General features: G+C 38.9%; 2 protein-coding genes and 1 long non-coding RNA gene across 9 annotated transcripts in view; 1 reads left to right on the top strand and 2 right to left on the bottom strand.

Moving 5' to 3' along the window:
- The window catches only part of LOC106148010, a 6,945-nt gene extending 4,061 nt beyond the window's left edge, over window positions 1-2,884 (bottom strand). Inside the window, exons 1-2 of the long non-coding RNA XR_001233101.1 lie at window positions 2,737-2,884; window positions 1,636-1,699 (exon numbers count right to left, since the gene is read on the bottom strand). This is a non-coding gene — a long non-coding RNA (uncharacterized LOC106148010). The remainder of the gene's footprint in view (window positions 1-1,635; window positions 1,700-2,736) is intronic.
- Window positions 2,885-10,536: 7,652 nt separating this feature from the next.
- Ccdc83 (coiled-coil domain containing 83) lies at window positions 10,537-57,283 on the bottom strand. 7 transcript variants are annotated; one of them, XM_013511805.1, is made up of 11 exons: window positions 57,238-57,283; window positions 50,788-50,910; window positions 47,119-47,203; window positions 38,933-39,095; window positions 36,432-36,599; window positions 33,512-33,603; window positions 30,899-30,967; window positions 20,331-20,452; window positions 14,025-14,104; window positions 13,337-13,539; window positions 10,537-10,854 (listed from the first exon to the last, which is right to left on the bottom strand). In XM_013511805.1, exons 2-11 carry the CDS (start codon window positions 50,889-50,891, stop codon window positions 10,687-10,689), a joined length of 1,254 nt encoding a protein of 417 aa, XP_013367259.1. In that variant the 5' UTR covers window positions 50,892-50,910; window positions 57,238-57,283; the 3' UTR covers window positions 10,537-10,686. The 7 variants fall into 7 exon arrangements, with proteins under 7 accessions (XP_013367259.1, XP_013367255.1, XP_005379823.1 ...); XM_013511801.1 differs by lacking the exon at window positions 57,238-57,283 and adding an exon at window positions 56,412-56,500; XM_005379766.1 differs by lacking the exon at window positions 57,238-57,283 and adding an exon at window positions 56,412-56,494 and having other exon boundaries at window positions 50,788-50,894.
- On the top strand, window positions 55,613-57,420 carry LOC106147989 (dapper homolog 3-like). Its single transcript, XM_013511711.1, has 4 exons — window positions 55,613-55,750; window positions 56,010-56,134; window positions 56,392-57,002; window positions 57,221-57,420. Exons 1-4 carry the CDS (start codon window positions 55,613-55,615, stop codon window positions 57,310-57,312), a joined length of 966 nt encoding a protein of 321 aa, XP_013367165.1. The 3' UTR covers window positions 57,313-57,420.
- The last annotated feature ends 14,669 nt before the right edge of the window (window positions 57,421-72,089 follow it).

Here is a 72,089-nt window from a genome sequence, read left to right on the forward strand (position 1 = left end):
TTGTACTTTTGGCCAGAAGCTCTGGGAAGGAAACAGATGAAATCAGCAGCCTCCTAGTCCCTGCCATTCACTTAAACTCCAGGCTGTCCAGAAAGGCTGACTTCCTTAGACTTTGAAGAACACTGTGTAGAAGCATCACGTTAACCCTGGCACTGGTAGGTAGCTGACTGGCTGTCTTTCAAAGTACAAAGTGAAGTCTGTATCTGATCATTTTTGTCTTGAAGTACAGTTGAAAAAAGCTCTTCACTTCCAAATGTACTGGAAGGAGAAGAAAGCAGTGCAGTAGAAGAGAAAGGACCACTGGAGATCCAAAGGAGCCCAGCCAGCGGGTGTGAGGTAGGTGCAAGGGTAGCTGCGCTTACTGCTTGGTATTCATGACAGTTGTCACCAGGAGCTAGTGTTTTATGAGACCAGTGTGCACAACCTACAGTTAGTTCATTTGGACAGAATTTACATCATGTGTGGGCCAGAAATAGCGATGAAGAAGTGAGGGTTCACTTTGTCTTATAAAGGTATGGTAAATTAAAATATGATCATGCCCTAACAGACAGGAGCAGAATAGGACAGTAAGCCCAATAACAGATGCTAACCCTCCAATAGTCAGTGTTCCATTTGTGTAACGCCTTAGAACAACGGAACATAGTACTTCCTTGAATTTTTATATGGAACATCAATGTGCTGGGGCTGGTGGCTGACACCTATAATGCCAACACTCAGGAGGCTAAGACAGGAGGATTCTGCCTGAACTACATGATGAGACCCCATCTAGAAAAAGAAAACATAAATGTCATGCAAAAATTCAAAACAGAACTGCAATCTTTGGCATAAATGCGTTAAAATGTATGATAGGGTAATATGTCGAAAGAATAAGGGGGGAGAAGCTCATTGATGTCGAAGGCTTTAATCCCCAGCACACAAAAAGACAAAGAAAAGAGACTTAATAGTTTAGCCAACAGCAGATACCTGTTCAGAGAAAAGTAAAGGAAGGGGTTGATTGCCTCCTTCATAGTCCAAAATAACAAATGGGTTAAATGATTTAAGAACTTACACAGATTTTAAAAAATAGGTGACTAGTAGTCAAATAGGAGAAGGAAAAAATGTGACGAAACAGTTTAAAGAAATACAAGCATGAAAAAGTTCATGTGTATTAATAATGAAAGCGTACAAGTGAAAACAGTGATGCTTGCTTCTCAAGTGGAAGACCGTTGGTGGTGGTACACTTTTAGGTATATAAAATCCCACTTTGGGATAGATCTCTCCCTGAAGCTACAAAGCAGCCTTTGTCTCACTAATCAGTTTGAGTCAGGAGATAGCGAGTAGTAATTACAGAGACTTATTGCAGGTGTTTCTTGCTAACTCCAGGTTAGAGGCGTTCTACCAAATGTGCTGCCGATGCCATGACCACCTAAGGGGAAGAAGATACGTCTTTTTCTTTCGGGGGCTGGACTTTTCCACAAATGGGAAGAGTACTGGTTTCACATACTTAGGAAAAACAAGATTCTTTTTTGGGGGTACCAGGAATCAAACTCAGGACTTGCGCTTGCCAGCCAAACGCTTGTGCCACTGAGCTACATATGCCCAGCCCAACAAACAGGATTCTTTGTCAGCCACCCAACAGAGAAGGCTTCCACTCACCAGCGTTGCTCTACCGTCTTACTGGAGATTCAGGAGTTAAGCGGGACTTCACAGGTCCCTTATCCTGTGGGAAACGACAAGAGTGTGAGGAAGAGTACCCTTAACACTGGCTGAGATTACTAAAGGAAAAACAGTGTCAGAGTAAGAAAAGCCAAGGTGAGTCCCAGAGAACACATCCATTATTAAAGGATGCGAAAAGGTGAGACCAGGGAAACAATCACAGCTTAGCGAGGAGAGCCAAGAAAGGTTTCCAGGACATAACTGAAGAAGTAGAGAACGGTCAGCACAAGTAAAATGACCAAAAACTGTCCATTGGATCCAGAAATTAGGAACTTGAACCCTATCTCTAACTGCACAGCAGAATAAGCAGAAGCAAAAGCAAGACCACGTGGGTTTGAGAGAAGATTGGGAAAGTGTGGAGGTACCAACCTTGGGTGTGAGCTAAAAGAGGTAAGGGATAATCAGCAAAGGCCATGCAGGCTGTCCAACGATGGGTTTAAGATAACAAGTTTATTCATTCCTTCATTGAATATCCTCAATATGCCAGTAGTTACAGGTGGCATTTTTTATACTTTTTATTAATATGTAAAAAGTTCATATAAATGGGCAACTTGATAAATTTTCATATGCTTAATAAGCACATGTAAATAATACCCAAATGAAGAAGAAAAAACCTACCTCCTCCCCTTCCAGTCACTACTTGTTTTCTGAGGGCAAACAGTTTCCTGACTTCTTGCAATATTAGTTTCGTTCTTTTTGTGCCTCACTGGCTTATTCATTAATCACTATTTTAATGGAGCTGTATGAAGCTTCTTGTGTGTCCAGGTCATTGGCAGTTTTAGAGTCATCATGGAACTTCTCTTTCCATTTCCCCACTTAATAGTTCTGGCTTGTATCCCCATCTCATTCCACACAATGTGCAGGCAATCCGTATAATTCTTAGGACTTTGTTGCCATCTGTATGCCCACCTATAGTTAAGATATCTCTCCTAAGCTCTGGAAACATAACTGGGCATTGGGTATCTCTCTTCACTTGCTTTTCCTATATGCTTCTCATACTCAGCAGTATACTATCCAAAATAGTATGTCATCAGAACTCACCTGCTTCCACAGTGCTGTGTGCTCCATATTGGGGAACAATCTCCACCATCTATAAACTGGAAAATACATCATTTTCCTTGCCAGACATGGTGGCTCAGGTCTAATCCCAGCAGGCTGGTAGACTGAGACAGGAGGATCAAAAGTTTGAGTTTAGCAGGGCAATTTAGTAATTTAGGGCTGGGCATATAGCTCAGTGGCGTAAGCACCTGCCTGGCAAGTGCAAGGTTGTGAGTTTGATCCCGGCACCGAAAAAAAAAAATTTTTTTTAGTAATTTAGTGAAATCCTCTCTCAAAATAAAAAATGATAAAATGGGTGGAGGACGTCAACTATCTCTAATCGGCTTTCAGATCTATAGTTCCACTGTCTAAAACTCTCATAGTTCCTGTTGCTTATCTTCCCTCCCAATGCCACTTCCCATTTTATCTTGTTCACCATCACCTCATCTATATTAACTAGTCCTGAATTACAGTATTTAAAATTGAAATATTTCAGTGAAAAAATGTCGAAAGTTTAAAAAATGAAAAATAAGCAAATTGAAACTGCTCGTGTTGGGTAATTGTTACATGTTTAAAAATATGTACCTTTTCATCAGATTTTAGATCCAGCTATATCCCATGTTGACTTTTTTTACATAAAACTTAAGTCATAGAAGACCCTTTTTAAGTGGCTAGGAAAAAAATAACGTGTAAAAATGAAGTATAGCTATCAAAGATCATACAGTAGGTCTAAGGTTAATTCACTTGCACAAAAACTTCAAGTGAGGTTTTTATGATTCCCCTCTATTTGATGCCTGAGGACTTTAAGGTAAAAATGTTCACTACCCTGTTTTGGAGCAGACTCACAGAGGGGAATCCAGCATGATGAATTTTCATTTCTCTTAGAAGGGAAATGTTGCAAGGGCTAGCATATTTTTGTAGCTAAGACTGTACAAAAAGATGGCACTAACCCAAAAAGGCAAGAGGTCAGGGAGCTGACTGTAGGGCTTGAAGGAAATGCTGACAAAACCTTACTCTAAAAATCTGTGAAGGTTTCTGAATGTGCTGTTTCTGTAAAACTCATCCGCTATGCTGAAAACGTTAAAACATTTCTATTTAAAGAATCTTTTAAAAGTATCTAAGGTTTTTGGCGCTTAATTAGATCATAAGAACAGAATGACCTAAAGCATAACCAATCTAAAGAGTCAGGGTTAAAACAAGCAGCTCTTCTGGGAATTTGAGCCTCACAAAATCATAGGAGTGAGCAATAGAAATACTTAATCCAGTTAAAGTCACTAATATTTAGAAAGCCCCCTTTACTTGAGGGCGTATTTCCTTGCTTTTAGTGCAAGAGCCTGTGTATTCCAAGAAAAATACAACTGTTGTGTTGAGAACTAGCAAAAGAAGCAAGGACCAAACAGACCTCTAACAAACAGCTCTTTATTGCCATAAAAATACTCTAGACTCTCTGTTCCCCTCAATTGTTCCAGTGTCTAACTACAGGGCCCCAAAAGAAACAAAGATGCTCTGTGCGTCCCCCTTCCTCACACTTGAGCATTTTATGACTGGTTTTACTATTTGTCCTTCCAGTAGCTTGATAGGGATCTCCAGATCCGAGGTGGAGCCTCTTACAGCCTGCTTGGGGCAGAACAGACCTTCATACAGAGTGGCAGCTCACTTGTTCTCACCAGTGCTTGGTGCAGTCCCCTTGATGAAAATGTGTAAAACCCAGCTGTCACTAGAGATTGGTTTGCACCTCAGCACACAATGAATTCTACTGCAGGAATACACACAGGAATACACTGCAGACAACCAAGCATCTTTGGCTTTGTTGCCAGAGAATCTTTAGAGATTACTATTAAATGTTTCTAATTATTTCAATTGCCAGATACACAACTTACATACTCTTCTTTGTTTTGTTGTTGCTGTCTTCAGACAGGGTCTTGCTATGTAGTTCAGGCTGGCCTTGAACTCCCTAGTCCAGGCAAGCTTTGAACTTGCGGTTTTTCCATCTCAGCCTCCAGGTGCTGGGATTACAGATGTGTGCCATTACACCTGCAATATACGATTGGGTCTGTAAAGTACAGATGGGGAAACCAGGAGGTAAAGAAGTTAAGTGACAGCACTAGATGTCAAAGGCAGCTAACCTGACTTCATATTGTTTCAATACTTTGCTTATTTAAACGTCATTAATGAGGTTAAAGCTGCCACTCCCTGGCTCCTCTTTCCCAAATGTGAAATAACTGCATGCAAAACATAACCTGGTTATTCTGAGAACTGAAACTGGTATGATATCCACCAAAGCTAATTTTGATTAAAGTTTTTTCCTAAACCTATTAAAAGTGCTAAAAATAAAAGTGCTGGTTAAACACAATTGCTCCACCCACCTCACCTAGAATAGCTCCTTCTATAGTCTTCTGCCTGTTACTGCTAAAAAGTAAAATGTAGCTTAAACTGTCCTGCTGGACCGAGCTCTTTGAAGGAAAGGGCAAGTTGACTTTGCATTCCTAAAGCCTCGCACACAGTGCAAGTGGAAGGACTTGTTTCATAAATGTTCTGTGACATTGACAAGTTTACAGTGGTACAACAACTTTAAGGTTTGCTTTTGTAAGTGGTCATCTAACAAAGCTATCACTCTACACTGTTTAGGATTTGCTTGTGAGGTACAAACTTACACAGAAGAAACAGTATCAACAGAGGGGCTGGGGATTTAGCTCAGCGGCAAAAGTGCCTGCCTGGCAAGCGCAAGGTCGTGAGTTCGGTTCCTGGTACCGGAGAAAAACCAAAAAAACAACAACAAAAAAATAATAATAAAACAGTATCAACAGAAAGAAAGACCTTCCTTCCATTTCCAAGTGATGCCTTGTTCAGCTTTGACATCTTGGTAGCAAACAGGACTTTCAGAGTTTTTGGTTTTTTCTGATTCAGATTCACATTGTGAGGGAGAAACCACAACTAACAAATTATGCTAGAATGCCACCCATTTCGTGCCTGGCTTGTTTTAATCTCAGTCTGAATTTTGTGTAAGAGAAAAACAGTGTCAATTTCTTCTGCCTGAAAACAGAGGTACATAATTTTTTTGTTGGTTATGAGAAGCTCTTTGGTTTGTCCTAATGGTTTGTCCTACTGGGAAGTCAGTGCATTTTTTTATATATATGCAGAAAATAGTGATAAGTCTCATAAAATGTTTACCTTTCATAAAAAAGAAAATTGGCATATTACTCCATATTATGTTTCTGTTGACCTTTGAAAGACTGCCCTAAGGAAGTATTTTGCTTTCCTGTCAAGAAACATTCTTACCACCTTTCATACTACAGGATATAATCATAGCTTTTGCGAGTGTCTCTATGGGGAGTGGGTTAGAATATGAGTATTTGGGAAACAATTTTTGAAACCTTATTTGCAGTTTAAAATATATCCATCAAGTACACAAATCTTGTGCTGCTTAATATAACAAATTGAACACACCACTTAGATCAACATCATGAGAAAGCTTCATGTTCCATTCTAGTCATTCCACACTACAAAGAAACCACTATTTTTCTGTCATTATAGATTAGTATTTTATATCTAGGTTCATTATATATACATATATATGTGTGCCTGTGTATATTACATATAATATGTAATATATATTACATGGTTATATATTTTATAATTATATATATATACATACACACATACACATACACACTGGCCTGTAACTTTGTTTTCTTCTAAAGACCTCTGCAAGGTTTTGGTATTATATTGGCTTTATAAAGTGATTTGCAAGTGTTTATTCTTACTCTCTTAAAGAGTGTGCCTGTGTTTGCTGTAGTTTCTTTCTGAAATGTTTGGAAAACTTTACCAGTGAAGTCATCTGTGTTTGAAATTTCTTTTTGTTAAAATGTTAGACTTTATTTCTTTGACAGATTAGGATTATTCAAAATATTTCCTCCTGTTTTTCCGAAATGGTTTTCAAGAAATGTTTTTATTGTCAAATTCATTAAAGTTTTTTTTCTAAATTCTCTTGTTTTTGATAATGTCTGTAAAAGCTGTAGTGATTTTTCATTTTTCAAGTTTTCTGTTCTGATTAGTCTTTGGAGGTTATTAATTTTAATGAACTTCAAATTGGAGAACCAGTTTTTAGATTTGTGTTTCCTTTTGATTACAGCTTTCTTTTTAATTGGTCTTCACTCTTTATGTCATTCTACTTTGTGTTACTTTTTTCTAGATCCTAAAGGTAAAAACATACGATAATTGACTTTCAACCTTTTTTCTTTGTATAGATTCAAAAGTTTCACATTTTCTATTAAACACTACTTTAGCTGGATTTTGCATATTGTTATGCTTTGCTTACTTGTATTAAGTTCCATAAGACATTATCATAGTTTTATTCATTTCTGATACTGAGGATTGAGTCTGTGGACTACTAAACTACATTCTCATCTTTTCATTTTTTTATTTTAAGATAGGGCCTAAGTTAACCAGGTTGGACACGAACTTTCAATCTTCCTGCCTCAGCTCTTGAGTAGCTGGAATTACAGGCATGTGCCAGCACACCTGGATATTATTGCAATTGTAAACATTCTCTATTCTAAGAGATTTATGAAAATAATTACCCTTTCTTCTGCTCTCCATTCCATCCCACAGTTTCATGCTTTAGTCTGGAATCCTTTCTTTTCAGCCTCAAGAACTTCCTTCACTTTTTTATAATGCAGATGTGTACACCATTGACAAACCATTTCAGCTATTTTTTGCCTGAAAATTTATTTCACCTTTAAGGTGTTTTTTTTTTTAATGGAAAATTTTCTGTTGAGCATTCCCCCACTGTCTTGTCAGTACTTTTATGTTTCCGTTATCTTTTATTTTACAGTTTCAGCTGAAGAATTTGCCCAATGTTTTTACTCTTCCTTCTTTGAAAGTTACATACTCCTGCTCTTGGGCTGCCTTAAAGATTTTTCCCTTGATGCTAGGCTTCAGAGTCTAAATATGGTGTGCCCATGTTGTGTTTGTTTCAGTAGTAATTCCGGTTGGGGCTTGTTGAGTATTTTCAATCTATAGGTCAATGTGTCATCAGTTTTGGAAAACTCAACCCTTACGTCTTCAAATATTTCTTCATTTTTATTTCCTAGCTTCTCTCCTGGTATGCCAACTATGTGTATGTTATACTGCTTAATCTTAGATGTTCATTACCATTGTGTTCTCCATTTTTTAATTCTCTCTGGAATCCGGGTTACCTATATTTGGTTACAGATGTCTCCCAAATTTCTTCTGTGTCCAGTCTGCCATGAACTGATCCAATTTTTTATTAACTTCAGATTTTATATATTTTATCTTTTTTTTCCAGTCCTGAGAATTGAACAGTACAGTTCAAGGACAGTGCTCGAACGCTGGCAAGCACTCTGCCCCGAGCTGCATCCCAGCTCTAATTTTAGTGCATCCATTTGAGTCTCTGAAATTCTCTATTTTTTCAACTCTTTTTTTCCTTATTAAAAAACAGATTAAGAGGTTTTATTTTTGGCAGATTATACATACACACAGCATACTTTAATCATTCCCCCACATCACCTGTCTCCCCTAGTTTCACAATTTTGGATGGTTTCAATGTATATAATGTATTTCAATCATATTCCCATTACTCTTGATTGTCTTTAACACATTCACCGTAGTATTCTTAGTCCTAGTCTACTGACCTGGCTCATCTGTGGGTCTGCTTTAATGGCTTAATTTTACTCCTGATTCTCGGTTTTATTTCCCTTCTTTGTATATAATTACATATACATATGCATTTTGTGTGCTAGACATTGAGTATAAAAGAAAGTGTCTGAAGTTGATATTCTTTTTTCCCAGAGAAAAAGAATCTATATGTTCTGTTAATTGTATTTGGTAAGAGGCAAATCACCCCAAATCAATTAGGAATCACGCTCAGTCAGGGCCTAGTGCCAGTTTTATGGAGACTCAGTCTGCGTGGAAGGATGGTACCTTTCCGTTCAAGCCCCACCTGTACGCAGTGAGGTCTCACAGGTGTATCCTTGCTTGGCTCTTTTCCCTGTTGACACGCAGTCCCTTGGTGGTGCATAGAGACGTTCAATTCAGGCTTTTGCTATTGATTCCCAGCTCCAACCTCGACTGCTTCCAGCAAGAAACAGCACATTCCAACAGGATGCTCAGGGAGAGTTTAACAAGAGGACTATATGCAAAGCTGTGGGTAGGATCAAGGGAAACTAAAATAGATGGTGACATGCCCTTTGGGTAGCAACACACAGAAACTGTTGCCACTCCTGGCCTGAAGGGACAAGAGGGGGCAGTGACTAGACCTACAGCATCGCTGAACTAGGGTGACCCTCCCAATAGGAGATGTGGGGGGTGTCGCTAAGCTACATGACCTGGTAGGGAAGAAATTGGTGGAATAACACTCATCCTTCATTTGCTGTCCTGCCAGAACCCTCCCCATTAAAAAACCCAATTAGAAGTTTGAAAACCTGGAAAGTTGTTGTTGTAGTCCACAAAGGTCATCCTTTGGGACACAAAAGGGTAAGGTTTGATTTGGAATGATCAACTAGAAACCCTCATACCAATTTTCTACTGGTGAATGACTAATAAACATCTCAATAGATGGGATATGATAGGTCATGGGGTAGAGCAGAAAGGAATCCTATAAACCAGGTGCTAAATTAAAGCTCATAGAAGAGTGACATGGAAGTAGCAAATTGAAGCAAATGATAGTGGTGGAGGGCAAGATTGATCTATCCATTCATCCATCCACCCACCACCCATCCATCCACCAACCATCCATCCATCCACCCATCCGTTTCTAAAATGAGTGTTTTTATGTGAGAGGAATGAATAATGATCTGGAAAAGGCACCAAGTAGGTAAAAGCATGTGAGCCATATAAAATGCAGGATAACAGAAGAGTAGATGACATCCATTTTAGATGCCTACAGAAGTAAGGTCTCTGGGAGAACCAGGCACCAGTCATGGTCAGGTGTCAGTCAAGACCAGAGAGTAGAGGAAACTTCCAGCACTCAACATTTGTTTAAAGTACTGAACGAAGTGGAGATTCAAGTACAGGGGAAGCTCAGAAGTGTTCAATTGATGGTGGCAGTACCCCTCTGAAGGGGTACTGGAAAATAATGACCAGTATTTTTGACTTCTGCAGTGACTGAAGAGTATTATGTTAGCAGCGTGTGAGACTGAGGAACCAGGAATGGTAAAGTCCTATACGGTTCAAGACAATACCCACAGCTGTCTCTGCTCAAAATGCCAACACATCTCCTACTGACGATGGAGGGGGCTTACCTTTTATATCAGTAAGGATCACAGAAATATGAGACATGGTGTTCTTGAGGATCCACAGGAGTGCTGATCTCACTTTCAGGCAATCACAGTGCCTTTGGCTTATGGTACCCATAAGCAGGAAGTGGTAACTGCTTTGGATAAGAACTCAGTAGTTTAGATGTGATACAGTAGGTGAGGGGGAGATCTCCCTAATAATGGAGTATTTTTATATAACAGATTTAACACCCTTATTTGTTTCTGTTTTTGTTTTTTGTTGCTTGTTTTTGTTCATTATAAATAGGCTTAGATTGAAAAAAGGCTTGAATTATAGACTGGCTGTCTTATTCAGAATTCTTAGAGGGAAAGCTGTATAGCCAGTACTATGACAACCTCTATGTTTTTTGTAGAAACATTTCAGAATGAACAATTTCATATTAGAAGTAAATGTTAATCAGTAAGTTTTTAAGTAGAAAGGAACCTCAGAGCCTACCTTGAGCCCAATACTTCAGTACAGAAATAAGTGTATTCTATTTTTGCCACTCACGACATGTAATCAAATGAATAGCTGAGTACTTGAAACTTTAATTTTAAATGTAATTATGGTCTGTAGAAACAACAGGCTGAAAAGTGGACCAAAGTGTATGTAAAATGGGCAGCCTGGCATATATTTCAATTCCCATTTATAACGAAAAGTTGTTTACATTTTCAGTTTTCAGGCCTGGAGAAAAGACTTCATCATCTTATATGTGATGCGGTTTTCTGGGCTGCTGACATCTTCATCAGATCTGACTGAAATTTCCTCTTCTTGAAAATGAATGGGCATTTTCTTGCTCTCCACACGCATGAGCTTCACTGCCAGGGGGCCCAAATCCGCATGTTCCTACAGTGAAGAGGCAGCAAGAGGAAAGGTTATCTGGCAAGTCAGCCTTGATAGATTAGGCTTATTGTGTTTGACCTATACCCAACAGATTTCATTGCCTTCTTGATTTTCTGAATGCTACGGAGCACATGAAATACAAATTTTAAAAAAACTCACACCTTGAAAGCTTATATACCCAGTGGAGCATAGTAGGGAAGTTTTTCCAAAGAGAAGAGAACAGAACCTCTGGAAGCTGTTTTTATTTTGGTTTTTGTACTGAGGATTGAACCCAGGACCTTGTATATGGCAAGCAAGTGTTCTGTCACTGAGCTGTATTCCCAGGCCCCCTTGTAAGAACTTTAATTGGTAGAAGAATGCTAGCTGTATATACACAGGCTCTCTATTGGTTAGGAGATAACAAAATTTTATTATTCAAGAACAAAGGGAAAGATTCTGCAAATGCCACTCTGACTATGAACAATATTGAGCACATATACTACTATTAATCCAAACCTGGGATATCAAACCTTTGACTTTTAAATCTCTAATAATTTTTTCTTTTTTGCAGGATCCTTGGCTATTATACAAATAAAATTTACTACATTCTGCCAAACTGTAGTGTAAGATGTCAACAAGCAAGTCTTTACATAAAATCGTACGGCCAACCCGCAACAGGTGGGGCAGCGCAGGCCCTTCCCCAACGTGCTTTGCTTTGGGAAACCTCTCAAGCTCTGACTCTCACGTTTGAACTTCAGCACCTCTGCAAACTTTTCCTGCCTGCCCGTTATGTGCCTTGCCCTGTATCCAGTGCTAGGTGGAATGAAAAGCACACAGACTTGTCAGAGAGACAAACGAACGCCTGGGCATGTTGTGGGAATTGTTAATATTTACTTGAATTTAGGAGAATCAAAGAATGAAAAAAGGGGGGGCTGGGGATTTAGCTCAGCGGCAAAGCGCCTGCCTGACAAGCGCAAGGTCGTGAGTTCGGTTCCCGGTACCGGAGAAAAAAGAATGAAAAAAAGAAGCACCGTTTTACTACTTAAAATGCTTATAATTTTATTTAGTTTTAAAAATATAATTATAGAGCTGTGATAAATGTAAAATAGGAGAAAAAGGAAACTGATAGAGGTCTACCACATTGTACACTATGGACATGATAGTTCTACCATCAAAAACTCCTATAAAAAGAATGCCTTTTATTAAACTCAGTGGCATACGGTTTGGGAATTTTGTATACAAATATCCACTAGTCTGAGGTCATCATGACATAAAAGTCATGGTTTTAAGAGATATATGTGGGTGTTTCAATAGTAGAGAGCCTAGAACTTTATTACTATTATTTTTGCAGGGACTGGGGATTTAGCTCAGTGGCACAGAGCTTGCCTGGCAAGCCCAAGGTCGTGAGTTCGATTCTCGGTACCAGAAAAAAACAAAAAACAAACAAAAAACTATTATTTTTGCAGTGCTGAGAATCAAATTTAAGACCTCATGCAAGCTAGGCAAGTGCTCTGTCACTGTGCCACATCCTCAGCCCCCAAATTTTAGTCTTTAAGTGGTCATTTGATGTTAGAATTGTACTTGGTAAATGGTAGTTTATTCAATTTCTTCTGTTTTATATCCATCTTTCTCTTATCAGACATAAACTGTATGAGAACTTTTAAAGTTCTGGGCAATATGAAGAAAAAAAATAGGGGTGATGAGGGGGTGACATACCAAAAAAAGATTTAAAAGTCAAAGGTTTGATATCCCAGGTTTGGATTAATAGTAGTATATGTGCAGTTTCAAAAAATGGCCTGATACATATCCTATCCCATATATTTTCCTTAAATGTGACATTGACTCTTCTCCATCAAGATGTAGGAGTTATGTTTCTTCCCTTTGGTTGGAACTTGGTAACTACATCAACCAAGAGAACATGAAGGAAGTAATGAAATATGATTTCCAAAGCTGCTGTTCAATACACTGACACTTTTATCTTGCTTGCTCTGGGAAAAGCCAGGCATCTCGCAGGGACACCCGAGCCACTCTTTGGAGAGGACCATATGTAGAGGAACTGAGGCCCCTGTTTAGCCAGTGTCATCTTGTGAACCATGTAGCTAACCACCTTGAAGTGGATCCTCCTACCCCAATCATATGAGTACAACTCTACCCAACAAATGATTGCAGCTGCCCACGGCCCAAGTGACAACTGTCCAGCAGGGCCTTTCCCAAATTCCTACACACAACAAAGCTCTGAGGGTATTGTTCCAAGCCACTAGGATTGGGCTAGTTTATTATGTAGTGTCGTATCACTTACACTGTATACTAATAATAGAGGTCCACAAAAGAAGGTACGTAGCAAACTGGCCAAAAGTAGGAGTGAAAATAGTATCCAGTGAGAGAGAGGGGAATGATGGGCCTATGTTATTAATAAATGCAAATAGAAGCTTTCAGTATCCCTATTTTAAGCGAATTTTTCTAAGTGTTCTTTTAGTAACCAAAGTTGTGGTCTCATGAACCTTACCTTGAAATCCCACTCATCTTCATACAGTAAATGCTTCATCTGAGAATCCCCAAACTCTGTACATGAGCTGTCCACCTCATCTATCCTCAGGTGCCGGACATTCCTGCCACTGTCTCCAGGGCTGAGCTGGAGGGAGGTGCTCTCGCCTAGGGGGCTCAGTGTGTCTCTGTATTCTCCTATGGGTTGCAGTTTTGACTTCTCTTCTGATGAAGGCAAAGAAATTACTTATGTATATACTTGGAACAGCTAAAAAATGCAACACATCTTTTGCCACATTTTTAATTTGAAAGAGTGCAGAACATTAGAAATGTAGAATTTATGGATCAAAGTAAGAACTCATTTTAAGAAACTCTACATTGTATTTTCTTCTGTCATCTAATAATTTACAGTAATCATGTGGAACTTATATGTTTTGATATTTTGGTTGGCCCATTTTGGTCTCAAATTATATCACTGTAGGCAACACCCTATTCTTCCCCACTGCCATCTGCTTCAGTCACTGTGAAGCAGGTGTGTTTGACTGCGAAATGAGGCTACAGAGAAGAAAATGATTAGACCAGGCACTGCAAGAAGAGAAGCCTACAGGAGCTGGTGTGTGTTCATTCCCTGAACAGTTATTGCAGATGGGGCACCTGCCCATAACACACACTCAACAGCTGTATACCAACACCTTTGCAGTAAAATATACCTATATATGTTTCTGCCAGCTCCAAAGGCATTTCTTCGGGTGGTACTTCCTGTCCAGCAGCTTGACTAAGATACAGTCGCCTAAAAGAACAAATAAGATAAACAGTCTACCAGTCAACAAATACTGTATTATGGGCTTACTAATGTCAGTTTCTCTCCTGGATTTTAGAGATTTATGGAAAAAAGAAAATAAGACATGGTTTCTACCCCTGAGCATAAGGCCCTGTGGAGAGGCAGGCAATCCTATAGTATTTTACAGCAATTGTTTCTACCACAGTGGGTCACTAGCATAGTGTAAGAATGCAGGGAATAGAGAGAAGCAGGACTGAGTTCATTTCAGGAGGTAGAGAGGTTTGCTGAAGGAGATGAATCCTGAATTGAATCTTTTAAGAACCAGGAGATGATCACCAAGGAAAAGCTTCGAGTAAAGGAAGGGCATTCGAAGATAAGGAAGTAGCACATGCAAAATCTCAGAAATGAGAGTGAGCACGACTTCAGTTAGGTTGCTTCTTCTGTAATTCAGGTGAGGATCGACAATACCCAGAATGGAGTGGATTTGACATGAAGAGAAAGAGCAGTAGATAGCCAAGATGCTATCTGGGTCCTGGCTTTGACTGAATGACATGTTTTACTACAAGTATCTCTGCTATATACTGTGATCGCTGTGATGCTGGGCAAGTCAACTAGCCTCATTGGGCTTATTTCCTTATCTGAAAAACGGAGTAATGCTTGCCTCCCCATGAAAAGTGATGTGTAAATTATGTGCTTAGAAAATGGTGGCTAGTATAGTACCCACTCTTGGATCCCTGTTCGTAGGACAGCAGTGACACATTTAACCTCAAGCCCAGTGACCGGACACTGCATGCTGCTGCAGCTCTCTGCACATGTATTTAATTCTGTGCTCTCCTCTTCATAATGCCCACTGAATTTTTAATAAGAAAACATGCTTTGAAAGTCCTGAATGGCATTGCCATTTGACTTGCCTGAAAAGAACATGAAGCAGTTGAACCTTTGCAGATGTGCAAACAACCACTCATGTTTAGCAAATTAGCAGCCCAAATAAATCCCCTGAAGTGGGGGCTGTCAGTTATTTAAAGAACATGAATAAAGTGTTATCTAGACACTTATAACTCTAGCAACTATTGTAATTGCATACAGTATTTATGCAGAGCACTTATATTAACACGTTTATAATATGTAATGACATTCATTGTAAGGAGTTCATACATGTACATAACAGGTCTTAATTCTTTGTTTTAATCCCCTTCTCTGTCCTTCCCCTCCCTCCCCTCTTCCTTCATTTTTGGTACCTTCCTCTTTCCAAAAGTTGTCTCCCTGTTTCCTATTATATATCTTTTATTCTGCTCTTTAATTTATTTCTACTTTGGGTTTCTCATAGATGAGAAACCATACAATATTTAACATGTTCACGGTGGGGCTGATAATTCATACATCTCATTGTCAGGCGGCTTGAACCACAGGTGGTACATGCATGACTGTCCCATCAGGTGGCTTTTAATTAATTTAATTACTAAAAAGACCAATAAAATGGATTAGATCCATTTGTACCACTTGGTAATTGAACCTGGCAGGATCATGTTTAACTTGTGTGTGTGATTTATTTCACTTAACATTATGGTCTCAGGGTGCATCCATTTTTGTACAAATATCTCACTTATCCTTTGCATGAGAGGTGTATAAATACCACATTTTCTTTACCTGTTCATTTGCTGATGGACACACTATAAGCTACTTCCATAATACCAAAAAAAGTTTTTCCCATTCTGTAGGTTGTCTGTTCACTCCGGTTGTTTCCTTTGCTATGCAGAAGTTTTTTTTTTTTGTTTTTGTTTTTTTTCAAAAAACAAAAACAAAAAGTCTGATATGATCCCGCTTTTTGATTCTTGATGTTATTTCTTGTGCAACTGAGGTTCTGTTCAAAAGTCCTCACCTATGCCGATCTTCAACAGTAGTCTAACCTACTTTCTATTGTAGGAGATTGTTTCTGTTTTAATATTTATGTCTGACTCATTTTGATTTTAGTTTAGTACATGGTGAGAGATACGGGTCTACATTTGTTCTTCTACATGTATATATCCAGTTTTCCCAACATTATTTGTTAAAAGGCCATTTTTTCTCCAGGATATGTTTTTGGCCCCTTTATCAAAGACATGACAGCTGAATATGCCAGGGTTGTTTCTGCATCCAGGATCATGATGCCTCCTGCTTGGCTCTTGTTGCCCAGGATTGCTTTTGCTGTTCTGGGTCTCTTCAGTTCCCTATGAGTTTTAGGATTGTTTTATCTAGTTCTATGAGGAAAGCCATTGGCATTCTGCTTGGAATTGCATTAAATCTATATACCAGTTTTGGGACTATGGCCATATTGACAGTCTTGGTTCTGCCTGTCCAGGAACAGGGAATATCTTTCCATTTTCTGATATTCCCTTCCATCTTCTTTTTCAGATTACTATGGCTTTTGTGTAGAGGTCTTTCACTTGCTTGGTAAGGTTAATTCCTAAGAATATAACTTTTGATGCTTGATGCTATTAAGAATGGTATTGTTTTGTATTTCTTTCTCAATGAGTTCATTATTGGTATACAGGAACACTACTGATTTTTTGTTGTTGTTTGTGTTTTTGAGATAAGGTTTTGAATTCACTTCGTAGCCCAGGCTGGCCTCACCGCCATTCTCCTGCCTCAGCTTCCCAAGCGCTGGGATTACAGGCGTGCATTATCCTGCCTGGCCTAATTTTTATGTGTTGATTTTGTATCCTGTGTTTCATGTGTAGCTCTATTCTTCAGGTAGACATGTCTGGGGCTATAGAATTATTTTCTGCTTTTACCATTTTGAATAATTAAGATCTTACTAAATGTCACAGCTGTTATACATCTAGCTTTCTCTCTTAATAAGTTTATTGTCATTTCTGTACCACTATAGGGCAACAACATGATATTTAGCAATACAGAAAGACACTTTAAAAGATATTAGTGTTGGATGTGTAGGTACGGGCCCACTTAGTCTCCGCCCTGTGGCACTAGTATTCCAAGGCGGTCACCTCTGGTTGACACTTGCCTTGTCTGTTTTCACTAGTATGTCAGCAAAATGCTGTGTTATATGCCAGTTCTGATGGAAAAAAAAAGCTTGTGATATGGGAAATGTAACAACTCTAATTGAGCAGAATGAAAACAAGAACTTTTTCTGTGCTTGTGGGGACAATTCATGTCTATTTCTCATCACTCTCCTAGTACTAGTAGAGGACTGAATTCTCAACAAATGTTGCAAAGGTCAGTTACTGTAACATATACAATGCATGTTATGCTTCTCTGACTTAAAAACTTATAGCAGAAGCTCCTAAATACTCTCGGGTTAACTTGGTTAAGAACTCTTACCCGCTAATTGAGAGTTTACACATTTCCTTGTTTCTTTATGCATATCTTTCTAAAATGTCCTAAACAGTTTCCTCAAGGAGTTGAGGAATCCAACAAGGAAGCAGACATGAAATAATCAAAAGAACGATAAGAACTAGTTACAGTGAAAAATTTCAGAGTGTTATGAAGGTACATACCAGGGACACCTAACTCAATTCTTAAAAACCTCACTCATATATCTGCAAATGGGAAAGGAATCCAGAAACGGAGGGATGGGAGAGGGAGGAGAGAGGAAGGAGAACAAAAAGAATTAAGTACATGTACCTACCCCCTCAGATGAGTGTAAGTATTATGTACTGCAAACATGTACTAATAGAAAATTGAAAACGATTTTGATTTTATTTCTTCCAACTCTGGTGAAATAACAACTCCATGTCTCCCACTAAAGAAATGAGTCAATAAAGCACTAATGAATAATGTGGATTTTACTGGGGAATGTGGGGAAGACAGAGGGGTTCAACTGCATACTACACAACAAACAATTTAACAAAAATTCTTATTGAACTTTTCCCATCTGAGCTGGGGATGCAGCCCGGTGGCAGAGTGTTTGTCTAGCATGTGTGTGGCCCTAGGTTTGATGCCAGCACTGGAAAAAAAAAAAAAAAAATCACAGCTCCCTTCCCGCTCTTGCCAAGTCCTCTCTGGCCCATGGAGGAATGACCTTTGTTATAAATACTGGCACTTCATATCCATGTCAGCACCAAATCAAATGTATCAGACTGAGCTCACTGAAGCAGAGCCATAGGTTTAGCCAGTTTAGAAAATGAGGACAGTGACAGCTGGCAGAGATTAGACATGATCACACAGAAGGCAGCGGCAGTAGATGACAAGGATTAGAGGCAGGACAGGAATGTCAGACCTAATCCTAGAGAGGAGAGCTGACAAGAGAGCTGACCCCTCACAGGCCCTCCAGAGCATCGGGTCAAGAGACCAGAAAAATAGGAGCCAAGTAATCACTCCGCTCACTCAGCCTCACCTCCAACACTCGTGTGTACTTTTCCTGGTGCGATCATGGGAGATAGGTGGCCCTTTTCTGTATCCTGCCTTATCCAGCTTTCAGACTTTAGAGTAATTATGCCATCTCCCAATTTCTCCAATCTTGTACCCAACTCCCATCACTTAGCCTAGCAAGCAAGAAACCTACAACTTAACTGTATCCGTCCTTCTTGGAACACATTAAGAAGTTTGTAAAAAAAAAAAAAGTAGAAGAAGAAGAAATTGTCCAGGCATGGAGGAACACACCTGTAATCCCAAACTAGGGAAGTTGAGGCAGGTGGATTGCCAGGAGTTCGAGGCCAACCTGAGCTATGTAGTGTATTCAAGGCAAGCCTGAACTACAGAATGAGACCCTGTCTTAAAAACAAAAAAGATTAAAAGGAATAAAATCTTACCATGTCTCAAGTAGTATTTTTCTATGTCAAACAAGCAACATGAACTATTTGGTTGGAACATTTTTACTGCCTTTTCTACCATAATCAATTGAATAGCTACACTGATAATTTCCTACCACTTTGTCTGTAATTTGGTAAGCCCCCTATTACTATGTTATCCTTCTTTTACTCTTTAAAATAAAAAAATAAAAAAAAATTTAAAAAATTGAATATCTAATTTAGTTCCTAGATTTAATACTTATCACCCATACTTGCACATATGCACTCTACATTTGTGTAATTTATTTTCCCTCTTCCTAAATGTGCTGTTTTAGATTATTTATTTTTTTACTATACTGTATATCCAAATTATGACTGTCACTTTCAATGTTAATTCCATATTTCAAGGCCCTAGTTTTCCCATCAAGATTGATATAATTAAATATATATATATATACACACATATAGGGGGATTCAGGCAAAAAAAATAGGTAATCTAAAATACTTGCTCCCAGCAAGTTGAATCTTCAGGTTCCTGAAGGTTGGCAATTGTGATGTTCATGTTAAATATTTAACATGTTAAAATGTTCATGTTAAATATTTAACATGTTAAAATGTTCATGTTAAATATTTAACATGTTAAAATGTTCATGTTAAATATTTAACATGTTAAAATACAAAGCTATGTATACACTGACTTCTCTTGTGCAGCTTGGAATCCCAGATATTTTTTCCACCTACAGAACAGTTTGACTATTTCAGAAGAAATAACTCCATATTCACAAGGTAACCAGAAGTCCAGAACATCTCTAAGAAGCTCCCAGCAAGTTGATCACCCCCTCCTTTGTGCTAACTCTGCACTTGCTCATCTATTGAGCTGATATGCACTTAACTCATAACATTTCTCCTGTGGGTCTGCAGGTTCCTGAAGGTTGGCAATTGTGATGTTCATGTTAAATATTTTCTATCAGGAGTACAGTGCAGTGGAAAACAAATAAGAGAACGTTTACACTGTACTTGTGATCAAGAGTAATAATCTTATACCTTCATCACGGCCATTTTGTGGGTTGTTCAGGTTCTTCATTCTAAGCTCTATCTCCAGCCTATTTTTTATTTTGAGACAGGGTCTCTCTAATTGCTAAGTTGCTCAGGTTGGGCTTGAACTTGTGATTACTGTGTCTCAGCTTCCCAGAGTGCTGGAGTTGCAAATGTGAGCCACCATGTCTGGCCTTTTATTTTTTGATTGTTAGGTTTTTTTTTTTGTTTTTTTCTCCGGTACCGGGAACCGAACTCATGACCTTGTGCTTGCCAGGCAGGCGCTTTTGCCACTGAGCTAAATCCCCAGTCCCTGGCCTTTTATTTTTGACTATTGCATTCTGGATGGAGCAGTGAAGAAGTAAATCATCTTTTAAAAAATTTACAGAAAAAATAAAAAATAAAAATAAATAAAAAATTTACAGATACAAATATTTATAAAACACTTTCTAGAAAATATTAATGACTTTCACCTGGGTATTTTGAGATCCACAAGTCTACAGTTGAATAGCTGATCAATAAGCACCAAATTTTCTTCTTCTAGTTCATGAATAGTATTTTCTAATTCTTCAACTTCCTTCCTATGAATTGCAATCTGCTCTCAGAAAAAGAGAATGGATATTGGTACTTTTTGATTTAGTTCTATAAACTCTTCTATAGCAAATTCAACTCCTGTAAGTGCATTTGCCTGAGGAAAAGATCTACCATCTACTTATTACTAGGTTAGCTTTGTCCTTCCTCTGTTGGAAGAAACAGGTATGGCAATGTAGCAGAACTTGCTTCATGGTAAGGCAGTTACAATAGGAGAGTAGAAGCTGTCCTTTCCCATGCTTCAAAAACTCTAATGAACTTGTATGTGAACTAGAGGCAGAAATGAGAAAACAAAGCTAATGAATTTAGCAACATGGCATACTGTAGCTAAATGAGGTTCTGTTTAAGGGTAATTATAAACAATACAATAAAAAATAACATTTGGATAATGCAATATTATGGTATTTTTAAAAAGAGAGGTCCACAGAATTTTTTGTTTGCCTTTATAATTGTTTTCTTTCTGAGTGATGATGTTGTTTGAAAAATGTCAGGTAGGGGCTGGGGATTTAACTCAGCAGCACAGCGCCTGCCTGGCAAGCACAAAGTCATGAGTTCGATTCCTGGTACTGGAAGAAAAACAAAAAAAAAAAAACAAAAAAGAAAAATGTCAGGTAGATGAAAGATGATTTATTTATTTAATTGTATGCCTATTGTGTGCTAGAAATTGTATTACACTTTGGAAACAAATGAACAAGATAATAACCTAGGACAGTGATGAGGAACTTTTAGAACTTCCCATGTTACAAACAGCCTCTACAGCACACATGCCAGAGGCTTGCTGCCACCGACCTAGGGTCTCAGCCTGGTGCTAAGAGAAAATGGTGATGAAAATGGAAAACAGTGTGATGAAAACCACATTGGAAGCTGTCCAGCTGCTGTGGGAAGAGAGAGAGATGCACTCTTTCTGTCAGATGTCAGAATAAAAGGGAAAATAGAAGAAAACAGCATCTCATTTGGATCTTGAAAGGCAAGTAGGGATTCCTTAGATAGGAACAAGAAGGTGCCTTTTACACAAAGGAGCCACATGCCCAAAATCACAGTTATTTTGATGTGGACACATACAGAGGACAAGTGGGGAGAAATACTGGACATCAGGGAAGGGTCAGACATTGAAGAACATCATTTTTAGATAGTGGCAGGTCATTGCTAGATAGAACACACTTAGCGTTCACTGAGGAAATACGACTCATACCAACATGAACAAAATCTGCTCATGTGGGTTAGAGTTCCCATCAGTCTCTTAAAAAGTACATTTTGACAACTTTGTCTAAAGGAGGCTCAACAGTGGGAAGAATGTATGAAAGACTGTTAAAGTAGAACTCCCAAATCACCTTTCTGCCAAGCCAGGGAGTGATCATGGAGAAAGCAAGACAACAGAAGAATTAGAACTAGGAATATAAAAAGAAAGTGACAGAGCCGGGTGTGGTGGCACATGCTTGTAATCCCAGCACTCAGGAGGCTGAGGCAGAAGGATCTCTGCAAGTTCGAAGTCAGCTTGGGCCACATAGTGACTTCAAGGCTGGCTTGGACTGCATAACAAGATGCTGTCTCCAAAAACCCCTGCCTCCCCAAAACAAAGTGATAGGCTGGTGAGAACAATAGACAAACAGGAGGAAGTAATGAATTTTGAGGGAATGAGGTGAAATTTTAAAAGGCACAAGGGTTTAGATTCAATGTATCTTGTGAGGAGATGCCAAGAATGCAACTGAGATGAATATTTAAGAAACTAACTGTCTTGGTTACTTTTTCCTCACTGCTGGGACAAAATACCTGATGCCCAAAATTAAGGAAGGAAAGGTTCATTTCGCTTACAGTTTATGGAAGTATCAGTCCGTACTTGGCAGATTATAAGGCAGAGTGGAACATGGCAGAGAGCTGCAGCTCATGGCGACAGCACACAGCTAAGCAACAACCACACACCAGAGCGGAATGGGGGAGGAATGCCCCAAGCACTCTTTTCCTCTCCCTTACATATGCAAACTATCCACCCCAGGGCCGGTGTAGCTCTCACACCCACAATCATTCAACTCTAATAGCCTGCCCCAAGGTCGCATGAGGCTTTGGAGGGCACACACAGACATAAACCATAATACTAACGTTTTCTGCTGTTACTGAAACTCCAATTGTATTTTGGAATCTTGACGTATTTGGTATATTACTGTATGCACACCTCTATTACATGTCATTATGTACGAATTTTTGTTTTGTTTTGTTTTACTTTTTGAGAGGACCTTGCTATGTGGTCCAGGCTGGCTTTGAATTTGCTAAGTTGCCCAAGATGACCTTGAGCTCACAATCTTCTTGCCTCAGCCTCCCAAAGTATGGTATTCTAGGCATGTGCCATCAAACCAGCAAGTATATGAATTTTTATATGTACACTGTTCTGAGATAGACATTGAAGGATATAAGGTGAATAAGGCATGACTCTTCTCCTAAAAACCACTTAGTGTTACAGTGAACAAAAATAAAATTATAATATGTAACAATACTAGTGTCCTAGAAAAGGTTCAAATACTGCTGATGGCTTAAGAGTTGAAAGAAAAAGCGTATATTATTTACTGCCTCAAATAATTTAACAAAAAACATTTAACTCCATAATACTAAATTAAATAGCTAAGGATTGGTGTTATAGGATCTTTTATGTTGCAAGATAATTAATTTGATTACAAGTTTGGGTGCCTTAAGAAAAAGTTTGACTTTTTAAATGTCAAAAATGAGAAAGAAGTTACAGTTAGAGATTATAAAGAGAGAAAGAAAATAGAACATTTGGCAATATTTGTCCTACGGGTTTGGCATGCATGGGACGCAGCACACAGAGTTCTTGGTCTCTATCCAAAGTTGAGAATAAGGTTCCTTGGAGAGTTATACCCAGGCTTCCAGGCTAAGGCTATCCTGTGTACCACCCCCTCTCTGGAGTACTCAGGAATGTCCTCATCAGTTGCTCTCTCCCTGCCAGGCTGAAATGTTATGGAAATAAAAACTAGTTCTTTTCCATGGTCACATAAATATCTTTAGATTTTCAGGGCAAGAAAGTAAAAAGGAAGAGGTGAAGACCACTTTCCCCCATATACTTAAGAAATGTACAAAACTGGGAAAAATAAGTTAAAACTGGTGTAAGTCAGGGGCCTAAGATCCTGATTTAAATATACATTCTCGAATTTTTCTTCTGAAAGATCCTTTCATAGTTGACACTTTGCCAGCTTCCTTGAATCTTTCTGTTGTTTCTCTGGCTTTCCATATATTGAGTTAGTCTATGTCATTTGAAAATTTCAATTTCCTTCATTTTCCTAATAAGCATGTTAAATAAAACCAAATAATGAAAATCATGCAACAGTACATCTTCGTATCCTTCCCACAGATCCAAATTTTTTGTTATTGTTGAGTTAAATAGAGAAATATTTTCAATTGCATTATTAAATATCCCTTATTATTCCTTTTAAACCTTTCCCAAAGACACTGACTGACATACACTGTTCTGTGTCTTGGCAATTTCTAATTCTTGTGATAATATTTATAACCATAAATAATTTTCATTAATTTTATGAGTAAATTTAATAAAACTAAAATGAATATTTATTGAAATAAAGGCAAATCAAGTCTATTGAATTTCCTTAAAAAGATTTGTCCTTTATTACTAAGTTCTTTTTGCCCATTATTCAATTACATTTGACATTTTTTCTTTATTTTCATTGAATTATGAGAAGTTAAAAAAAAACTAAACATAACTTGTAGCTTTAAGAGGAAGAGTCAAGCACCAATACAGCATTTCTTATCAATTTAAATTTTTGTGGTCAACTTCCCTAAGCTTCGGCTTAGGATCTGTGACACCATATCATACTAAGAGTTGAGTCATTATTATACGAACATACTGTTTTACTTAATAGAAGTATAAAATTTCTAACTAAGTTAGAGATTTCTGGGAACAGTATGAACTCTTCCTCAGCATGACTTTCGAGAGAAATCATGAGAGAGGGAGTCCTCTGGGGACTGGGGCTGTGCCTATTCTTTAATACTTGTTCTCATGGTAAATTATGATTAAACTCGTAAGGTTCCCTAGAAATGTTTTGTTCTACCTATGAACTTATCTGTGTTATAAAAATCAGTCAGTCTGCCCTGTGCTATAAAACCAGTCAGCACCATGCTTGAAGGGAGAGGGAAAAGGAGTTAATCTCCAGTTCTGCCTAAGGAATTGAAAGGCAGATAAACTTGGATTAACACTTTTATTCTTTGAGAGTTTCAGGATTACATCGAGACCAGTTTTTGCTAGGCAAGCGTTCTACCACTCAGCCACACACCAAAGCCCATTAAATCTAGACCAGTTTCCAACCCCGGAGATAAGTGAAGGTCAGCTTCACTCTGGAAGGGTCCCAGGGAGGGCAAATGCACCATGCTGGATGTTGGTCCTGACACTCAGCAGCCACAGAGGAGAGAACTGTCTTGGACCAAACACTGCTGCAAACTGTTATTTCTCAGGGGCAGCGCAGTGGAGAAGGGACAGAAGAGTGCCTCCAAGTATGGCACAAGAAGTAAATCCTAACCATCTCAGGTACAGAAAGACAATTAAAATCAGGAGCTTCCCAGGGTGGATCTCTAATTCTTAGCAAAACATATCTCCAGGGACAAAACCCATGATTGACTCCCACTGCACTGTCAAGCAGAAAATTAAACCAATAATCAAAGAACCTCAAGGCTTTTAACCTTTTGAGAGTGAGAAAGAGAAAATGAAAGTGTTCCAACTATATTGTTTAGGGCTCACTTTCCAATAAATGACTGAACCAAAAGTTCTAAATCTCAGCCTGCAAAAGAGATACTCCAGGGACAGACAGAGACTGGTAATAATCCACAAGAAATCTTAGCCCTAGGACAAAGAGCTCCTCAGGACATTTTGGGTTCTCTGTCTACTTACTTAGGCAACTTTCCTCCATAGTGCTGGCTAGCTCTAGTTAAACCTACTCTGAAAACATGTATACCCAGGTATCTGTAATACACTTAAGAAACTCATAAATTAAAGTCTGTACCCACTGTCCCTCATTAGCAGTCAATGTTTGATTTAAGTGTAACATTACATCTCCCCAATCTAGTTTATAGGTCTGAATAAGTCCTCTAAAGACCTCAAATTTTCAATGACTTAGGGTTATCTGAAAACTTTCCTAGATCTTGTTTGATTTATCTTAGGTCACTGAGAGGAAAGGACATTTGAATGCAGGTAGCCTTTTTGTTACTGGTGGTGGTATTTTTGTTTTTTGAGACAGGGTCTCTCTATGCAGTTCAGGCTGGCCTTGAACTCACTATGTAGCCCAGGCTGGCCTTGAACTCACAAAGATTCTCCTGCCTCAGCCTCCTCAGTACTGGGATTACAGGTGTGCACTACCACATCCGGAAAATGTGGGTAGTTTTGTATGACTTATATTCTAAATATAAGTAAGAATTATTTTTTAATACAAAGAAAGTCTAAACATAAAGCAATTTTGACCATTTCTCCTCTTTCTTACAGTATGAGTCTAATTGTGAAATAGCATCATAATCAATACTTCCCTCTGCATTCAATTTTGGCTCTAGAAAGTAGGCAGGCCATTTGCAGGTGCAGAAAAATACTAAACTGCTCTAATATGGGGGTTGAACATTTTCCAGTGCTTAAGAATACATTCCCAAGGAGTAAGATTTTAACAGTGATTATCCCATCTCCATCCAAATATCTTGGTGGAACCTCCAAGTGATATAGGGTGTATGCTACAGGGACCTCCAAATGATCCAAATTAATAAGGGAAACATAACTCCCAACCTGTTAGATGTCTGATCAGCTGAATTCATGTTCTCTAAAGTCGAAAAATGAATTCTAGGAACAATGGAGGTTAAGAGTAGGAAGTACCTGTTAAGAGAAAAAAGCTTCTGTCTAAAAGGGGAAGAAGGGCCAGGCATGGTGGTGCACGCTTATAGTCCCAGCACTGGGGAGGCTGAGGCAGGAGGATTGTTGAGAGTTTGAGACAAGCCTGGGCTACAAAGTGAGCTCAAGGCCAGCCTGAACTGCATAGGGAGACCCTGTCTCAAAAAGACAAAACAATAAAAATAAAAAATAAAAAATAAGTAAATAAATAAATTAAATAAAAGGGGAAGAAGGGAGTTCCCAGTGGGTGGCCCCTCTTCACAGTGACTTGAAAAGGTAGGTGAATGTAGTGGTCAATGCCATAGAAGGCACATACACTTTAAAACTACTTGTTCCGAGATCACTAAGTCTACTTAGCCACGTAAGAAACAAGGAAAAGGTAGGAAGGGAAGCTGACAGCAACGTTTCTATCTTGAGTGCTGGGCAGAGGGTGAGAGGGAAATGGAGGAGGGTCTGATGAGTACTGGTGAGGGTCTGCTGAGTCTGACGTGGCTTTGGGATGTCCTTGTGGAAATATTCTGCAGGCAAATACAGTGTAGGTCCACAGCTGAGGAAATACTAACTGAAGATGTACACTTGATAATCCTGAAAGAGTAACTTGCTAATGAGACCTACGTGTACTGTAGTGTGAATTGAGTTCTCCCGAGCAGCGAGTTTTGTTTCATAAATAGCATTTAACACAGGCTGAGTGGCTGCTCCCCTGCATGTAAAGGGACTTTCAAGAAGTAGGGGGGTGACTGGCTAGGTAAGTCTAAGGCATTGCTGTTCTCAGGACCCAGAAACACTCAGGGTTCTGGACGCTTACCCTCGAGGTAAAGTACAACACACCTGTCAGGGTGGCACAAAACCAACTCCTCAGAGAGGCCCCTTTTCATGTTCCTGAGTACCTCTGAACTGCCTAGGGAGTCAGTCATTGAAAGATTTTAACCAGAAGACTGCACGGTGAGGTTTACGTTTTAGAAAGATGTCTCTACGGTAAGGTAAAGGAGAAGGGGAATTTCTGACCTAGGGGAGGAAAATCGTGTAAGACAGAATAGAAGTATCTGTGTAAGAGATAATGAGGGCCTGAACTAGGCAACAACAACAAAGTAAAGGAGAAGTGGTCGAAAGTAGAACTGAAGATTTGGAGACCTTTCCGATTGGGAAGTAAAAGGGCATTTCTACAATAATCCCATAGTTCTGGCTTGGGAGATCCTTAACTGGGACAGAGAACAAGAGAAAGCAGTTTGCGGCAAAGGGAAACATGAATTTAATTTAGGAGTTTGAGATGTCTGTGGTGCATTAGGTTGAGCTGCGCAGCTGTTTGCTGTGTTTGGAACCTGAAAGTGAGATCAGTTTCGGTCTGGATGCTTTTTAGGCCCACAACACAATTATCCTCAGACATTTCTTCCCTGGTACATTGGGAAGCACAGTTTCCTGTTTTTCCTTTATTCAGTTTACTGTCTTGTTTTGCTGAAGCATACTGGTAAGTAAATTCCTAAGAAAGGCACAGAAGTAGATATACTGAGCCCTTGTATTTCCAAGAATAGCTGAATTTTGCCTTAATCTACTCATGCTGAGCACAGAATTCCAAGTTGAAAATACTTTTCCATCTGCACATTGTTACTAAAAAACAGTGCCAGCTTAGATTTTATTCCTTTGCAGCTAATGTCCTCCGTATCCCCACTACTTTCTGAGAGAACATTTTAGGAGTTCCCTTTTGTTTTAGTGTTCTAAAAACTGACGTCTTTTTCAGTCCACAGAGATTTTCTTCTATTACTCCATTGATGATTTCCACCCCTCTCTTTTCTTCCTGGAATTATTATTCTTTGGCTATTATCTATCTGACAGTAGTTCTCTACATCTCTTATCCCTTCTCCCTCTTTTTGGTATTATCATCCCTATTTTGAGGGATTGTTCTCTGCTTATTTTTAAAAATTTTTTTATCTTTATATTTTGATACTGGGAATTGAATCCAGGACCTTCATATAGCTACATTCCCATGCCCTGCCCCTTTTTAATTTTTTTTAAATTTTGAGGCAGGATTTTGCTATGTTGCCCAGGCTGAGCTAGAACTTGTGATTTCCCTGTTTCATTCTGGTTTTGGTGTTCTAAAATCTCATGACTTTTTCAGCCCATGGAAATGTTCTCCTATTACCTGAATGATGTTTTCCTTTCTGGGAATTATGGGTACATACCACCACACCTTATTTGATTTTTTCTGTCTTAAATGATCTTATTCTTTAAATTAGATGCCTCCTCAGATTTGTTATTAGTATAGACCCTTTCAATGCCCTGAACTTTCCCACTTCTTTCAGGGACGGTTTTTGGTACTGTTTACTCTTTACTTTGTTATTAGTTTCATTTGATTTTTCTCTTTTGGGATGGTTGTATTTATATGCCTGATGGTCCTTCGTTGTCTACTTATGTTTGAGAAAGGTCTGAAGAATGGTGTGTTTTTCCTCAATCATTGCATAAATAGGTCTGTTTCCTCAACAAGTTCTTCCTCTGGCTGGGAACATGGACTGTACATAGTACATGATGGAAAGTGGACTGACAAACTGTACTTTTCATGAGAAGGCAAGAGTGGGACATTAGATTGTGGCCTCATAAATGGCATTATAGGAAGGACATTTTGCATAGTAATTATGAGTGTCTACATGAGAAACGTTAGCTTTTGTCAGGTACTCTGGTCAGTGTTCTCAGAGGACAGCCTTCTGGGTCCTCATCTAAGAGTAAGCACTTTCGATCTGTGTGAGGGAAATGGCAGTAGATCCCAGGGGATGCTTGCTGAGCATCATGTAACATGCTTGTGTTTGCTCAGTTCCTGTTCCTACCAGTTATCATATACAGACTCTCAGCAGAGAATCTCCCAGGTTTCCGAACACATACTCAGTTTGTACACCCTCTGAAGCACTCTTACACCATCTGGACTAAATATTATCTGCTGGTTTCATGCTTTCAACAACATGCTTTCACATCTGCCTTTTGTCTTTCAGGAAATTTCTGTAACCTCACCAGTTAGTTAACTCCTACTCTCTTTGTGAATGGTTTCCTTCTTGTACTTTTATAATTTTATTTCAGTGGTCCCTCAGGAGAGGCAGGATACAATCTGTCATCTTGAAGCGCATCATAAATAGTTCACAAAGGTTTTAATATAACTGTTTCCTTTGCCCAGGATCTAAGCTATATATTTGATTCATCCCTCCAATGAGTATATCTATTGTCATCGACATTCATTCATTAACTATTTAATAAATACAGACTATGTTCCAGGTGCCACAGACCTAGTGTTGAAAAGATATAGCTTACTGTATGTATTAAGGACACAGATGCATAAACAAATAATTTCAATGTATTTCAACAAGAATTCAGTGCAGCAAGAGAATACTGGAGAAGACATACTCAAAACTTCCTGATGGCCGGGCGTGGTGGCGCACACCTGTAATCCCAGTACTCAGGAGGCTGAGGCAGGAGGATCACTGTGAGTTCAAGACCAGCCTGGGCTACAAACTGAGCTCAAGGCCAGTCTGAACTGCATAACGAGATGCTGTCTCAAAAAAAAAAAAAAAAACAACCCAAAAAAACAGAAAACCAAACTTCCTGATGGATTCACAAGGAAATTGGTCATCAAAGTCTGTGCCTGAAGGAAGGGTAAGTTTCCAGGTAGATGAGAATAAGGAGATAAAGGAGGTAAGGGTAGAAGGACCAAGTATGTACAGTGTAAGGAAAAGAGGACAGCACTGCATAACAAGTACCACCCCAAAATGTGAATAGTGTAAAGAATGAAATACCCCACCCTAGAAGTACTCACATGGCCACATCTAGCAAGAACAGTTCTGCATCACTGGTATAGGGAGACGGGGAGACAGCTGAGTCTCAGGCACCACACATAGGCTAAGCAGTTTCTGTGATGTTCTTCAGGAACAAAGGGATCTTAAGGACCAGACTTGGGTGAGATACAGAGGCTTCACTGGGCAGGGACCTCTTGAATATAAGCCAGTGAGTGGCTGCACCACAGATTTGGTGTTGGCTATAACACAATGTCCAAAAAGCCAGAAGAGTACATTTCAGAAGTCACCAGTGCACTGAGAAGACCAGAGCATTTCTTCCATTGAAGAAAGACAAGGAACAAGTATCTGACGAAGGGAAATGCCATGAATCTGAGTCTTCTTTAGCAGCATAACTACAAAAGTCATGTAAGACCCCCTTCCTTGTACATCAAGGGACCACCTTGAGGAAGATCAGGGGCAAGAAGTCTAAAAGACTGAACACTGACGGATGGAGGTCACATCATCCAAAAGAGACAATTTAAATTACTATGGTCCTTTACCCTTGCCCATCACCCACAGGAAGTAATGCATAAAGGAACTGCATTTCAGTAGACTGTAAACTTAACAGTTACTTCTGATTATTATTGAGATTATGGTATTTGATGAGTAACAATCTGTAATAAGAGTAAGTCTTTCCTTGAATTATAGTGATGTTAGTCAAAGTTCAATACTTTTCCCATGACTTCAGTTATAATTAAAATTTATTTCCAGTTCAAAAACAATGAGAAAAACTGTGCTGTTAAATTTCACGCACCTCTCTTTTTAGCCAGTCGTTCTCCAAGATCTCTCGATAACTACCCCTGTCAATTAAACTTACAGCATTCTGAAATAAGGAAGAGTTGCCACATGGTAATTCACAATGTTAGCAAAGGGGACACACATTCATTTTAAATTGTGCTTTGCAATACTTTGAGAATGTATAAGATCTTTTTGTTTAGCTCTTTCTTTAGTATCTGGTTACACTTTTGGGGCTGAGTTACACATTCTATTATAGATGAGCTGGAGAAGTGGACAATGTGTGTTGTGCGTGCATTTGGCCTCCACTGTGACTGAATCTGACTGCTGTGGGGAAATCAGTACTTAAGTGATCTGCTTCATAATTAAGATGGTTAAACTGTAGTGATCAAGCATTTTTTTTTTTTTTTTTTTTTGGTTTTTCTCCGGTACCAGGAACCGAACTCACAACCTTGCACTTGCCAGGCAGGCGCTTTTGCCGCTGAGCTAAATCCCCAGCCCCAGATCAAGCATTTTTAATAGTTAGATATAACTCAACATACATCAAATTTTCTGTATGTTAGTAGTAACAACATACCTGTTTACAGACATAATAGCAAGTGGTTTTAGGGTAGCAGGCTATAAATGACACAGTTTTCTAAGGAAAGGCATTTTAGACAACGATAATAGGGAAAGCCTTGACAGTAGGTTCATAAAATGCATATTTGGTTTCAATTACTTGGCGATTTATAGTTTCACTCACAAGAATTTTACAGTGGATGTCACTGTGCTTCTCTGGAGGTTCTTTTGTAAAGAAATTATATTACAAATTCAATATTCAGTAACCGAAGGACAGAACCAAAGGAAGAGCAGCTAAGAAAAATACTCTAAGGGGGAGAAAAAGAAAAATATTCTAGATCATAAACACGGACAGAAGTAATTTAAAGATGTGGTAAGGGTAAATTTATCTTTACATCTTAGGGTTGGAAGATTTTCAAATGAAAAAGATCTTTAAATCAGGTTTATTAAACCAAGAGTGGACATATATTTCACAGGAACCTGGAAGTTCTGTACTTCAACTGCAACAGGTCTACTTTCCTCCAACATAAAATTTCACAAAAGTAGGAAACAGCTCCTAACTGTGGTGAGCTGACTAACAGTTTAATTCACTAACAATGCAGCAGTGCCTTAAACTTTGGCTACACGAGAATCTCTGGAGAGATATGAAAAATCCATAAATCCACGCATCATTCCAGGGCAATTACACCACCATCTCTTGGGTGGGACCCAGACATCACTTGGGTTGAAAAAATACATTTGTAGGTGACACATCCATGTTTAGCTAAGACTACACAGCACTGGATAATAGGAAGTTGAACTGTAATGCCAAAATAACTGGCTAAGAGGAGGAAAATTCATCCAAGCATGTGAGTGTTCAGTGTTATAGAGAAAAAAATTAATGTATTTTGTAATGATTGTGACCAATGATTTGAAGGCGGTCTGAACTGGGACTGGGTTCTCTCACTTGGGCAAATCATACTATTTCTCTGTGCCTCACATTCCTAATTAGCAAGTTCCTACACCTTTTAGGGCTGGCAAGAGACTTAAATGTAAAATGCTTGTAAAAGTATTTGGGACAGTCCTCATGACATGTGCTTGAAGTTACAGGCTTATTTCATCTACACGTGCATTTTTAATAATCTTAATATAGTCAGATTAGTCAAGGGTTGACTTCACCATTTAGTCAGATTCTGTCACGCAACTGCATGGGCAGACAAACCACTGACCAACTGGCCAACCACTGACCATACTCCTCTATATCTGTGTAAATTAGTGTAAGTCATGTGACAGAAGAGTAACACCGTAAGGACAAGTGAGCCAACAGGGGTGCAACAAACAGCAGCATGAAATTCATAAGACTTTGAAAAAGCTTAGATATTTATAATTCAAGGAACAATGCTCCAAATAAAGGAACATTCCCATACTGATTTAGGAAACAATTTGAAGATAGGAGGACTGTGGGGGGAAAAAAATTAGATATTTTGTGTAAGAGAAATTAGAGAACACATACAGTTAGAAATTTTATCTCAGCTGGGTGTGGTGGTGCACTCCTATAATCCCAGCACTCGGGAAGCTGAGGCAGGAGGATCCTTGTGTGTTCGAGACCAGCCTGGGCTACAAAGTGAGCTCAAGGCCAGCTTGAACTGCATAGTGAGACACTGTCTCAAAAAGACAAAAAAAAAAAAGAAATTTTATCTCAAAAAATGTTTTATATCCCAGACTTTTCAAACAACAGCAACATAGGGTGTACTTATGCTCCTAGGTTTGGATGTATAAGAAAGTATTTTTCAGAAAATTTTTTTTCATTCTATAACTCACTCAAAATATTTAATATTTTGTTAAAATCATGATTATACTTTAAAAATCACTAATTGCTTCTTATCAAGACACTGCTACTTATCTCATTCAATCTTCAAACTATTTCTCTAAGATTAAATACTATTAGTGTTCTTACTTTATAAATTAAGCAACATAAGCTCAATAAAATTAAGTAACAGACTTGTTTATACAGTCAGAGAAGTTTTAAGAAAATTGAAATACACTGTCTACAGTCATACCACCCTGAATGTGCCCAGTCTTGTCTGAAATATACCTGTGCGGCCCATTCCTTCTTTTGGTCCAGTTGCAGCAAAGTGTCTCTGATTATTTTCTTTCTAGTATCTTCTAGAGTGATTTTATACTGTTCTTTAAAGAGAAAATGAGAAGTCTTAACAAGGCTGATCCTAGGTAAAACTAATGTTAGAAAGTTTCACTTTCCATGATCCTTACCTCTCTTCCTACCCATTTTTTCCTCTGAATCCTCAAAGTACATTTTTACTGAATCATCCAGCTCCTACAGTTAGAAGAAATGCCCAATAATTTACCCACAATTTAATGTGAATTAATGTGGAGTCTAAGATCTCCACAAATGCTTGTATTTTCAAAGGATTGTCTCTCCAAAGAGAGAATTTTAAATGCTTTGGTATGTATGTAGCAAGTTATCCTTATCTTCCACAACTTATGAATCCACAACAGAGATAAAGAAGATTTTATTATCTGCTTGAGTAGCACCCTGTACAACTGACCCCATGTAACTAGATTTCCTATATTCATGCATTTCCTGGGGCAGGACAGACAGGATGAGAAGAAGAATGTTGGGGGTGGGGTGTCGGGAGTCAGGACACGCAATCTACGTTGGGCTCACGGAAGAAAGGGCAGAGACGAAGCGCACGGTTCTCTACCCGCCCCACGTTCTCTTCTGCTCGTAAATGTCATCACTGAGAGAGAGGGAAGGGTCATAAGTGTCAGACCTCAAAAGATATAAAAAGCATATGACCAATATACCTTTTTAAGGAAACTGAGGCACAGTGACATCAAGGCTGATTTAGGTAGGAGAGGGAAATAAAACAATAAAAGGAGCTCAGTTTTTTATTTTTTAAAACAATTATCAAGCTCTTTCTATGTGTCAGACATTACAAAAGAGCCTGGGAGTATTTCTAATTGAGACAAAAATCCCTATCTTTATGGTATGTATATTCTTATGGAGAAAGCACAGCATAAATAAGAAAACATAATTTTTCAGTTGGTAACGTGTGTGATGAAGAAAAACTAAATCTTTTTCAGATAGGGTGACCAGAAAAAGCTTTTTTTATGACATCTGAGTGGACTGAATAAGGTGCTGTAGTTGAAAATGTGAAATATGAAGCGACTGTCCTATTTCAAAAGACTTAATCTGACTATTAGCAAAGGTAGTTGTTTTATTATAACATCAGTGTTATATATCCCCATTAGCTGCTTGTATTTATAACACATACAAGATAATTATTTGGAAAGAAAGCAAGATGTATTTTCCAATACAAATAATGTATAAGATCATGGTTGCTAGAACTCTAGACAGGCCTGTAGAAACCTATTTAACTTATTCTTTAACTAAATAAAAATGTACAAAGAATGCTGCAGAACCTAACTTCCATTAAGGATATTGTTTCAGTGGGAAAAATTCTTCACAGACCTAGGCAGCCAAAGCAGAATTCTTGGGATCTTATGCTATAGGGAAGAAGATGTGCAGGTTTCATCTTCCAATAGACCAGGAGGAATACTGGAAAAGCAGCTGCTGGAAATGTAAGTCTCTTGGAGAATATCTGAAGACTCACATTTTACAGATCAAGAAATTAAGACTTAAAGGAGTCATGTTAATTTTTTGTAAGTGGACTTGAACCTAAGTCTTTTAACTCACTCTTAGGATATGAACAAGTTTTAAGGATCTCTGTCCTACGCCTCTGGTAAAGTGCAAAAATAAACTGTGGTGTGACCATTATAAACATGTACCTTCCCTATTCCTGCGCCTAATCTAAATTGTTCTCCCCTTTTTTGAGGAGAAATAGCCTTATCCTAGCTACATCAGTGATTTTTCTCTACCTAATGCTGCAACTGCTCCTTGAGCTGCACAGGGAAGGAGAGTGAGGTGTTTTCTTCTCCTGACCCCGGGGCTCAGAGGCAGCTATTAAAGAAAGCAGGGTAGAACAGTAGGCCAAAGAAGTTTGCTCTGGGGCTGAGCATGCCCCATGAGGAGGCAGGGCAAACATCTTTGGTCATTTCTGATTAGGTAAATGATGACACCTGCTCTCTTCAGACTCTAAGCTAGAGAATGCTTTACTAAAGGGATTAGTCTGTGAGAAGCAAGCAGAGAACAGGGACAGGCCCACAGAGCAAAGCCGAGGTGCCCAGAGACAGGTGGTCTCAAATTGTGGTATAAATGTAGGGCACAGCCATCCCTAGAGCCATTACTGAGCCTATGGCCTCCAATTCTATCTTCAGACCTCTCATTCTCACTGTAAGCTGCAATCCAAAAGCATGATCTGTGGAATGTCAGGTAATTTTATTTTCTTTTTTCCCTTTAAAATAATATTCATAGTATGTGGTTAATAATTTCCTTTCAATAAAATAGATGGGAAATCCTATGACTTTTCTGGTAGTTGGTAATAAAAGGTCTTTGAATAACTATAGTATGTCCAGTCTATTACAAAAATCAAAATTTTAAAGTTCATTGAAAGTTACGATGAATCCTCTTTGCTAGCTTAGGCCAGCTGCTATTTCCCCTGCCTTGAGCCTCCATGCCCTCTCTCTGGGGGTGGGGATGGAAAAGGGGAAAAAAAGCTCTTACCTGGCTGTTACTGTCTCAAGCTCATGTTCACATCCTTTCCTAGTCAGCACTCCAGACTCACCCCTCTCTCGGGGAAATGTCTCTCGTAGGCTCTTTGGAGGACCACCTTCCCCGTTTCAAGTGGTATTTCACCTACACTCCTCGAGCAGGGGACATACTGTCCTTGGAAGCTGGTAACAACTTTTCCTTTGACCTGGCCCTCAACACTGTCTCCCCTCACACCAGACTCCTCATTTTCCGGAGGCTCACAGCTGGCCGTGCTAACAGCAGAGAGTAATGAGCAACTCAGGGAGTGCCCGTTTTTTCCTTCCACCAAATGAATGCCCTTTGAAGTCTTTTATTGAATTTGACTAGCTTTATTGCAACTGACCTGACATTTTTTCTGCATTCTCTGTAACTTTATTGATGTCATTTTGTAAGGAGGTAATGAGTTTAGCATGTTGTTCGCTCCCCACATTCTTGTACTCTTCCCAGTATTCCTTTTCACCGAGTTTCTCAAGAAATAGCTTCTCAGCATTATTTATTTGTGTGCGCATATCTGTTGGAAAGAAAATTAAGACATTGTACAATTTCAATGTCCTCAGAGCCATTACTTGTAACCTGGTTTTATGAAATTCAGTCTGATATTAAAATGCCATTAACTTATAAATATTAGTTTATATTTACAATTTTTAGAAATCTAAACTACTGAAGCTGTTGCTTATCTGTCCTTTGTAATTCAAGATTCAAGAAAATTAAATTCCCAATTATAAAGTAGAATTGTAGCCAAGCATGGTGGTACACACCTGTAACTCCAGCACTCTTTGTGGCTGAGGTAGGAGGATTATAAGTTTGATCCCACTCTAAGGAATGTAGCTCAGTGTGAAGGCCCTGGGTCCAATCCCCAATATAACAAAACAAAGCAAAAATGATTTGTGATTTGGGTTGTGATTTTGTCTGTCTGTCTGTCTGTTTGTCTATCATCTCCATACCCTCCCTAGGAATTTGCAAGTTTAAATACTCCTGCGACAGTTTAATAAGGGTATGATGTGGTACAATGCATTTTATAATATGTATTCTTCACTAGTAAATTGTCATTTTTTCTGGCCATTATGCCTCTGGGAAAAAGTGATTTCCACTTATTTCCTTTTCAGGTTCTTGGTAAACATGTTTTAAAGCACATGGTTGGTTCAGTCATCTAAAGTTTATTTGTTTGGACTTACCTTGTATGAAATGACAGCATATGATATAGCACATTTCTCCCACTGCTCCCTAATTATGTACAAGTACTGCACTACTTCAAACATACAACCTGTCAGTTTTTCCTGGTGTATTTGGTAAGCATCCTATTTTATTCAGACTTTAGGCCCAAGTATAATATCACTGAATATTGTACTTTTGAAGAGAAAGCATTACACAGGGCCAAGTCCAAGGAGCTTATTGGGTGTGTGGCTCACTACCACACACCACCTTGTTTGAAAGTTCCTCGAGGGGAAGAGCACATCTCATTCACCTCTGTAAATCCAGCCCTTGGCACAGGGCCTCGCAATTAGTTGGTACTCAATAAACTTATGAATGCAGCATTCTAGTCAGGTAAGAGGTATGTTCTTCAGTCCACAAGTCTAAACCCAAGATAATGCTTTTATTTTTTAAACCAAAGATATTATATATAAGATCACAATTACGCCTGGCAGGCATGAGGTCCTGAGTTTGAGTCCCAGTACCAAGAAAAAAAAAATCACAATTACTTATTCTTCTATAACTCAGGTGGGAAGCTGTCCTCTCATTTGAGCAGAGTGCTAGTCTGAACCCTGTGCCTTTATCAGCCCTTGAAGGGAGGTTGGCAGATGTCACTGAGGTTTTATAAAGAGAGGACACAGTGGTTATTGTTCTTTCTTAGAATCACTCTCCCTTGCCGTTTGCACATAGACACACACACACACACATAGACATACCCACACAGGGATACACTAAGATGAAAAAAAAAAGTTAAGATCTGATAGTATGTGAGGCCCTGGATACAGGTCAGCAGCACCCTGTCCTTTCTGTGGTTTTATTACATGAAAGAAAAAGTCATCCCCTTTATGCTCAGACTAGTTTTTTTGTTTTTTGTTTTCTTTTTTTTAGTCTTTTTTGAGACAGGGTCTCACTGTGCAGTTCAGGCTGGCCTTGAGCTCACTTTGTAGCCCAGGTTGGTCTTGAACTCTCAATGATCCTCTTGCTCAGCCTCCCGAGTGATGGGATTACAGCATGCACCACCATGCTCGGCACTCAGGCTATTTTGAGTTGGATTTTTATTCTTGTACCTGAAAGAATCCTAACTAGAAGTTGGAAGACAAGGGTTGCAAATTATTTCTTAAAACTTGCTGTGCATATGAATCCCCTGGGACCTTGTCAAAGTGGGGACTCTGACTCAGGTTCTAGGTGAGGGTGAGATTTTGCGATTCTAAAGTGCGCTACTGTGGAATTACACCCCTTAGAGATATAGGCGGGGGATGTTTCCTGTTACACTCACCTTATCACTCCAAAATCTAAACCAAGGCTAAAGCCCACAGAGCCAGCAAACAACAAACCTTCACATGAATGAATCCCCAGGGTGAGGAGAAGCTCAGCTTGGTATCTACCAGGACACTACCCAGTGCGCAGAGTCAGATGGATTTCATCTGTCTTTGATTACAGCCCTTACTCCTCCTCACTTGGCTGCAGCACCTCTGCTCATTTTTACTATTTCCCTCTCCCGTCCATTGAGCTACATGTGTTTGCAGGTGTAGTGGTAATGATGGCATTTGAAATAAATAAATAGCACTTACAACACTGGAAGACAAAAACATGAATACATTTAAGAAATAAATGATATATCTTCTCTGACAGTTTCCTACATTACTAAGTCACCTTTCAAGTTCTTTTCCTGGTTTCTTTCAAACTCCCACTTTTCCTTCATTGCCTCTTCCACATCCTCTCTTGTTACAACTGGAAGTCCGTCCGACTTCTTCTCACTCAGCTCCTTTAGTAGGTTATTTATGTGCCAGTTCTGTTCCTCCTTTAAGCGCCTATTCTGTCATGAAAATCAACAGTAATGAACAATATTTGCTGAACTGTTTGCATTGTTTTCCCAAACAAAGGCATATATATTAAGGCTTACAAAGTGAGAAACATTAATTAAATAAATTATACAGCTATCCATAGAAGCTAATGGGTCATTTAAAACTAAAAACCTATCAATGGAATAACCATTGGATAAGAATGCTACACTTTGAAGACTGTGCTATTAACCTACTCGTCTATCATGGGATCAATGAACATCAGTGCTAAACCTTGGAAGTTAATGTTTTCAATCTCCCACCAACACTGTCTTTTCTACCATTCCCTATTCATCTAGCCATGACCATGTGCCAGGTAATATGCTGGGTACTAGAGCTGTATTGGTGAACAAAACAGGAAAAACAATTACTGCTTTTGTATAACTTACATTATTGTCTGCTTCTTTTCCACAAATGACCCTAATTCTCTTTTACTAGGATGACAATTACTTACCATTAAAAAAATTCACACTTGAAATATGGGTCAGGTTATTTTTATAGATATCCTATTCATGTTCATAAACTACTTAATCAACTAAAAGTTTATTGCCTTTGCTATCTTATTATGTGTAAAGCTTAATCACACATTAACCCTTCGCTATAATAATTACTATGAAGTGAGGAAAACTAAACAGTAACCTGAATCCATTAGAAAAAAATAAGTACACCAATAAAAGTAACTACACAGGAAAGTATGAAAGGTAAAATGTATTTTTATGATTCTTTCCCCCTATTTAATTTAAAAAACAACTGCAAGAAAAGACAATTGCACAGTGCAATAACTATAAATCTATGAGCACACAGTATAGAAAGTGTTCCCTCTATAATGCCAAGAATGCAAATGAAGAGGGAGGAAGTGGAACTATGTTTTTGTAGTTACTGAAATTAAGTTGGCATTAATTTGAACTAGACTGTTATAACTGAAGATGTTAGGAATCCTCAGGGAAACTACTACGAAAATATAATAAAAGAAATATTAGGGAGGTAAAATGGTTCACTAGGAAATATTTAATACAAAGAAGGCAATAATGAAGAATAGACAAACAAAAAGAACATGAGACATAGAAAGCAAACTGCAAAATTCAGATGTAAATCTTCCTTATGAATAATTACATTAAATGGAAATGGGTTAAACATGAAAAGGAATAGCTTTGCAGAATGGATATTTTAAAACATAATCAACTGTATGATTTCTACGAGACACACTTTAGAGTCAAAATAACACGTAGGCTGAAAGTCTGAAGATGAACGATGTATCACACAAACAAACAAGTAGCCCAAAGAGCTGATTTATGAAAAAAATTGCTACTGAAGGCAAAAAGGACACTATATAATAATAATATAAGAGGAAAACCATCAAAAAGATATAACAATTGGAAATATATATGGCCTGCACTGGGTATTAAGGTCACCCCAAAATTCATGCCCATTTAGAACTTCAGAATGTGATCTTACTGGAAATAGTCTCTCCAAATGTAATTAGTTAAGATGAGGTCATATTGAATTAGGGTGAGACATAAAGTCAATAACTGGTATCTTTTATTAAAAGGTGGTAGGTCTCAGCAAAAATAGAGAACATAAAAGAACCAAATGAAAATTTGAGAACTTAAAAATTTAATAGCAAAAAGTCCAATGGATGAGCTCAATGGCAGAATGGAAGAGATAAAGGAAAAAATCAGTGAAAGAGAAGACAGAACAACAGAAATCAATTAATCCAAACAAAAGTGAGAAAATAAACTGCAAAGAAAAATGAAAAGAACCTTAGGGACCCAATTTTTCACATCCTTACTACCATTTTTGGTTACAGTAGTGTAACCTAGTAGCTGTGAAATAGTATCCCACTGTGGTTTTGACTTGCATTTTCCTAACAACTAATTATGTCAAGCATCTTTTCATGTTCTTGTTGGCTATTTGTATATCTTCTCTGGAGAAATGTCTATTCATTGTCAAACTGATCTTTGACAAAGGTGTACGAACAATTTATTTGACTTTGTCAATCAACAGTGTTAGAACAATTGAACATCAATGGACAAAAATCAAACCAAAACACCAAACAGCTTCATCTAAGTTTCACACTGTATACCAAAAAGAACTCAAAGTAGGTCATGATTCACTGTAAAAGCTGAAAACTGTAAACTTTAGAAAAAATAAGAGAAAAATATTTGGGATTTAAAGCTAAGCAAAGAGTTTTTTAAACTTGATACCAAAAGCATGATCCATAAAAGGAAAAACTGATAAACTAGACTTCATTTAAATTCAAAGCTTTTGCTGTGTGAAAGACCCTTTCAAATAAAAAAATAATAAAACATTAAAAAATTAAAAAGACCCTTTCATGAAGATAAAGACAAGCTAAAGACTAAGAGAAAATATTTGCAAATAACATATCCAACAAAGGATTAGTATTTAGTTTATATATTATTACATATATAATACATAGCATATACTATGTATGTTATAGCCCATATATGTATATGTATGTATTCTCAAAACTCAACAGTAAAAATATCCAATTAGAAATTGGAAAAATACATGAAAATAAACATCACCAAAGAGAATATATGGATGGGAAAAAAGCACATGAAAAGATGTTTAACGTAATTATCCATCAGAGAAATACAAATTAAAGCCACAATAAGATAACACTATTTACCAGAATAGCTAAAATAAGTTGATACCACCACATTCTGGTGAGAATAAGGAGAAACTAGACCATTGATTTATTGCTCCTTGAAGTATGAAATAGTACAGCCAGTCTGAAAAATAGTTTGGCAGTTTATTTACTAGTTTATCATACTAATCAGCAATTGCAATCCTGGGCCTTTAGTTCAAAGAAATTAAGTCACACAAATACCTGGACATGAACATTTATATTAGTTTTATGTATAATAGCCAATAACAACTCAGCTAAATGACTAAACAAACTGGTACGCCTGAGTCATGTAATGCTACTAAATATTAAAAAGGAACCAGCTCACAGTACCCACAATCTGAATGAATCTCCAGAGAATTATGCTGTTTCATAAAAGCCAACCAAAAGGTCACTTATTACATGATTTAATTTGCTTGCTATTCTTGAGACAAAAATAATAAAATATAATAAAAGTAAAGGACAGATTCATGGTTGTCAAGGGTTAATGAGGAGGTCCAATTGGGAGGGAATTGAGTGGCTATAAGCAGCAATATGAGTACTCATGGTGATAGAAATTCCATTATCTTGACCACCAATGTCAATGTCAATATTCTAGTTATAATACTGTGGTATAGGGGCTGGGGATTTAGTTCAGCAGCACAGCACCTGCCTGGCAAGCGCAAGGTTGTGAGTTCGATTCCTAGTACCGGAAAAACAAAACAAAACAAAACAAAGTACTGTGGTATAATTTTATAATATGTTTTGGGAACATACTATAGAGGATGTGTTATTTCTTATAACTGTATGTTAACCTATAATCATCCCATAAAAAGTTTAATTTTAAAAAATGAAGCTCAACCAATATTAATAATTTATTTTTTTTCAACTAGTATTAATAATTTAAGAATACACAATGTATTATTCTTTAAACAATTCCATTTTCTTGAATGAAACAGATTAATGTTTTGCTTACTTATACACAAACTGAATTACTTTGGCTTGATATAAGCTATATTAAATTGAAATATTTGTAGAAACTTGAAACTTGAATTTAGTACAAGCATCACTTGCCAAACTCCTGCACTGCCAATACTTTTTCCAAATATAGACTTTTGCAACTATTTTCATAAAAATGGAAAATTCCTTTATTGTTTATGTCTTGGATACTAAATAAACAAAACTTATTTTACTTATTTTAGTTAATTTTAGTAATATGAAGATGACCTTTAAATTTAATTCCATCTCAAAAACATTTGTCATGATATATGAGCCAAAAATGTCCAAAGATAATGATAATTCAGAAACTACTATGTAAGGCCTGAGTGCAAATGCTTAGCAGGGGTGAGGCCTTGAGTTCAGTCTCAGTAGTGTGGGGGGAAAAAAGAAAGGAAAAAACGAAGGAAGGGAGGAGGAAAAAACCCATTACATAAAATTCAGAAGGAATTGCCAGGTGTGGTGGCGCATGCTTGTAATCCCAGCACTTGGGAGGCTGAGGCCAAGGATCTCCATGAGTTTGAGGCAGGCTGGACCACAATGTGAGTTCAAGGCTGGCCTAGTAACACAGGGAGAATCTGTCTCAAGAAACATTATATATAATATGCCAATAACTTTTCCTTTTACTTTCCTCACATGGCACGATGTTCTCAAGGTTAATCCAGCTCTCCTAGATCAAAATTCTAACATACGGTACCGGAAAAAAACCAAAAAAACCAAAATTCAAACATAAGTATTCTTTCTAAGCATTTTTTATTTAAAAATTAGAACAGTATCACATATTTGAAAAATGTCATTGTATGTCGCATAAATATTGTTAAGTGATATTTTGTGTCACATATAAATTTAATACTATTTATATTAAACTTTCCAAACCCATATGAACTTCAAATGCAAGGGTGTCTGACAACATGTTACAGAATTCAATGTCTGAAAAATTATTTTGAGCAATATATTAAAACAAAATGTAGTTAGATGTAACTGCCAAGGTGTAAAAATATTTTTTCTTTCCTGTCCTTTTCTATCAGTGCATGTCTGCAGCACATAGTGCTTACATTTGTGGTAGAGTTGGTACATGTGCATAACACATCTTAATACCTCTTCTCATCTCCTTCCCTCTCCCAATCCCCTTCCTGTTTGAGAAAGATCTATTATTTACCTCTTGTTTTTCTCTTTACGTATATTTTGGGTTTCTCATATAGGAGCCATTATCAAGAAGTCAAATCAGAAGAAATGCTGATGAGAAATGCTGTGGAGAAAACAGAACCATTCCACACTGTTGGTGGGCCTGTAAACTAGTATAACCACTGTGGAAATCAGTATGGAGAGTCCTCAAAAAATTAAAACTAGAAATTCCATTTGATCCATCCATGCTCCTTATCGGTATCTCCCCAGGAAGTATTAAAGACATCATAATACAGGAATATAGGCATAGCCATGTTTAAATAGCTAATAGCTGAATCTAAATAGCTAATAGCTAAATCTTGGAAGCAGCTTATATGTTTATCAACAGATACATGGATAAAAATGTTTATTCTATGAAGCAAATCAAATAATTATTAAGACAAACATATGGAAAAAAAGTGTATTTACTAAATAAGCTACCAAAAAAGAATAATTTCATTTTCATAGGTCATGCCATGAGCTTTACTCTTTAGAACTTAAAAGAACAAGAATAAGACATTTCCCCAATAGTGCAGAATTCCAACATACTATTGACCCAACTTTGCCCAAATGGTAACATCTTATATCACCATAGTACATTATTAAACTTAGGAAGTTGACATTTATAAAGTATTAACAAAATGAGATGTTAGTCCTTTCAGTTTGTATATGCACTTATTTTGACTGTAGTATCATGAAATTTGATCATGTATATGACATATATATATGAATTATTACCAAATAGATGACATTTGAAGCTACAGTGTTAAGTGAGATCCCCCAACAGGGAATTTAGAGTGACAGAAAAATAGGCTGAGATCAGAACCCTGGTAAATATGACTAAGGAATGGATCAAGAAAAGCGCAATGAATGAAAAACAGGAAAAAATGGTCAGAGGGGTGGTAGGAAATTTTGACATAACTGAAGAAAAAAAAAAATGTATCTTACTAATCAGTCATGTTTACGGCCTCAAATTCTTTTCCATTGCTGTTACCATGAATTCACTCAATGAATATTTCTAAGAACCTACTTCAAGCAGGGCTCTTCCAGAGAAACAAAGATAGATAAGATTTGATTGCTATTGTCTAAAAAGCTTTCAGCTTAATAATGGAGATATATTTTTATACAATATTTCAGCTTAGACTGAGAGAATTAAAAGGTGCTAGTTAAGAGAAAAGCATAAGGGGAAGAGGAAACATTTTGGGTGTCTCAGTTACTTTTCTTGTTGCTGACACAAAATACCTGACACCCGCAAGTTAAAAGAAGAAAGTATGTAGAAGTTTAGTCTATAGTCAGCTGGTTCCAAGGCAGGGTGGCATGGCAGAGGGGCATCACAGAGGAGAGGAGAAACAGCTCACGGTGTGGAAGGAAGCAGCAAGTATCAAGCAGCAACAACAAGCAACAAGCCTGCCTTCCCTTTCTCCCTTTATTTATATTTCATCCAGGCTATAAGCCTACTAATAGCCCCGTCCAGGATGGGGCTTCCATTATCTACACCCAGAATTATGCTAAACCCATTTAGTTAACACACACTCTAGGTCCAGACACCTCTGAAAATCCCTGTCTGTGGATTCATAAGGCTTTGGGCAGACATCTAGACAAGCTATAACACTGACTAAAGATACAGTTGGAAAGAGACTCATTTTTCTAAGGCTGAAAAGAAACAATGGTAAACAAAGCATTGATCGTTTGGAGACAAGATTAGAGAGGTAAGTAAGGACTAGACTGTTCAGGGCCCTGAAGACATTAGTAAGGTCTATAGATTTTATTTTCTGTGCCATAGGAAGCCACTGAAAGGTATTAAGCACTGAAATGCTTACAGTATTCAAAGGGTAATTTTGGTTGCACTGTGAAAAATGCACTGGAGGGGGAAGCCTGGGTACGAGATGAAGATGATGATGTCTTTGATTAAGGCATTAGCAACATAAAAAGAAATAATATTCACATATATAGAGCTGGAACTAGTCTCTCTCTTCCTGTTCCTCACTGCTGGGCCCACTAATATGCAGACGTTGGTCTCATTCTTGAGCTAACTTGATACACATAAGAAATTCAATTGTTTTTTACTCCAAATGATGGGATAATGGAGATGTGATGGCTCAGTCCTGATCTACTGTACTTCCCACAAACTAATCTGACCTACGAGTCCTGACGCTCACAACTGTAGGATGTGATTGGTTCCTCGATGCCTTACTCCTCTTTTGTGCTCTGAATCTCTTACTATGTGAAACCTACATCTAAGCACCTAAGCCAGACTTCTTTCCACAGGCCTGTTTCTGTTTTAGTTCTTATGATGAATACTGACCCTTGAAAACTGTGACAGTATCAGAGCCATAATTATATCACTACCTACATTACCAGTGCTTGTCTTGTCCGAAAAAATACTTGCCAGATGAAGCTAGCCCTGTGGAAAAGAGAGGAATACCCATTTCTCAAGAGGAAAATTGAAGATTATACTAACTTCAGCCAAAAAAGACCTCATTAGTAAGTTGTACATTCAGGATGCCGACACAAGTCTTTGACTCTAGATTCCGTTAAAATTTGAAGATACAATCTTTATAAACAGAAGCAAGTAACAGTTAACTGTGGAAGTTTCAGGTCCATAAAATAAATATGTAAACACATTCATAAAAAATAAATGTGGATTTCCTCATTCATGACATGCCTTGAGGAATAAGTTGTTTCATTATTTATTATTTTCAAACTTTGTTTCCACTGATCTTTAGTCCTGATAGATATATACAGCACCTCTTTAACATTCATTTTAATCCTATTTTTAAAAACCAATATATCATTTTAGGTATCCAGTCATTTTAACAACTGAGATTGTAGTTTTTAAAAAGTACTTATATATGTACACATTCTGAAAATTTAGAAGAAACATTCAGAGGTTAAAAATAGAGAACCAGTGTTTTATAGTTTGGTTAAATAAGTCAAAAGGTAAATGTGGTTTCAAAGCTTTTAAATTTTAAACCATTGTCCTCAGGATCTAAATAACATAATAAGCTGACTTTCACTGACATTATAATAAATATAGTGGGAACATTAGTACTGTCTTGCCTCACATGTACAAAAGAACATAAATGAATTATAATCAATTGATTCCAAGCTTTGAAAATAATTTCCTAGGGTATGTTTCATTATAATTCAATTTTTGAAGCACATATGTAACTGTTTAATAGTTATATAAAGGCTCTAAATTTCATACTCACTCTTTCGTGATACTTTTGGTTCTTTTCCCTAAGCTTCTTAATTTGAAACATGAATCTCTCTACTGAGTTTTCCTTTATTTGACGGCTGAGAATAAAGAAAGATAAGATGTGTTATAATTATATATTTTAAGAAAAATTAATGAGATGAAATTTAAAGGGTAAATATTCGAATTTGAATATGCTATTAAATACATTACAGAAGCTTATTCAGGGATAAGAACCTTTCTCAAATGATTTGAGTTTCGGGGGTCAGGCATAGGAAGGATGGGGATTGAACCCAGCAACTTCATACTGAGCTACATCACTAGCCCATCTTTAATTTTTCTTTTTTCTTTTTTTGGTTTGTACCAAGAATCAAACTCACACTTGCCAAGCAGGCGCTGTGCCACTGAGCTACATCCCTGGCCCATTTTTAATTTTTTGATTTAAAACAGAGTCCCACAAAATTGCCCATACCGGGCTTGAACTTGCTATTCTCCTGCCTCAGCCTCCCAGAGTGCTAGGATTATAGGTTTGCACCACCATACCTGGCAGTCTTAGATTTTTGAAACTATTTAATTGAGCAAATACATTGGAGAGATAAATTTTTTATTGAAACCATTCCTGTTCATACATTATAAAATTTCTAATTAATTCAGCTTAAAGAAAATGTAGGAAAAGGCACACAGAAAACATGTTTCCTAGAATTCTAAAACAGACAAATATGACAAAAACTTTATAAAGGCAAGCATATTTTGAAATACCAAGGTATCTGGTTCAAGTTCATTAATGTACTGTCTTTTCTATAAATAATAAAAGCTTCTTTTCTGGCACAAATACATTTCTTTAACACTCAACAAGTATTTATTGAGATATCTTAGGTATGAAAAGACAGAAAAGAGCAGGAAGGTTTTGGTATAGGCAATTTGATACCGACTGCAAGTGTTAATAAATCACTACATTGCTATCATCTAGTCAATCTTACAACTTTAAATCTGAGACCAAAATAAGGCAACATAAATAGCTTTATCCCTTGCACCAATAAAAAATAAAACAAAACTAGAACAAACATACCACCTCTGGTGCAGTAAACAGCACTGGTTAAAGAATGAAGAACTCTGGTCTTAAATCCTGTCCTGATCATTCATAACTATCTGATCACAGGTGAGTCAAATTCTAGGCGGCACGATAGCGGAGTCTTGAGTTGCGCGGGGCAGGAGCCACGGCAGGACAGGCATTTCAAAAGTTTCTCCCGCGGTTTGACCAAGTATTGGTTGAAAGGAGCGCAGCCGAAACTGTCTCAAAGGAGGCATTATGCTTCCAGAAAAATCTCAAGGCAAAGTACTGCTGGCAACTGTGGTAGCTGTGGGGTCGGGCTCCAACCAGGCCCTGCCAGGTCCTGAACGTGTCAAAGGATGAGTCACTGATGAGTACAGCGCCATGATCCACTCACCTTCCAAACACACGAAACTGGGAGGGGGGGGGTGTTATATCTAAACCATAGCAACTATAATTGACTACTGTGTGCTCACTGCTTTATTAGAAGAGAAGATTGAGTGAGAAATGTAAGATGCTGCCTGGGAACCCCTGGACCATCTTCCTCAGATGGTGAGAGGAAGTGGCACAGTTCCATGTTTCATTCCAAAAGTTCTGTTGGACGGGAACACAAGGAATGAGTAAATTATCACCAGCAGAGCATGGTACAGGAAGCCTTTGGCTGTTTCAATTCACAAGATTATTTCATTTGAATAAATGAAACAAAGGCATGCAATATTTAGTTTATGTCTTGCACTATATCGTGAGAATTTTTCATATTTGTCTCTGTAAAATAGGAGAAAGACTGGCTTCTGGATGATCCCTAAGAGAGAAACAGATATAAGTAGAGGTCTAAACTATAAACCATGGGAGCAAATTAGAGACCAGTCACAGAGCCTGACTTTCTATACACCTTTCCTAAGATGAGATGAAGTTTTTAGTTATGTTCAGAAATGAGTGCAAATAGTATCTGCTTATATTTAATGTTATCGCAAGTAGAAGGTAAAGGGAAATTGCTGAAAGCTCCTTTCAGTGGATGTTTCTCTTTGAGTTCTGGCCTTCTCCCTTACTGCCTTCTAAAAAAAGATTATATATAGATATATTTGGAGTTTCTCAAGGGGAAAGAGATGGATTTTCCTTGAATGATATTAAAATAATTCTCTTAAACAAAGACCTAGTCACTAGCATTACAGGCTGCATACTTTCAACCTTATACCTCTCCAAACGGCTGCCTGCTTTCCAATCTCAGGTGTTCTTCTTGAGCTAACTCTTGCCTTAATCACCTGCATTTGCCCTTGCCGTCTCTTTCTCCCCTTCTCTTTTTCTCACTTCCCAAACTGTGATAAGCTCTTTTGAGTCTCAGGGTCTTCCCCCTACATTCTTTCCACCACTCTCTCCCCAACACCTGTTTCTCTTCTACATGTCAGCTCAAACATGACTTCAAATATGGTTTATTTGTATAAAGGCCAAGCCTTTAGTTATACTATTAAACAGCACCCTGCCCTTTTTTTCATAGTACTTTCCTTACAGCAACAAGTATACTACTATGTATTTATTTTTTAATTTAAATGTCTGTATCCCATGCTTCCTTGGGCAAGGACTGTATGATCCTGTTCATTGCTACTCCCTTATCTTGCTCATAATAAACTTTCAAGGACTTGTTGAATGAGGAAATGAAGTAATTTCAGTTTTATTTGGGAAAAGACTAATTCTTACTATTAATTCCCTAAATACATTAAAACATCTACCCTCGGGGCTGGGGATTTAGCTCAGCGGCAAAAGCACCTGCCTGGCAAGTGCAAGGTCGTGAGTTCGGTTCCCAGTACCGGAGAAAAACCAAAAAAAAAAAAAAAAAATCTACCCTCTACCAAAAGTAGAAATTCCCAAGTTTTCAAGGGGCTTTCTATCAGTTGGAATGAAACAACAATATAGAGTATTTGTCACCTCTAGTTTTCTCTCCAGTTCCTGGGAGTGAAACATGAAATATTCTCATTACTAAAAGTAATTTGTCTCTAAATCAATTGGATTTGATCTATGGCCACCTTAGAATAATGCAAATTAGAATGTCTAAAATATGGAAAAACAAATTAAAATCCTCTTGTGCTCTTCTATAAACATATTTTAACGTTGTAACATTGTCTGCTTTTTTTTTTTTGGTACCGGGAATCAAACTTAGGACCTCACATTTGCCAGGCACACACTGTGACGCTGAGCTACATCCCCAGCTCCCTTATAAATATATTTTAATCCTTCCATATAGAGTTTAAGAGGAAGCCAGCAAGCTGTGTATATATAGAAGTGAGTGGCCACGGAGGGAGCCAAAGCTACATCAGTGAATGCTTCTCCAGAGATACTATTTAGACAGTTACAGCCCAAGTTCCAAAAGCCTCTGAAACTATGCACATAGTGCAACGGCGTAATTATGTCTCCTACCATCTTTATTCTCTTGTCAGTTGTTTGTTTGTTTTTGTTTTTTCTGACGGTACCAGGAATCGAACTCAAGACCTTGCACTTGCCAGGCAGGCGCTTTGCCACTGAGCTAAATCCCCAGCCCCTCTTGCCAATTGTTGGAGGCATCATTTTCATTTGTAGTTACATATGTCTTAAGGATTATATTTACATAAGGCAAACTGTGCTTTCAGAGTACACACTTACTGATAATCTAGAAGAGCTTCACTAGCAGGCAGCTTCACTTCTCTTGGTGGTGCGTTTTGTATCTCCTTTTTATTTGCTTTTGCCATGCTTTCCATTGTTCCCATTAGCTATTAAGAAATAAACCTATTTTTAAAAAGAGACAGAAAAACAGAATAAATTCCATATTTGCCCCACTACTTGTGTTTACTCTAAATTAGACACCAGTGGCACTTAATTTAAAACTGGCTTTTCACTGCATGAGGTGGTAAACACCTGTAAATCCCAGCTACCTGAGACTGAAGAAGGACGACTGCAAGATTGAGGCCAGCCAAGGCAACTTGGCTAGAACCTTTCTCAAAAAATAAAATAATCAAAGTGAGCTTGGGATGCAGCTCAGTGGTACAGTACTTGCCTTGCATGTACGAGGCTCTGGGGTCAATCCCCAGTACTGAAAAAATAACCCCCAAACAGAACAAAAACAAAATCGGCCTTTCTATTCAGATTGCTTCCTTATCCCCAGATCTAACATTGACCACAAGACTGGAACATCAGGAATCAACTGGGTTCTTAAGTCTGGTGAGTTCCATGTTTAGCCCAGGTATAGCATTTCTGAACCTCATCCAAAACATTGTAGGACTCTCTTATGTTACCCATCTACATCAGTTACCCTATCACACTCCTTTAAGAGCAAAGCACTGAATTTTAAAAATCAATCTACAGTGTTTGGCAGAGTGTACTGCACATAGCAGCAGTTCAGTAAATGTTTATTAATTTCTTAAATTAAAAATACAAGGGCTAGGTGTGGTGCACACACCTGTAATCCCAGCTCTTGGGAGGCTGAGGTAGTAAGAATCATGAGTTTGAGGCCAACATGAGCTACATGGTGAATTCAAGGCTGGTCTGGACTACAGAGCAAGACAGTGTCTTAAAAAATCAACCAACCAATAAACCAACCTAACAAACAACAATTTTCTACCAGCACAGAAGCAAGAATCTGAAAGAATTAGAACCAGGACCCAAAAGAATTAGGCATTTATATTAGGCGTTTATAACAACACGGGTTGTTATAAAGAGACAGTAAAAGCATACACTGAAGTGTTTTTAAATTGTAAAGTGATTTACAAGTGCAAATAACAATGGTGTTTTGTATTAACAATAACTTTTCATAAGCTATTACATGCTTTTATATTTAATAATAAACATTATCAATAATCTTTTTATAAAGGAAAATCAAGGCCCAATGTTCCTCAATGTTTTTATTAGGCAGGAATACTTCACGGATTTGGTTTAGATATTAAAGTACACATTTCAGAGTGTGGTTTTCCTTAACAGATTTTTATCTTTTAATTTCTACTACTCCATAAGATTAAGAGCTTAATTTACAGTCTGTGTATCAGTAGTTTATTGTGGTAGCAAGCACATAATCTTTGCAATTATTTGTTTAGATTACTGTAAACTTGAGAGTGAGGATGATGTGGTTCTTGTGTATTTCCCCACCTAAAGCAACAGACACACAATAAACCCTTGTCCAATAAATATTCAAATAGTAGGTGAATCAGGTAAACATTTAATTTTAAACCCACCACTAACTGTGTGACTTTCAGAAGGTTAATTAATCTTTTTGAACTTCAGTGTCATCATCTGTAAAGTGAAAATGATAACACTCTTTCTTATAGGGATTAAATAAGCTAATATTTAAATCACCTGACAGTGTCTCATACCAAAAGAGCTTAGTAAGTATTATTCCTTCAGTTACAACCCCAGATCACGACCAATCTCCAAAGTTTGCTATTGTCAATTTTCATCATTAGTCTGGATCACCAGATTGTCAATCTGCATAGGCCACTGAGATCCACAATGGGAAAACTTGCTGAAATGAAACACAGTTTGCTCTGCAGACATGCTGCTCACACACCAGAGCCTCTGGTGAGGCTGTCTTTGTGTCTGAGACATCTATAGAAAGTGTATACAATATTGTATGCTGACAAATTCAAGTATACATGAAGGCAAATACTAAAAAACACACGATGACACAAAAAGATTTAACACATTAAAAAAGTATTTTCTCAAATGTGAAAGTATTGAGAATAATTCAGTAAGTTCCACACCAAAAATGGATCATTAGAACAACACAGTCCACAGAAAATTATTAGCTCAGAAAAGCTTGTTCCCGTCTGCTTTAGATGCAGAGTGGAATTTTTACATTATTATTTTAGAGTACGAATTTTTATCTTGGCTGTTGCACAAAATGATGGCATGCTGGTACAGGTTTCATTTTAAAACATAACTTACAATGTAATGATTTTACTACCAAATATTTTATTTAAAAGCTAAATGTCAGCATTAATGTCTTTCTTCCTGAATCACATGAGATCAAGTGTTAAGGTCCCCACCTGCAGTACCCATCTGGCACTGAAGGAAAATTGACCTCATCTTGCTCAATTACCTCAGTTAGCTGGCTCTTATGTTTTTAACTCTCTAATGTATAATTAGTTACCTAACTGTAGTTCATGGCAAAGAATTTTAATAAAATATGAGTGACAGTGTGGCTCCATTACAGCACAAATGATTTGTCCATAAATTATATTAAGATTCATTGTTTGACACACTTTTAAGAAAATCAGTAAGTCAGTTAGAATGCCTGTTTAACCACTGCATTTTTGCAATGAACTAATGACAGTACCTCAGAAAGTACCTCTGCATTTAATAATGTCCTTCAAACAAATGGGACTGCCATAAACATTGTAAATGTTTACAATGTTCATGGTGGCCATTTCCTGGCCACCCAGAGGATGTCTCAGTGAAGGGTGAGAATCTTAGAAAAATATCCACAAAGTAAATATTATCTTCCAGAAAGGTTACACTTAGAATAATTCCTGACAAATGCATCTCTAATCTGTTTGTCAGTAGCTGCAAACATCTATCTAGTACCTGCTCTGTACATGGTACTTTCCCTGGCTCTGGGCTGCATACCTCAAAGAAGCAAGATCCTTACTCAGACTGAAAGGAAGGAAAAAACATTCTGCAACAGAACTTTAACAAACACAGCGAGGAATTTAAATTTTCCACAATCATTTTCTTTGAGAAAATGTTTTCAAAAATATTCCCTAAATGCTTTTCAGTGAAAAGTGAGAAGTCTACTTAGTAAAATCGGACATACACTGTCATCTCCAAATGTTTTTCCACCATGCTTTGATACTGCAAAATCACCCAGCATGCAGAATGTGCGTCCCTCCCTGCACAGCCTCAGGGCCCTGCTTCAACGTCTACAAAGCTCCTGATGACTCTTTCACAGCTCTGTGGGGTATGAATATCCAGAAGCCTCCTAATGCCTCCCTTAATAATTGTGTGAGAGAGATAACAGTTGTATCCTAACAACCTTCTACAATAAAATGGATCCTGATGTTTGTTGGCTGATGTTTTATATAAGTGTAAATTAAAATTACAGATATATACCTAATAATATTTTGTGTTGACAAAGCTTTTAGTAAGATTCCATGAGGGATGAGCATATGATATAGTCTGGATGTTGGGAGTCTTAAAGTCTAGTCCTGGCTCAGCCATTAACTAGCTATCAGCTTACATAAGTCAGATAATAATAGTAGCAACAGTAAAAATGCAGCATTTCCTGAAGCCTTGTTAAAGAGCAATGTAAGTTGAAAGGTACAGAACTCATTACAGTGTTAATCACAAGGCAATACACACATTTAAAAACATTTCTGGCATTCAACTTCAATAAAACAAATTAGTGCTGAATAATTAACTACTTTGTCGGCACATAGGCCAGCAGCCCCCATGGACATGAATTAGATGTTTAATATTAATACTTGATTTGAACACTTGACTTACAAGTAATGCATGCTTACTTTCTTTACTGATGTCCCTATTTATTTGCTCATAATGTTAAAACAGACCCTAAATTTGGAAAGTAACATTACTTTTAAAGTTTTCACTGATGCCAGAAACATTTTTTTAACTTATAAGGAGAAAAGGTTTAATCTGGTTCATCAGAACATACTTTTAATACGGTTAGAAATGCTCTCCAGCACATTTAAAAAGCAATTAGACAGTTAGAAGTTACTATATCACCTAGAAGTCAGTTGTTTAAAATTTCAGACTTCACTTTATATAGATTATGTGTATATAGCCCCAGTTAGTCTCCAAGTTTGGAGAAATAATGTTAGAATCATATATTCAAATCTAGGTATTTAAAATATCTGGATAAATGACATTTTCAACTTCTACTTGGATGACTGATATATACATTACATTAGCATGTATTTTCTTTACTCATGAAAATTTAGTCACTAGCACATTTTTAACTGCAGTTCCAAATTATATTGGATTCTTAGCTTTAAAATTAGTCTGTCTTTATTTTATTTTTTTATTTTTGTGTCTTTCTGAGACAGGTTCTCCACACACAGTTCAGGCTGGACTTGAGCTCACTTTGTAGCCCAAGCTAGTCTCGAACTCACAACGATCCTCCTGCCTCAGCCTCCTGAGTGCTGGGATGACAGGCATGTGCCACCACACCCGGCCAAAATTGGTCTGGTTTTGATCCAGAATTGCTAATACACAATAGTTTAAAATACAGATTATACCAATTTCTCTAGTAATCAGAACTACATGTTTTCAGTTTTCTGTCCGTCAACCTTAGAAATGTCAAAAATGAAAACCAAAAGATAATAACATTGTGTAAGTAATCAAAATACACGGTACTTTCATAGGCTGACGGTGGAGAACAAAGGCCTCTCTACCAGAGCACCAGTGAATATAAAGAGGATCGACTGAGTCGGGTCTTGGAGGTGTCTGCCAGGAAATCCATGAGCAATTATCACAAGCACTGATGTGTATTCGGCCTTACTTTATCTCCGCCTTCAGAGAAACACATCTTCCTTTGACAGCCCTCACCCCTGGCTTTGATGGGGCATCTTTTCCCATCTACCATTTCTTCAACTCTCTCTGCCCAGCAGAGAATCATGCGGTAAGGAGGGGAGTGAGGACAGAAAGCACTATGAAAATCTAAGAAGCAATTCATGAAAAAAAAAAAAAAAAAATCATGGAAGAGGAATCCAAGCGTTAACCTTGGAAGGATGCTGTAGGACCCAGGAAAAGAACTGAAACGAACCTATGGCTGAGTTGTGGGGTGAGAGGGCACGGACAGCACGCTGGGTGCCCACGCGTTGTTAGTGTGTGGACAGAAGCACAGAGGCTGATTGCTACCCTGAGTTTTACAACCTCAGACCAGCGTCCTCCTCTGGCTTCCCATCGCCTGTCGAGGTCTCCGAGGAGGCTCCACGCCTCGGGAAGCTGTGAGTGCGGTAGCCCGGGGCGGTGCAGACGCCGCCGCTCCTAAAGGACGGCGCGGGTAAGACGCCAGGGACGGAGCCTGAGACCAAGCGCAGACGCTCCGAACCCGCCCACCGGGACGCCGCGGCCCCGGCTTTACTCCTGCACGCACGTCTGCAGTGAAACGCAGCTCACAGATCAGGCACACAACTAACCCTACAGCAGGACGGCCCTAACGACGTGCTGTGAGGTCACTCGAACTGCTGACTTCTGGAACTCTCCGCTTCCCGTTGGCGGCCGGCCGCGGCCTCGGTAACGGACGGCCCAGCGAGGCAGGCCGGGCCGAGGACACGCACCTCCGCACTGGGTCCCGCCCCGCACGGCAGCTCCCGGCGGGCACACGCGCACGCAGCCCGGCCGCGCAGGAGGACGGAGAGGCGGCGTCGGCTCGGAGCCCGCCTTCCCGTCCCGTGTGAGGGCGGCCACGCGAGCCCCTCTCAGCCGCCAGGAACCGCGCGCCGAGGGGAAACGGGGGCGCGTCCCCGCCGGGCGCGGGGCGGGGAGCCGTGCTCCCGGGGGCTTCAAGGTCAGACCGGAAGGGGTCGGCCGCCGCTCCGGCCCGCTCCTCACAGCCCTTCAACAACGCGCAGGCGCGAACGCGGGGCGGGAGGTCGGCAGCGCGCGCTCGTCCAGCCCCAGCTCACGCGCCCGCAGCCCTCCGCGGGCCCTTAGTTTCCTAGGCGACCGCCCTTCCCTGTTCAGCAGCCAGCGCGGCCAGCGCGCGCCCGCTGGTGGCCACTCGGGGAAGAGTCCGCCGAGGGCACGCCCTCCCCCACCCCAGCCCCGCGATCTCCGCGGCGTTTTCCGTGCGCGCGCTCCTCGCCTGCCGCGGCGGCCCCCGGGAAGGCGGGTGCGTGCGGCGTGGGGGTCGCTCGGGTCCCCCTCGGGTGCGTGTTTCCTGCTCTCTGCGCGGGGTCACAGCCTGCGCCTGCCCCCCCCGCCCCGGGGCCCTGTCCCGCCGGGTTCCTCGGCTCCGCACGGCGAGCGGAGCGGACGCGGGGCGACAGCTTGAGTCGGCTCGGAGCCGGGTGCCGCGGCCGCGCCGCGAGAAAGTGGGGGTCCGCTTCCCCTTGCTGTGACTCTTTGCAGATCCTCCTCCTTCCAGGGAGAAGGAATCCTCACCTTCAGCTTCTCCTTCCCCGTGCCCCGTTCCCGCCGGACAGCGAGCCTCCCCAAGCGATTCTTTCCCCGTCTTGAACTCACCTTTGAAAAAATACCACGTGTTGGTTTTTTGGATCCATGCTGTGTTGTATTAATAGCACATGAAAACCTTAGAACGGAAGGAGCTAATAAAAATACTAATTAGCTTTTGGTGAAGCGAGTTTTTGTTATCACTAAAAAGTCATTTAAAAGTTAACCATTTTGAAGGAACTTGTATTCCACCTCATTTAAACCTCCCTTTGTTCTACCGATGTTACGCATTCATAAAGTAATTTGCTGTGATCTGCGCATCGGTAGTTTTTTAGTTACTTGGTCTTCCCTGTATTGTAGGCAGCTGAGGTAGATAGAAATACTATAGGCAGTCAGACAGGGCCAGGCCCTGGCGAATGGAGACGTATTTGCTGCGGGCCAGACCTCAAGACAAAAGACTAAACAGATGCACCCACATACCTCCCTAGGTGCGAAGGTCAGGGATTGATACTCTAAATAAGTAACAACCACCTTGGAAAAGCCGGGAAGGGTCACCAGCCCAACCCCCTACAGGAAAAGCCCGTGTTCTCTATTCTTACCCGCTTGCTACGTGACTTGCTTCCCCATTTGATCCCAATCTAATCAATTTTACCTGAACAATTATACTTGTAATCTTATTGGCTGACCATAGTTTTGTCCCTCTCACGCCCACTTTGTAATTTCCCGTTTTCCCCCTATCTTGGAGCCTCCTCACCTCCGGGTTTTGCTCTATAAAGGCCCTGGGAGGGGCAAGGTCTTTGACAACCCACTCGGGTCGCCTTCTGTCCCTGTCTTGGACAGAAGCTTTCTTCCCTCAGTAAATATAGTCTGCTTTGAACAGAGCAGGTTGTTCCTAAAATTCATTCTTTGATTTTAGAGAACACGAACTCGTCCCGGATATCGTTCAGATTGGGAGTTTCTTTCCCCTGTATCACCCACAGTAAAAACAATAGGTCGAATTACAGAGCAAATCTATTAAAGTGCAAAAGCAGGAGAAAAAGAGCTGCCACCAAATTTTTTTTTAAAACGTGGAGTTTTTTTTTTTTTTTTAGTTAAATGGGAAACAGTTTATGATTTTTCAGCAGTTTGAATTCATTCCCACATCATTTCCTATAAATCTTAGGCCTGCTTCTTTTATGAGAGCCTGGGCCCACGGTCAAATATGTACTTTTACCCTATCATTTGTCTCCTGCTCAGTTTTTCTGATGGTGCTCGCCAGTTGGTGGTCAAACAGTGAAGCCAGATCGAAACCATTTGCTGAGTTTCCTCATTTGACCCTGATTTTCTGTTAGCTTTGCTATGTTGAATGATGCACAAATAAAAATAGGAAAATATCTATAGTAGAACAAGCCAAATATGCTGTTTTTAGCAAAACCACAGGAGAAAAAAATTGGTTAATAGGTTACATTTTTTTTTTTAAAAATTACTGGAGTCTTTTTTTCAAAAAAATTTTTTAAAAACCATGAATACACTTGGCTTTGCATTACTTTCACCTGTTTTCTATGGAGATTAGTAATTCTGCAAACAGATTGCAAAGCAATCAGGTAGATATTAATGTTAAATATCATCATTTCTGGATGCCCTAACTAGAGATCAAATTTTTGGTTCAAACTTCTATATACCAGACATTCTACTGGTGACAAATCTACTCTTGGGAAATAGAAAATCCCTGCTACAACATCTTATCCAAACACTTTGTTCCTGTTAAGTTTGAAACAAATCATACTTTGCTGAAGAAAGTCATAGGGCAAAATGAATATTCTCTTTAGAAGAAAAAACTTAGTTCCCGCTACTTTTAGGAAGACAGGGAGAGAAAGTCAGAAGGACAATGCTTTGACCCAACATCCAGTGCCATGTTGCAATCTTATAAAATGGGATGATTTTCCACTTTATATGTAGGGTCACAGTCTTCTCCCTTAAGCCTGCGCCTACCCCTTAAATCCACTTTCTTGTCTTCCTCTCATCTGCTACATGCTTACTGTAGTTCTAAAATGTGTCCACGAAAGGCCAAACATAAAGGTCATAGAATATGCCAAAAAATCCAAAATATACATAGGTGGTCAGGTGGCTAAAAGTGAACAAGGAAAGAATAATTTTTTCAACAAATTGTGCTGTACCGACTGAATATCTAGTTGAGAAAAATATGAAACTTGACCCTAAACAAAAACCACGTAAAAAATTAAAGGGAATCAGACCTAAACATAAAAGTTAAAACCATAAAACTTCTAGAGTAAAATTGAAGAAAATCTTAGTGACTATGGGTTGGTAAATATAGGACTAATATAGGCCTCTATTATAGGAGTTCTACTATAGGACTCAAAAGAATGGTTCAAAAAAGAAAAAAAATCCAGACTATGCATACTGAAAACTTCTCTTTTTAATTTTAAGAATATGAAAGGTATAGTAGCACATGCCTGTAATCCTAGCACTTGGGAGGCTGTGGCAGGAGGATCAGTACAAGTTCGAGGACAGCCTGGGCTACATAGTGCGTTTAAGCCCCGCCTGGACTACACGGTAAGACCCTGTGTCAAAAAATCAAAACAGCTGGGGATTTAGCTCAGCGGCAAAGCACCTGCCTGGCAAGCGCAAGGTCGTGAGTTCAGTTCCCGGTACCGGAGAAAAACCAAAAACAAAAAAAAAAACCAAAAAAAAAAAAACCAAAAAAACAAACAGACAGCAACAACAAAGAATATGAACAGGCAAGCCATGATCTGCAAGAAAATATTTACAATACAGATACCTGACAGAAGTCTGTTATCCAGAATTTATAAACAACTCTTAAAACTCAGTAACAAGAAAACAAAACAACTAATTACAAACATCAAAAGATCTGAGCAGGCACCCCACAAAGAAGACACATTCATGGCCAATTAGCCATGAAAAGATATTCAACACTATCAGTCATCAGGGAAATGCAAATTAAAGCCACAGAGAAACACCACTACACACCTACTGGAATGACTCAGTTTAAGAAGGCTGACAGTATCATGTGTAGATAAGGATATGGAGTAACTGGAACTTCTGTACATTGCTTGTGGAAAAATAAAATGACACAGCTATCTTGGAGACAATTTGATAGTCTCTTATAAAGAAATATACATTGTATGGCCTGGCAGCCCCACTCCTAGATATTTGTTCAGGGAGAAATGAAAGTGAATGCTCATAGCAGCATTATTCTTAATAATCTAAATCTGGAAATAATCCACATAACCATCACTAAGCAATTACCTCAACAAAAAGTAGAATATCCACACAAATAGAATAGCACTTAGCAATAAAAAAGTAATGTCATATTTAAGCAGAAACACAGATGAGTCTCAGAAGAATTTAGCTAAGTAAAGACCCCAAGTGTAAAAAAGTATATAAAGTTCTAGAAAAAGCTTGAAAGCACATCAGAGGTTGCCTAGTACAAAGGCGTATGGAGGGGGCAGGAGAGAACCTTCTGAAATAAAGGTAATCTTTTCATTGTGGGAGTGATTATAAGGTACATGCATTTGTTAAAACTCACTGAAATATATATTTAAATAGGTGCATTTTATTGCATGTAAATTATGCCTCAATAAAGTTAATTTTTAAAGGTAACTTCAAGTTCTTTGCCATCCTTTTGTCAAGATATGGACTCACTATTCCCTGCCCAAGAACCTAGGTGGTCTCATGATTACTTCAACCAAGAGTATGGCAGAAATGACTATATTACATCTGAGGCTGTCATTAAAAATCATACAGATTCTACTTGGATCTTTTGTAATACTTGCTATGGAGGAAGTGAGCTGCCATGTAAAAAGTCTATCTCCTATGGGACAATCATGCTGGAGATGCCAGCTCTTGGCTCTGTGGTCAGCTGTTCTAGATGAGTCCACTTTCTAGCCCGTAAAATCCCAGACATGAGTGAAGTCATATTGGATCCATACTAGCAGCCCTTCTTCAGGTAAGTATTGCTGAAATGAGCTCAGTGTGTGCCACAAAGAGGGAGAGCTATAATGAAAATGGTTGTACTTTTAAGCCTCTTGGTTTTGTTAGTTTATTAGTTATCTGCTACTGCATAAAATTACCACAAAATTTAGTGGTTCAGGACAACACTAAAAATGAAATATTTCACAGTTTCTATGGAGAATTTGGGGGCAATCTGACAGCATTTTTACCTTCCTGTATCTTATGAGGTCAGTTTCTGGACAGCTTCTATGTCTGCCTGAAGGAGTTTTCAGTCTAAGGAGAAAGAAGAGCCATCACACTGACAGGAATGATAGCACAGTTACCGCACCCTCAGGAGGAGGGCAGAGAAGCAGGGTGCTATGGAAAACCTAACCCAGACTCGAGTCAGAGAACAATTCTTGGAAGAAGTCAGGTCTAAACTGAGACTTGCTGAAAAGGAACTAATCAGTTTAGGGTATTAGGTGGGAGGGTCTGGGACAGAGTACACAGCACATACAAAGGCCAAGAAGTAAAAGGGGGAATGGTGAATTTCTAATGGACCTGAAGAAGTGAGGCTAGGGCAGGAGGATCTCTGTGAGTTCAAGGCCAGCTTGCACTACGTAGCAAGTCCCCATCTCAAAAAAGAAAAAAAAATTTACTCTGGCTAGGTAACAGAGTGGCAGAGATGGGGAGGACGGATGCAGGGCAATAGAGAAGCAAGCAGGAGCAGATCATATTGGTTTGAGCCGTGTCGAGGACGAGAGGCTCTGTCAGGCCTGAAGTTCACTCTGGCCGGTGTGGAGGAGGTTGGGAAGGGTCACCACAGAATCAAGTTCCAGATGAACTCTACTGACCACGCTGCTAACCTTTCTTTTGCCTAAGGGCCTCTCACCTGGGACCTGTTTTTCGTCCAAGGAACATGTCTCAGCCTCTGCCCTTTGCAAGATGCAAGTGACTGGCAGAAAGAATGACCTCATCGCTCTGGCTCAAGTTGTCAGTTTGCATAATCTCTGAAGGATTCTATGACTCAGGTGAAATGCCCGCCCCCACATGAGGAAGTAGCCTATGAAACTCTACCATCACCACAACATCAGGAAACATATTAAAAGCACTAGAACATAGGGAGTAACACTACCTCACATCTGGAGGATGAGGCAGTAAGAAATTCTAATTTCCAGCTTTTAAGAACTGGATTTGGTTGTATAAGGGAATATACAACTACATTGTTAGGAATATCTACCAGTGTTAGCAAACCTGACGTAGTATACTGCAGTTTTTAATAAGAGGAATAATGAGGATGTGGGTTACTCCCTATTTATTTCATGTGGCTTGGGGTACATAATTTACCTTTACACAGTACACTAGCTAAGGAAACCACTGCTAAAAGGCCACATTATGTTATTCCATTTAAATGTAATGTCCAGAAAAAGCAAATCTACAGAGACAGAAATTGAGACTTTGGTGAGGGTTCTGACCACAGAGTCACCAGCAGGGGGACCACTTGGGGGAGAGAGCTGCGAAGCCACGAGCAGCTGAGCAGGGTATTGCAGAGACGATAGTCTTTGGACACTTAAATAGGAAGAATTTTCTTCTACTGATTGCACCTAACTTAGGGAACTTCCATTGCTCACTTTCTCTTAGAACATGAAATTTCTCATCAGTGTGGGTTCCTTTGAAGCTAATTCCTACTTATGTAGCCTTGGACAAATGACTTTGCCTTTCTGCACTCCCATTTCCTCGTTTATAAAATGGAGATTGCATTGCGTACCTCTCGGAGCTGTTCCGAAGACTAAATAAACGCCTTGTACAGTTAATTCCTGGAGTATGGTAAGTTTGCAGTAACTGTTAGTTCTTTCTTATACCCCTTATGAAATATTGTATGAGAATGACAGAGAGTAGGAAAAAACGGATCCCTTCAGGGTCAAATTTCCACGTGGCTAGAGAGCGCCCGATCCACTCATTATCTGTATCTGATGAGATCCAAATATACATCTTCAGCAAGCTCGGATTCACATACCCAGCCACCTACTCAGCACCAACTAGATGGCTTATCACGCCCCAAACCCATTGACTCCCACCCCTCCATCTGATCCTCCTCCTACAGGCTATGTTCCCTGCTTAGAAACTGCCACTTGCATCCCCTTAGCTATTTAAGTCTGAAGACAGAGTCATTTTAGATTCGCCTTTAGATCTCAACAAACTTCAAATTTTGTCAGTCTGGATTCTTTATCTTGAGATTTTTGTAGATTGAACCCACTCATTAATTTTTATTCAAAAAATCTTTGTTGAACAGCTACTTTGAGCTGGATATTATGAGCTAGTCTCTGTCTTTATGCCTGTTCCCTAGTGCAGTTAACAGTCCTCTCCTGTCTTGACTGAAGAAATAGCTTCTCACTTAGTTGTCTGAATTCAATTCTTTTCCACATTCTACCACAGACTCCCTTGTTTGAGGCCTCACATGGCTTCCCAGAGAGCCCATAATAAAGGATTCCTGACATGGTGGAGAAGGCCCTTCAAGATTCAGACCCACCTAGGTCTGGCTGAGGTCTTCCTGTTACTTGCTTCAGTCATTATTTGGGTTATTCTCTGGGTTCTCCCAGATGTGTGTTTTGAGACTGTAGCATGGGTGCAAGTAGTTTATTTAGGAAATAGTCTCAGAAAGCTCTGGTAGGATAATTGGGAAATGAGGCAGGAGGACAAAAAAATCCAGTTCAAGATGTGTTAATAAATAAGTTACTAGAAGATTGGGTGATGGTCTGGTTTCCTTGGGAATTCTGGAGAAAAGCATAGAGAAACCTCAGACTTGTCCCACCCAGAGGTGAAGAGGTGGGGTACTTAGCTCTCATTTGTCATTGGTTAAGGACTGATTACCCAATATTTACAGTTTGCAGGGGCCTACATATGCTTCCCCGCTGTGGAGCAGAGTTCTCACCCAGGATTGTCTGTCACAGGTAGTCGCAGGACAAAGCACTTGGCCTGGCTGGTGAATGCTGGAGAGAGATGATGGGAGCACTAGAGTCCACTACCACTCTCAGAGGACTTTTTATCTCCACTTTGTAGCTCCCCTTACCAGTGAGGTGATTCATTCCATGTCAGTCCTTCTAGCTCTCCTGTTACCTCTGTGAGGGCATAGACAAAATTTCTCTGCTGCTTCCCCAGTATGCTACCAGTGCCCAGCACAAAGACTGACATGTAAAAGGAACTCAAGAGCTGTTTCGGGAATGTTGCAATAAATGAACAAAAGATGATCCTTCCCAGAGAATAACCCAGGCGTGTCATGCTGGTATCTGACAAACTATACATGCATAATAAAACCTCTAAATTATTGTGACATTTCAATTCATGTAAATCACTGGTAAGTCTTAATAGCCAACCAAGGGCCCTAAATAGGCTTTCTAAAGAAAGCTTAGGATGTAAAATTTTATCCCTTTGCAAGAAATATATTCCTAGTACCTTTTTTTCCTAGACCCAGAGCACTCCACCCATTGCTCCTGGGTTAGAGGATGGAATATGCATGGCCCACGTTAGCAGCAAACAGGCCCCACTGTGTGGCTTTCTAGAGATGGTTCCCGTCTGCTCACCAGCGTGAGCACAAACAGGTGGGATGCAGCATGGTGGTGTCTGGAGCTTAGACTTTGTTCTGTCAACCCTGGGGGACTATGGAGGTCTTCCCAGCATGCTCAAAGCAAAACTTTAGGAAGATTAATAAAGCTGGCGTGCAATGGGGAGAGACCAGATGCTGGGAGTCAAGATGAAGGGACACAGCCTGGAAGATGTGACTGACTAACTCTGAAGTGGGGTGACACTTTTGATAGTGGCTCATAATACTGGTCAGAGGACAGAGGAATCACTTTAGTGAATGCATTGTAGTATAAAGACTGCAAATGTAGTTTAGCTTTTCAGACAACCAGGGTCCCTTTGCTATTACTTTATCTTTGAAGGTATTTCCTAGAGCATTAATGAGGTGTTTATGAAGAAAGCAATAAGCAAAAACAAAAGTTCCCTGCTAATAGTAAAAAAGGCAGGTTCCCACAGCTGTTCAGGGCATTTATTTTTGGGTGTGCATGATATGATGCATGGATACTCCCTGTATGACTTTCTCTGAAAGGAATAAATGTGCTTCCCTTAAAACTTAAAGTTAAATAAAAGTCCTTTCAACTGCTTTATATCTTGATTGTGGTGTTGGCTTCATGGGTGCATACATATGTTAAAGTACATACGATTATTATATGTATGGAAATTATATCTTTATCTCTCTAGAGAAAATAGCCTTGTGCAGCAGGAAAAATGGATACATAATTATCCCCCCCCCATAAAATCTTTCTTCCCAGCTTGATCAGGGCTTCCTCTCATCACAAATTCCTGTCCCACTGCCTAAATATAAGGGGGAAATACAATGTCACTTTTCATTATCACTTGTTTTTGCCCCAGGCAGGGAGGTTGACAGGGTTTAGCAGCTATGGTCCAGATCTTCTGAAGGGTTATAATGGTGGTTCTCAACCACAGTGATTTGTGCCCCTCTGGCCCATTTGGCATTGTCTGGGGAACTTTAAACTGTCATGACTGGGCAGTCGGGGTGGGGTTACTTCTGGTATTTAGTACACAGAAGCCAGGGATGCCCCTGAACATTTTGCAATGCACAGGATAGCCTCTCACAGCCAACCTAAGGTTCACTGAGACAGAGAAACCTTGGTTTGGAAAGACCAATTCAGGAAGAGGAATATTGTTATGGGCGAGCAGAAAGTAAAGAAAAAGGCTTCATCATCACTGACCCATTCTTTATCTGCTCTTAAAACGCATCAGAGGCTTCCTTCTGAGGGAGGACTAATCATTATAATGTGCATTTCTCCAAGTAGACATTAGGCTTACAGCCATTGTGGTAGCCAGAGGCTGCTTCTGGAGTTACAGGGTTTAATTGTGTTGTCAGCAATGACCAGAAGTAGCTTCACAGGTTTCTCTGCTTCACCATTTTGACCTAAAAAGAACATGTTAAGGAAAATGGGGGGGAAGGGTGTTGGTCTGCCAAGGCTGCCACCACGCGACACGACTGGGTGACTTAAACCGCAGAAGCTTATTTTCACATCTGGGGCTGTCAGGGCTGGTGCTGGATGCAGGCTGCCTTCCTGCCTTGAGGACGTCCATCAGCTTATTCTGTCCTCACACAGGCTGTCACCAAATATGGTCCCTCTGTGCGCTAGAACTTTATATGAATTCTGTCCATAACAGCAACTTTGCAAATAAAGATGAGCTATAATGATGACAGAATTTGGAGCCTGATTGTCTCAGTGGAAATTTAAAGCTTGCACATTGACCATTTGAAGAAAAACTTAAAATTTTCTTCCTTACCCATTTTTGGGGATAATTACAGAAAGGAGCAAAGGGTTGAAACTAAAAAGTATAATGTTTTTATAATAGTGAAGTCATGAAATAGTTGGAAAATGAATCACTTTTAAGAGTTGTTTTTTAAATGCCAGGAAGAGTGTATGTCTATGTATTGGTATGTCTTATGTCATTATCTATTATCTAAGACTATGTGTATATATATATATATATTTATGTATAATATATATTTATTGCCAAAGAGATCTAAAGTCACTTTTATCACTTTGGAGGAATGGGGTATAATATATATTAACAAGTTTTTATTAAATGTAATATATCTCAATTATTAGCCAAAAATAAGTTTTTTTAAATTACTAGTTTTTACTTTTTATATAACTTAGCTTTTTCCTCTTTTTTCTACCCCCACTACTGGGGATTGAACCCGTAGAGTGTTAAGCTATATCTCCAGTCCTTTTCATTTTTTTCTTTTTAAAGTTTTGAGACAGGTCTTCTTGAGTTGCCTAGGTTGGCTCTAACTTGTTGTGATCCTCCTGCCTTGGCCTCCCAAGGAGCTGGCATTACATGTGTGTGCCACCACATCTGGCTTCTTCCTTATGTCATGTATGTCAAGGACCCTGGCCCATATCTATGCTGAGAATTCTGAGATATTAGAGGCCTGATTGTAAGAGGAGCCCTGAGTACTGTGGCAGAAATGGTAGAAGACATTTAAGGCTCATTGCCATTATTCCTAATATAGTATTATCAGCGCAATTTTATACATATCACAGCATTATATATACATAGAACTATGAGACTGAAAGATTTTTGGTTCAACATGGCTGTTTATCTCCTGCCCCTATTGAAACGTCATAAGTGCTGGGTGGTGGGGCAGGACAGTGTTACTTCACAGTGAGACAGACTAGGACTAGGGATAGCAGCAAATGGGAAATTTTAGAAAAAAAAATTTGGATGACAGAAAATTAGTAAAGGAGAGAGGATTTTGAGTAGAGGAAGTTCTGTGTGAGAAATTGTAGAGGGCACAGGATTTAAAACGGTACTGGGACCATGCTTAAACATGTACAGATTATTATTCATCAGTTATCCTTCAGTGTCACTGTTTTTTGCTTTACTGAGGTGTCACTAATATGCAAAATTGCATGTTTGTTTCGTTTTTTTTGGGGGGGGGTTGTTTTTTTTCCAGTACCGGGAATCAAACTCATGACCTTGCGCTTGCCAGGCAGGCATTGTGCCCCTGACCTAAATCCCCAGCCCCCCCCCAAATTGCATGTTTGATATATACATCCATATGTGTTTGGACACATGTACGCATCCCTGATACCATCACCCAACCAATGTACTGGACATATCCCTATCTCCAAAGTTTTTTTTTTGTTTTTTTATTTTTTAAAGCTGGTTGAAAAAAAAATAAGCTACCAACAATGAATGGAACAAAATGCATGAATTAGATTTAGTATTTAGGAGTAAAGTTTGAGTTATTTAATTATTTTCTCCAAAAGCATCTATTCTCATTATTTGGCTTCAATTTGAGGAAAATTTAATTGTTTCTCTGGTAGTTCTTTTTCTTGGAAATTTGCCTTGCAGTTTGACAAAATGTCAACATCTTGAAGAACTCCACTCCTTAAATGTAAATATTTGCTAAAGGTTAATATTGCTTTGACAGTACAAAAGAGAATGTATCTACATTTCAGAATTGACAGATGCTTTTCATAGTGGTGTCATGAAAATATGTATAATGGCAGGATTTTTTTGTTTTTTGGCTGGCATTCTTCATAGATATAATACTGGTGAACTTGGGCCTCTTTCTGAAGAATGACTGCTTAAATATATATTTGCCATATCACATATCCATGCATGATTCAACAGTCTGTATTTCTGCTACTGTTAAGGCCATGACAATCTGTACTATTTATTTATGAACACCCATCAAGCACACCTACCTTGAGTTAGTCAGCCCAAGGCCTGTGAGTAAAACCCTAGGGCACATATCTGGACGTTGAATAAGAGCGATTGCTGCCTCCCTGAGTTTGAGGAACAACTTTGAGTGTCCTAGTTTTCACCCCTCTAAAAACTGACCCTGAAACAAGAACTTGGGATATAGGTATTTATTTAGGAGGTGATCCAGGGAAGCACAAATAAAGTGGAGGAAGTGTAGAGAAAAGGAGGAATACTAATAAAGGATTGTTGATGAGTTAGTTACTGCTATGAAAAAGAAAGGCCCCACCAGACTACGGACACTATAAGAGGTCATATGAACAAGCTTCAAAATTTCCCCGCTGTGCAATAGGGAAGCTAGAGTATCTATCCCCAAACTCAGATTCAAGTCTTCACGGCTTGAAAGGTGCCCCTGAGAAATAGTTGTGTTGAGTCTGTTGCTCCCGCAACACTTGTGAACCAAAAAAGCTCTTGTGGGCTGAAGAAAGTGCTAGACAGAGACGGAGATACTAGCCATTGGGAAGGAAAGTGGTAGTGCGTGACAGAACTGTTCACTGCTCGGTCAGTTGAAAGGTTGGACAAGGTAATGTGTCAGGGCATCAGCATCATATGCTACACGGAGGGCTTAGGATCTTTGATGTGATGGAATGTCAGTGCAGAGCGTGGATGAATGAGCTAAAGCAATGTGGTTATAAATTCTGAAGAAGGAATTTCCCTTCACCATTATTATCCCAGAATGAAATAAAATTAATAAAGTGTATAATTAGATGGTCGATTCAGTTCAGTTGTTTGGTATCCTGTAGACCACTGGTTTTCAAAGGAAAGCAGCATCAACATCACCTGATATTAGTTAACAAAGAAAATTGTTGGGCCTCTGCACTAGTCCCACTGAATCAGAAACTCTGGAGGGAGGACTCAGAAATCTGCGACAAGCCCTCCAGGTGGTGCTGATACACACACTGAGCATGAGAACCACGGATATATGCAAAACACTATACAGTACTGGAAGACTTTAACTGTTAACCCAATCACAGGGGAGTGGACCATCTGGAGAGAATGATCCAGATGGAGAGAACTACCTGGCTTCTAGCCCTAGTGGGTGTGAACATGGACAAATTACTTGATATTTATAAGTAATTTCCAATCTCCAAAATGAGAAGTTTAGACTAATATATAGGTATTTAAAACTTTTATTTTAAGCAGTAGAACACTATATTTTTAAAAAAATGTACTTGGAATACCAGTAGACATATAAAACACATAAAAAAAAGTCTTAGCTGGGGATAGCAGCCCAGTATCCTATCTTCTAAACTTTTCTACAGTGACTTCTCACATGCTACTAAGGATCTTCAAGGTTTTAAGAAGTGTAGTTTGAGAACCACTATCCTAGCAAACCTAGATCCTTCTGCAATATGGGCTACAACATCAGACAGAATAAACCATGATTTACTTGGTGATGATGACACTGAGGGAGATCTAGGATCATGAACCTTGGCTGTCCCCCTATAAGCAAGGCAACCATGAGCAAATTATGTTGTTTTCATCATTTCAGCATCCTCATTTATGAAATGGTATTGCCTGTATGTCTCACCATACTTGTTCTAATGGTACAGAGGATCAAATGAAGTTATGTATATGAATATACTATATAAACTGCTAAGTCCTACCTAATTGAAAGGGATTATTGTGGGAGAATTTATCATCCCAGGTACTTTTCCTTTGTAACTGGTGCCAAAGATAGGTAGAGATACACAGAGAATGTAGATAGTTAAATGGTTTGTAGTTTTCCCCCTTATCTTAGAGGGATGCAAATATAATTTTTCTTTTTAAATTAAAAGCCTGTTTACTAAGATGAGTCACTCTAAATAAAATGATGCTTAAGCAGGGACTTGAATTACTAGTTGAATCACTCTACAAAGCTTGTAAAAGAAATGTTTGGGTAATACTATCTAAAGAGGTAATTGGTTTTTCTTAACAATTTACTGCCCACATACTAATAAAGAGAGCCAATTTTGGAATATGTTGATTTAGCATTTTTAGCTGGTTGCATATTCAGAAAAATTGCAGTGTAGCATTAATTCATGTTTATTTGACTTTTTTCCTGTCAGACGGGACTTCTGGGAGAGATTAATTTATTCACAACAGAACTAGCTGAGAAAAATCAAGCAGAATGTTTTATGGTTGTATTTTGTCATTAGGGAAGTCATGAATAATTCCTTGTGAAACTTTTAGAAGACTAGTAGGAATGTCAAATATGATTACTGGAGTTAGAAGGTAGTCAAATTAAAAACCTAATTAACTCAAAACCTTCAGGATGGCAGAAGGTTAGGATGATGTCTGAAAACTGTCACCCTAAGAAATAGCTATCTACCAGCAATTCTCGATGTTCACTTTTGAAGGCAGCTATCACTTGGACCTAAAATATCTGTTCTAAGTGTATGTCACTTTGCATTTTCTAAACACCTTCTTACCATTACTTGGATCTTCCACTTAACATCGTTGTGGCCCATTCAGCCCTCTCAGGAGAAATCATTGCTGATTTGACAAGGATCTATTCATAACCACAGTGTATGTGAGTGGAGGGTTGTCAGCATTCATGAACTGCAGAGCTAGGTAGGTGGCTGGGGAACAAGCTTCCTTAAGCATGCTCATTCACTCATCCAAAAAAGAGATAGATACCCAGAGCTTATGTTTATTTGGCATTATGCAGAGCACAAAACAGGCCTTGCTGGGATATGCAGATCTGGAGGAGTAGGGCAGGCAGGAGTGGCAGTGGGAGGACAGAGTAGCATGGAGGAGAGCAGAGAGTGTTTCAGATAGAGAAGTAGCATGTAGGATGGTGCAAAAGTAAGAGTGGAGCATGTTCTGAGTACTGAAGAAAGTCTACGCCAGCTATCAAGAGAGTCATGTAGGTAGTGAGGTGAGCTGGTATCTATCTGGTCATGGAAGACCTTGTCAGCATGGCCTTCTTTCCCTGGTTTGTAAATTAGGACCAGTGCAGATCAGGGCTTCTCAGACTGCTCCATGGAATTCACTGGGTTCTGTGGAGGGGACCCAGAAAATTGGCGATGGAAGTGAATGGCTCCAGACTCCAATGTCTGGCTCAGTAGGAACAGTTTTGCCAATATCCATTTCAAATGTTGGGGATCTAGGTATGATAGTATTGGAAGACCGGGCTGTATGAACTTTCAAAAAATGCAAACCATCAAGTCCCCTTCAACTCTGACTTCAGATAATAGGATTTTTTGTCACTGTCCTGGAATTCACTGGGGCCATTGGCTTACTATTTACTGAGAAGCAGTCCATTCCTGATTAAAAACACTCAAGGTTATTTATCATATGAACTAAGGTCCTGGGATTTTCAATTCTGTTTTTCACAGACCTTTCAAAAATGGCCCCTGAAATTCCCACTTTCCCATCTTCATTATTGTCTTTATGTCAGCAGGAGGGAGGAGCCTTCTAGCAAGCCTCCAAACTGCCCTCATAAGGACCAGTGTGTATAATACTGAGTTTCTCTCAACTGTGAACACATGGCTGGGAAACACATCTGCTTATGTACTGAAGGGGTAAATGTGAGGAACAGCCCCTCCTGAAGTGAGAACTCATCCTCTGCCTTA

This window comes from Chinchilla lanigera, unplaced genomic scaffold (assembly GCF_000276665.1).
Source record: "Chinchilla lanigera isolate Chin_1 unplaced genomic scaffold, ChiLan1.0 scaffold00013, whole genome shotgun sequence".
NCBI classification, from domain to species: domain Eukaryota; kingdom Metazoa; phylum Chordata; class Mammalia; order Rodentia; family Chinchillidae; genus Chinchilla; species Chinchilla lanigera.

Excerpts from the sequence above, each read along its gene's own strand:
- Ccdc83 (XM_013511805.1), bottom strand. The coding sequence starts at position 50,891 with ATGGGAACAATGGAAAGCATGGCAAAAGCAAATAAAAAGGAGATACAA. Across the intron at positions 47,204-50,787 it reads GAAGCTCTTCTAGATTATCA|CCGTCAAATAAAGGAAAACT; the intron begins GTAAGTGTGTAC and ends CTTTATTCTCAG. Across the intron at positions 14,105-20,330 it reads GTGGATCTCAAAATACCCAG|GCGACTGTATCTTAGTCAAG; the intron begins GTGAAAGTCATT and ends TTGTTCTTTTAG.
- LOC106147989 (XM_013511711.1), top strand. The coding sequence starts at position 55,613 with ATGTGTATTCGGCCTTACTTTATCTCCGCCTTCAGAGAAACACATCTT. Across the intron at positions 55,751-56,009 it reads GCCCAGCAGAGAATCATGCG|ACCAGCGTCCTCCTCTGGCT; the intron begins GTAAGGAGGGGA and ends TTACAACCTCAG. Across the intron at positions 56,135-56,391 it reads GCTCCTAAAGGACGGCGCGG|GCCGGGCCGAGGACACGCAC; the intron begins GTAAGACGCCAG and ends CCAGCGAGGCAG.